We start from the raw sequence: 67,699 nt of genomic DNA, 5'->3' as shown, positions 1-67,699 counted from the left end.
TTGTCTGTGAAAACTGTGACTGATTAGTTTCTTCATTCAGAAACAGTCAAGTCTTGAAGCCCTCATATCAGGCTTCTCCACATATGCTCCATGTAATAAATACATTTCAGTTAGCATGTTTCCTGCATCATTACACTTTAATCCACATAGATTGTAATATTACAATTTCTTTATTGGTCTAGATTTACAAAATTATTGTGTATGTCTGATATGTAGTTCTTTCGAATAACTATATTACAAATATGTTTATGGAAATAAATATTTATGTTAAATACTAATTTAACTTATTCACTTTTTGAAGAACTTTGGTTTTGTGAACTTTGTGTTCATATTTAATTCAGGTTTTGTGACACATAAATCTGCATAATAACAGGTTTACTTCTTTAGCCAACTAGACCTATTTCTTCCACCGAGGCATGAAATCATATGTATTATGCTGTCACTCAAACTCAGGGGTGTACTCCACTTCTAAATTATAAAACCACTAGGACTGCTTGAGCCTCAAGTCATTTGATCTTTTACATTTACTATTTTACAATGTCATCCATTGGTATAAGGTATATAAGGTATTTCTAAAACTCTGTAAATAGTTACAGCATAAAAATGCTGTATTGATGAATTTGACAGAGTTTAATCAGTCTGATCGCTGTGATCATTTCTCCTGTCCAGAGAGATCTGTATCTCCTGCAGTTTACATCTTACTGTATTTGTGTTCAGCTGCTGTGGTTCTGCTAACAATGTGTGGAAATCTCTGTTCTTCACTTCAAGCAGCTTCACACACCAACAAACATGCTGGTGCTCTGTCTGTCTGTGTCAGATTTCCTTGTTGGTGCTTTAGTGATGCCTCCGATGTTAATCTGGACGATCGAGTCATGCTGGATTTTTGGGAGAGATTTCTGCATCAGTTTTTTGTTGATATGTGCTATCATAATGACTGTATCAGTCTATAATATTGCTCTGATTTCTGTAGATCGGTATTTGGCTCTCTCAAACCCCTTTCTCTACATGTCTACATGAAAATCACCTCACACTCCATGAAATCTGAGAGAAAAGCAGCTAAAGTCCTCGGTATTTTAGTGTCTATGTTTCTGATGTGTTTACTTCCATATTTTATTTACAGTTTAATAGGTTATGTTATTGAACTACAGTCAGAAACAATTCAGAAAGTTTTAATCATTATTTGTCTTAATTCCACCATTAATCCAGTTATTTATGCTCTGTTTTATCCGTGGTTCAGGAGGTGTGTTAAATTAATCATAACATTACACATTTTCCTGACAGACTCTGAATTAATCAATTTTCTTTCATGAATTAACTTTTGTCACTAATATTTAGTATAACTTCAAAATATTGCTATTAAATATGACTTATGTTATTTTGCTATTATGTTATATATGACTATTGTTTTGTTCTCTTTTATATACAGAATATTATAGAGTATAACAAAAAATATATTTGAAGTGGAGATTTATAGTAACCTTTATGGCATACAGAAGCATTCATACAATGAGACTCATTTTTCAGTGCTTGTGATTACTTTTATGTGAAATGAAAGCTTTTGGATGCAAAGACACATCTCATCTTTATATCATCACACCTACAATGTTGTACAGATGTGGCATTTTAAAGCACAGATGAGTTTGTAAAATTACTGCCTCACTCCATTGATTTGTACTGCATTAATGATACAGATTGTATGTTACTTCATGAATGTTTTCAGAATTTCACATTATGACTGAATTGTGCATGTGACATTAAAGAACAAAAATGAAAACCATTGCAATGGCCTAATTTTATTCAAATAAAGCATTGTGGAGAAGAATTAAATTGGAGAATCATTCACCAGGCAGCAGTGTTAAAACAAAACAAACCACAAACTCGAAAGCTATGTGTTGGTTTAAGAGTTAAACGTTAGACTGTTTAGAAATTACACTTACCCATGTGACACTTACCAGGGGTCTCATTTATAAAGCGTGCGTACGCAAAAAATGGGGCTGGAAACGTGCGTACGCCAGTTTTCGCGCAAAGGTTGTGATCTATAAAAAACAAACTTGACGGGAAAATGTGCGCACCTTTAAGCAAACTTTGAGACGTGCGTACGCACATTCTGGAGACAAAGGGAATTGGTGACACAGATGGTGAGGTCGTGAACTGAAGTTAGATTGTTAGATTGTAGAAAATACATGTGAGAAGAACGATTATAAGAATTAATGACATTTAATTTTCACCCCATTTCATATGTTATATCCACATTATCATGAGGATTAAATCCAACAGTGTTATTTGTGCCGATTGTTTTAGGCTATATTCATTCATTCATTCATTCATCTTCTACCGCTTATCCGAACTACCTCGGGTCACGGGGAGCCTGTGCCTATCTCAGGCGTCATATCGGGCATCAAGGCAGGATACACCCTGGACGGAGTGCCAACCCATCGCAGGGCACACACACACACACACTCTCATTCACTCACACAATCACACACTAGGGACAATTTTCCAGAGATGCCAATCAACCTACCATGCATGTCTTTGGACCGGGGGGAGGAAACCGGAGTACCCGGAGGAAACCCCCGAGGCACGGGGAGAACATGCAAACTCCACACACACAAGGCGGAGGCAGGAATCGAACCCCGACCCTGGAGGTGTGAGGCGAACGTGCTAACCACTAAGCCACCATGCCCCCCAAACGTAATTCAAATTGTATTAAAAATAAAATAATAATAATAATAATAATCAGCGCTACTCCTTCCAGGGTGTATCCTGCCTTGATGCCCAATGACGCCTGAGGATAGGCACAGGCTCCCCATGACCCGAGTAGTTCGGATAAGCGGTAGAAGATGAATGAATGAATGAATAATCAGCGCTGCCTTACAGTCACATTGTCCACAACGGGAGCGCAGGAGGAGAAGGCGACTACATGTGATACAAAATAGCATGAAATACCCTTTTATTGGAGAACTGCAGAACAAAACCGTCATGAAGAAGCATGTGTTCACTATAACATTTTCGTCTTAAATTTTCGCCCACAAATTAATTCTGTGATTTTGTCAAGGTGTTAACGATGCTTCTGCCCATAATTCGACTACGATTACTGACTCTCCTACATTGCTGTGTTTGCTGTTTATGACCCTTGCCTGTTGTACAACGAGTCTGTGAATAAAGCTTGCAAATGGATCCTCAGCATTATGAGCCATCATTACAGAATACTAGTAACTACATACTAAAATGAATCAACATTTCTCCAGGACCATGTTGCTACATAAAACAACATAGGGGCACATGAGACTAAAAGCAACACAGAGCTACAGGTAAGGACTAAAAAGTAAAGTGCATAGTATAAAACCAAGTGCAAACAGACAGACAGTGCAACCAATCCAATATTCTACAAGACAGATACATAAAATATAATGCCGACCTGAGAACACTGCAATGGCATTGTGCAAATAGAGATTACTAAACAGTAAGAGGACTGTAAACATATGTACAAAATAGCAGCATGACTTTTGTACAAAACAGCATTAAAATTACGATTTATAAACAGCATATAAAATGGAGGGTAAAAATATTAAATGATGCATAAATAAGGGCAGCGCCATCTGTATGACAAAAGATGGTATCTAGTGTGTGGAACAGGGACCGCCTACTGCAGAGGTAACCACACATGCTGTAGGTAAGTCACACATTTTGAACGCGCTGAGAATTATCTGTTTAAAAGTGTACTGTACATACTACATAAATAGTTTGTTTTGTTTACAGTTTCTTCCCTCAGGCAATCCATCTGATGAACACTTAACATACATCTGATGAACACCTAACATCCACAGAACAAACCCTACTCTTACATTGTTAACAATTGTTTACTCTTACATTGTTTATATTTGAATTTGCACATTTATATTTGATTTGCACATCTATACTTTAATTTGCACATTCTTTTTTCCACTGTACATACAACTGTCTATTATATATGTGTTCATTTCTTATCCTTGCCATTCTGTTTACACTGTGGAGCTCCTGTACTAGAAAAAATTCCTTGGCAATAAAGACCTTTCTGATTCTGATTCTGATTTATCGTGGATATACTGTATTTAACCCTGAACTTGTTGGGGAACAGTTGACGTGTGTTTGGCGTTGAATGTATTATTTTGTATTGAGTTGTTTTGATTTTATATAACAAGGCCTAATTGTGAACAATTTATGTATTATTTGTGTTTTATGTAAAACTGACTAATTCTCTGTGCAGTTGTCCTTATTTCACACTCTGTATCTCCATTGTGCAGGTATGATAAAATATGTTGTTTAATGTGTTTGTTGGATTAATTGTTTGAATTGAATCGCATATGTTCAGCGCTAGATGGGGATGTTTTCCTTTACATTGAATTTCATTGAGTTGGACCAGTATTTTAGTATACTGTTTAGTATTTCATGTTGAAAATGTAAAATTTTTGAAAATTTGTTGAAAAATTGTCAAATCTGCAAATTATATCCACTATACGATCACAATGTTAAAAGATTCAGTGATTTAAAAAAGATTACAAAGAAAGAGTACTGTTTTAAATATATGACAGCAGAGGTAACCAGACATGTGGAACTGACTAATTCTCCATGCAGTTGTCCTTATTTCACACTCTGTATCTCCATTGTGCAGTGTGCAGACCACCCAGGCAAGACCGTCACAATATTATCAGTGTTATATGGGTAGAGTTGTGAACACTACAGAGATTTATACTGAATAAGTGTGTTTGTTTGAGTGTGTGTGGGCCAGTTTGGTTCAGATTTGTTTTCTTTGTTTTGAGAAGCTTGATGAAAAACAGGCAGTAGTAGTGAGGGCTTCCGAACATATTACCTGATGCAGGAGAGTGAAAAGTGTGTGAGGGGTTTATGGGGTCATAAAAATGCTGTTGGCATTTTTATGACTGGGCACCTAAGGGTTCATAGCACTTACCACCATGTCTAAATCAGATCACCACAGAGGAAAACCCCCTGCATCAACCTTGTGATTGAGTCTGGATCACAACTAATGACCTGCACCAACTGCATCGATTTAAAAACTCACCACAAGGTACATTGGGCCCTTCAAGATGAAAAAATAAAAACAATTAAAGGCATAACTTAGCTTGACCTTCAAGTTTCACTGGCATGTTGCTTCACCATTCCATGTCTCCTGGCTCAAATCAATTGCCCCATTCCCCTTTACCACCAACCTCTCTGCTACTACCCTGCTATCCCTCCTCCACATCAAAGTCCAACCTGCATACTGAAGGATTTTGTGTCTACTTCATTCATGCATAATCAACGCCCGACATTCATATGTAATCAACATCTGATGTTCCTGTGCCCCACCTGAAATTTACATATAACTGTTAAGGGGGAACCAAAAGGCTGAATACATTGTGCCTGTGCCCCACCTGTAGTTAACAAAATGGCCTGTCTGTATAGCAATCAACTGATCAATACAAAGGATGGCCCTTCTGTCCTGTCCATTGTATGTTCTCCAGTAGTTTATACTTTATACCTGGCCATTTGTTACCAGGTATAAAGTCTGTAAATATGTATATGAAAATATATTTATATTAAAACTTATTTCCCTGCATTTATTTTTGTGAGAACTTTTGTTTTGTGAATTTTGTGTTCATATTTTAGTGAGGATTTGTGACACATAAATCTGCATAATAACAGGTTTACTTCTTTTGCCAACTAGAACTATTTGTTCCACAGAGGCATGACATCATATGTATTATGCTGTCACTCAAACTCAGGGGTGTACTCCACTTCTAAATTATAAAACCACTAGGACTGCTTGAGCCTCAAGTCATTTGATCTTTTACATTTACTATTTTACAATGTCATCCAATCTACATGGTATTTCTAAAACTCTGTAGACATTAGAGAAATGCTGTATTGATGAACCTTATGGAGTTTAATCAGTCTGATCACTGTGATCATTTCTCCTGTCCAGAGAGATCTGTATCTCCTGCAGTTTATATCTTACTGTATGTGTGTTCAGCTGCTGTGGTTCTGCTAACAGTGTGTGGAAATCTGCTCGTCATCATCTCTGTTCTTCACTTCAAGCAGCTTCACACACCAACAAACATGCTGCTGCTCTCTCTGGCTGTGTCGGATTTCCTTGTTGGTGCTTTAGTGATGCCGCCAATATTAATCTGGACAATAGAGTCATGCTGGATTTTTGGGAGAGATTTCTGCATCAGTTTTTTGTTTATTGGTGGTGTCCTCATGACCATATCAATTTATAATGTTGCCCTGATCGCTGTAGATCGGTATTTGGCTCTGTCAAACCCTTTTCTCTACATGAGTTCTATATCTAGGAGGACTATGTGCATTGTGGTTTATTCTAACTGGTGTGTGTGTATTACATATATGACAGCATTTTATTATTTCAATGGAAGCTTTGAAAATTCTGTAATGTGTCCTGGAAAATGTTTAGTAATTGTGAAAGAGGTTTGGACTGTAATTAATCTTGTGGTATTGTTTATATTTCCCCTTTCTCTTATAATCATATTGTATACTCGAGTTTTTGTGATTGCTAAGAAACATGCCACTGCTATCAGAGAGCTTAATAATCACACGCGGCCTAAAACACAGAAAATCACCTCACACTCCATGAAATCTGAGAGAAAAGCAGCTAAAGTCCTCGGTATTTTAGTGTCTGTGTTTCTGGTGTTTTTACTTCCATTTTATATTTACAGTATATTAGGGAATGTTATTGAAATACAGACAGAAACATTGCTGACGCTTTTGGTTGTGGTTCATCTTAATTCCACCATTAATCCAGTTATTTATGCTCTGTTTTATCCGTGGTTCAGGAGGTGTGTTAAATTAATCATAACTCTACAAATTTTTCTGACTGACTCTGAATTAATCAATGTTCTTTCATGAATTAACTTTTGTCACAAATTTTTAGCATAACCCCAAAATATTTCTAAATATATTTCTAAATATATAAGACTAATGTTATTATGCTATTATGATATATTTGATATTTTTTTTGTTCTGTATTATATGCAGTATATAATAGAGTATTATAAATGATATATTTGTGGTGGAGATTAAATTTATTTATTTATTCATTTTATTTTTTAAATCAGAATCAGAATCAGAAAGGTCTTTATTGCCAAGTATGTTTTCACATACGAGGAATTTTTTTCTAGTACAGGAGCTCCACAGTGTAAACAGAATGGCAATTATAAGAAATGAACACATACTGTATATAATAGAGAGTTGTATGTACAGTGGAAAAAAAGAATGTGCAAATTGAAGTATAGATGTGCAAATTCAAATATAGATGTGCAAATTAAAATATAAATGAGTACTTGTAAACAATGTAAGAATAATGTTTGTTTGTTCTGTGTATGTTAGGTGTTCATCAGATGTATGTTAAGTGTTCATCAGATGGATTGCCTGAGGGAAGAAACTGTTCCTATATCTGGTCGTTTTGGTGCTCAGGGCTCTGTAGCGTCAACCAGATGCAACAGTTCAAAGAGTGAGTGTGCTGGATGTGAGGGGTCCAGAGTGATTTTCTTTGCCCTTTTGCTCACTCTGGAGAAGTACAGGTCTTGGAGAGTGGGGAGAGTTGTGCCAATGATTCGCTCAGCAGTCCGGACTACCCTCTGTAGTCTTCTGATGTCGGATTGGGTGGCTGAGCTGAACCAAACAGTCACTGAGGTGCAGAGGATGGATTCAATGATAGCAGTGTAGAACTGTTTCAGCAGATCCTGTGGCAGGTTGAACTTGAAAATCTTTGAAAAGTAGTAACCTTTATGGAATAAAGAAGCAGTCTTACCATTTTCAGTGCTTGTGATTAAATTTCTGTGAAATTTGTGGTGGACATTTTTCATTGGCACATTCGCTTTGGCAGAAATCCAGGCTACAAGCCTAGGCAGCAGGAGGGGGACGGCAGTGAAAGGTGAAGCAGTCCTCTCCAGGAGCATAGCATAGGCTCAGCTGGCAATCTGAAGTTCTGGATCAGCTGGAGGTTTCTGAAGAAAGAATATCAAAGAGATGATGTCCATTAGTCCCGTCAGGCATCCGTTTGTAGCATGAAGGGGCAATCGAAATCCTGATTCCGCAGTACTGGCTGGGTAGTGAGGGCCTCCTTTAGCTGGCAAAATGCCCGTTTTGTGCCGTCTGTCCAGTGTACCCAGTCTGGTTGACCTTTCTTGGTTAGATCTGAGAGGGGGGCAGTTAAAGAGGAGAAAGGTGCAGTTTGTAGACCAGGTGTAGTGTATCAGAGAACAGAGAAGTCACAAGTAAGTCTCAAGTCTTAACCTTCAAGTCTCAAGCAAGTCCGAGTCATTTTTTTGTGAGAGTCAAGTCAAGTCACTGCTTTATGTCAAGCAATTCAAATCAAGTCATAGCTTGAGTCAAGAAAGTCACTGCAAGTCATACAGATGTTTGATGATTTAACTAAATGTATATATTAAACAAAGTTAAATCTACAGTATTTATGGACTATGAGAGTTTTATTTGCAACAAAAATTATTATATGCATTTATTTTTAAAAGGTGTCCACATACAGGTGAGTTGTAAATACAATAAAAATCTAAAAATGAATAAAAATCAAAACTACAAAGAATAAGATGTAAACTTAACTGAAATAAGGCCAACATCTCATTCACTCATCTTCTACCGCTTATCCGAACTACCTCGGGTCACGGGGAGCCTGTGCCTATCTCAGGCGTCATCGGGCATCAAGGCAGGATACACCCTGGATGGAGTGCCAACCCATCACAGGGCACACACACACTCTCATTCACTCAAACAATCACACACTACGGACAATTTTCCAGAGATGCCAATCAACCTACCATGCATGTCTTTGGACCGGGGGAGGAAACCGGAGTACCCGGAGGAAACCCCCGAGGCACGGGGAGAACATGCAAACTCCACACACACAAAGTGGAGGTGGGAATCGAACCCCCAACCCTGGAGGTGTGAGGCGAACGTGGAACGTACACACCTAAGCCACCGTGCCCCCCAGGCCAACATAAAAGCATGAAAAGTTTCAATATGCCACAAACATGGCAGAAGACCATAGAAAAGTATGTATATATATAAAAAAGTACAATGGTTTCTTTGCAACCAAATGGCATTTTTTGAACAGGCATTCCCTTTTAATGGGACATGATCACATCCTTAAATTAGATCGTTCCTTTTTAACAACAGAATAACAACAACAATCAATCACGTCAACCAAAAAACATAAATTATTGAATCCTACAAACCTTGAAGTGAATTAACTATTGGGCAGAGAGAGAGTGTCAGGACTCTGGCCATGTGCCTTTTGTTTATGTTTTTCTGTCACATGTCTGCCCCGCCCCTTGTCTCTTCCTGCCCGCTTCTGCACACCTGTCCCTCACGTGTCTTGATTATTAGTAGTATTTAGTTAAGCCGCGTTGCCTGGTGCAGCGCGGAATCTACTGTTGTTTTGTTCTGTTGTCAGTCTGCGTTATGTTTCGTGTCTTTTGGTTATTAAAGCCGTTTGTGTTGTTTATCCTGCGTCCGTGAGAGAGAGAGAGAGAGAGAGAGAGAGAGAGAGAGAGAGATGGATGGATGATTGGAGTGAGTGTAGTTTATTACTTAAATAGTTCACCTAAAAATGAAAATTCACCCTCATGATGTTACAAACCTGTATAAATGTCTTTGTTTTGATGAACACACATGTAGATATTTTAAGGAATGTTTATAACCAAAACCTTCATGAGCCCCATTCACTTCCATAGTGGGAAAAAAGAATACTATGGAAGTGAATGGGGCTCATGAATGGTTTGGTTACAAACATTCTTTAAAATATCTTCCTCCGTGTTCATCAAAACAAAGACATTTATACAGCTTTGTAACATCATGGGAGGGTGAGAAAAAAAGAATAAAAGAATTTTTTTTATTTTTGGGTGAACTATCCCTTTAAATTGAATGTGTGTGCGTGTGCATGCGAGACAAGAATATGGCTCTGCTTGCAACTCTGAAGTTTTTTATATTTATTTTTTATATATATATATGTGCATCCCCATAAACGATCCATATGCTTTTCACTCAAAGCCTAACACTGAAGGCCAATTATAAGTGCTATTGCAAAAAAGCTGACATTTCCACATAAACAGTGACCAACCATTTACACTACATTGCGCTTGCAAAAAATTAAATTTGATAGAACTTTGTCATTCCATTGTGAGCGATGTGGTCGCATTCTGCTGTTCTTCTCGTCTCATCTTGCACAAAATCCTGACTTAAGTCCGACTCGAGTCAAGTCATATGACTCGACTCCCCCATCTCTGTCAGAGAATCAAAAACCTCCTTCAACACTGCAAGATTCACATTCTTAAACAGTGAATTACCAAGAAGCTCCATCAGTCCAGTCAAGAACACATGAGATGGAGATATGTAATTTAGGCATTTTGTTCCCACAAGCCATGACATCATATCTATCATACTGTCACTCAAAATAGGGAGGTGTAAATATATAAACACTTAACTACTATATTTAAAGTTTATTAGGGAATGTTATTGAACTACAGACAGAAACATTTCAGAAAGTTTTGATTGTGCTTCATCTTAATTCCTCCATTAATCCTGTAATTTATGCTCTGTTTTACCGTTGGTTTGGGAGGTGTGTTAAATTAATCATAAATATGCATAAATACACTATTTGATTGTACTCGGTTGTGTAAAATGTCCACTTGATTTAAACTGAAAACTGAGAAAACTAAGCACCTTTTTGCTTCCTCAATTAAGGAAGCTCTGCATTAATCTTTGATATTCCTATTGACTCTATATATGAGTTACATCATGACAAGGATTTAAGTGTGAACCCAAAATGTCTGAGGCCCTCTATTGACTGAAGTCGTGGCCTAATTCTTAGAGTGTCCGACTCCTAACCCTAAGGTTGTGGGTTCGGGTCTCGGGCCAGCCACGACTGAGGTGCCCTTGAGCAAGGCACCGAACCTTCCCAACTGCTCCCCGGGTGCCGCAGCATAAATGGCTGCCCACTGCTCCGGGTGTGTGTTCACGGTGTGTGTGTGTTCACTGCTGTGTGTGTGCACTTTGGATGGGTTAAACACAGACAACAAATTCTGAGTATGGGTAACCGTATGTCACGTCACTTTCACTTTCAATTTTATACCCTTCCCATTCCATTTTAGTAAATATAAACAGACAAATTTTTCAGTAACAGATACACAAATTATTTTTGATGAATAAACAAAGTATTATTGTTCAATTGAGAATGATATAGATTCATTATTTTTCCTTACAGTCTGTAGTAAAGACAGCATTTGTTCTGCTGTAAACTATTGTAACAGACCATCAGCAGTTCTTTGTAGTTTTTCCAGTTTGTTGCTCATTTTGAGGTGTAAGCTAGCAGGTTATACTGATATTATAAATAACAAACCATCATGAATAAATGAAGTGATGGCACAAACCAAGCCAGCTAACACTAACTCAATTTCATAATAATTTGTTTAATTCAAGGCAACCAGACCCAACCAAACCCTTTGGGGTAGTGGTGTATGCCTCTGGAAAAGAAATGGGGGCTGTTCTCTGAAGCTGATGACTTCTGATTTTAATTATGATGTTGTAATCGAGATCTGATAGGCATGAAGTTGGCTTTGGAACAGTAGAGACGCTGATTGGTGGAGGCTGAACACACATTCCTGAGTCTTTCAGATCTCAAACAAGCCTGCTGGTCCTTGTTTTTTGCCCACTTCCTATTCACCCTGTCCTATCACACCAGCTCGTAGAATGCAAAAGCAGATGCTCTTTCCCGCAACACCCTCCAACCTGGAGTGGAGATATCCGTTAACAAAAAATCATTGCATGCTATTCTATGCAGCGGCTTCCTGTGTGTGTGTGTGTGTGTGTGTGTGTGTGTGTGTGTGTGTGTGTGTATATATATATATATATGTGTGTGTGTATGTGTGTGTGTGTGTGTGTGTATTATGTATATGACAACATTTTATTATTTCAATGGAAACTTTGAAACTTTCGTAATGTGTCCTGGAGAATGTTTATTAATTTTGAATGAGTTTTGGGCTGTAATTAATCTTGTGGTATTGTTTATATTCCCACTTTCTGTCATAATCATATTGTATACTCAAGTTTTTTTTATTGCTAAGAAACATGCCACTGCTATCAGAGAGCTTAATAATCACACACGGACTAAAACACAGAAAATAACCTCACACTCCATGAAATCTGAGAGAAAAGCAGCTAAAGTCCTCGGTATTTTAGTGTCTGTGTTTCTGGTGTGTTTACTTCCATTTTATATTTACAGTATATTAGGGAATGTTATTGAAATACAGATAAAACATTGCTGAAGGTTTTGGTTGTGGTTCATCTTAATTCCACCATTAATCCAGTTATTTATGCTCTCTTTTATCCGTGGTTCAGGAGGTGTTAAGTTAACTGTAACTCTACAAATTTTCCAGACAGATTCTGCATTAATCGATGTTCATTCATGAAGTCTTTGCACACCACCTAATAATGTCTTTACAGTAAATATTGTTTATTGTTAATTATATATCATTTAAACATTTAATCAAATTTCAACCCCAATATCATTTTTGCTTGATGTATTTTTGTCAACACTACTGTTTAAGGGCCCAAGGTGCACCTAGTAGAACCATGAAGAGAAGTCTATACTTTAAATGGTGTTGTTAAGTCTGGTAATGCTCTTTATAGTGATGCTGCTGCAACAAATATTTAACATGTTTTGTGACAGCTTTATGTTTCTAATCCACAGGCTAATATGTAAAATGCAAGAAGTAATTTGTCCAAGAAAACATTCAAAATCATGTTTAAGTCTCTCTCTACTTAGTACTAGGCCTTTTGTTTCAACATGGCATGACATTATATTTATTCATTTACTGTCAGTCTGACTCAGGGGGTGTGAGTTATAAAGACTAAAACCACCAATACTATTTGACCCATTTGAATGTGTTTTTTTTTTTTTTTTTTTTTTACAATAGTCGAATTAGATTTAGATTAGATTTAAGCAGATGGCTCGTTCAGATGAGTAGTTCAACACCTTACCCACTGAGCTACCACATCACCCATTGGGTCAATGATCCAATAGATCAGGACATCTTTAAACTGTACATGTGACATAAAATGAATCAGGAAAAAAAACCTTTGCATCATCAAATGTTTGGCCTAAATTTAAACCTAAATATGACAAACGTGCATGTGATATTAAAATAAAAAGATTACGTGTGAATTAGGAAATAAAAAAATTACACTATGTTTGGACATTTGAATATTTTCAGGAATATGAATATTTACATGAGGGATTGTTTACCAGCCAGTGTGTTAGAGCATGACTTTAAACTATATTCTCGTCTTCAGCTGCAAAACAGTGAACCTGTAAGACGAGTCACTGACTTCAGGAAAGAAAGCATAATAATTAATACCGAGACGAATCAGACGTTAAAAGTGAAGTTCAGACATTACTGTTAATTAATGTCAAGCTAATAAATTTAGTATCAATACATTAGGAGATAAACTGCACAACTTCAGTAAATATGAGTTGAGAACCCAGATATATACATATACATAAGAAGCTTGTTTGTAAGTTCAGAGGTTCGTAACTTCTGAAACATGGTTATCAAGAAGGTTGTTCATTAGGAAGTTTTTAGTCTACTGTACTTTTTCTAGCAGTTATTGGGAGTGAGCAGGATATAATGATGCTAATGATGCTTTATTGTGGTTTTGTCAAGAACGCGGGTTAAAAACGGACCCAAATGCAGGACAGCTTAACAGAAACGGGGATTTATTAACAAAAAACACTGAACAGGAACACGGACTCAAGACAGGACAACAACAACAAAAGACAACAGACGAGGACAACAGGAAACAAGGACAACAGAGGATTCCACGCTGCACAAGGCAACGCGGCTCAACTAAATAGTACAAATAATTATTTAGACATAAGGGACAGGTGTGCAGAGGTGGGGAGAAAAAAGGCAAGGGCGGGGCAGACACGTGAACAAGAAACAAACAAAAGGCACATGGCCAAAGTCCGGGCAGAGTCCTGACAGTATCCCCCCCCCTCGAGGTGCGGCTCCCGACGCGCTAATCCGTCCTGACAGTCCCGACGGGCCCGGGAGGGGGGAGCAAGGCACACGGCGAGGCAGGTGGGGGGAGCAAGGCACACGGCGAGGCAGGTGGGGGGAGCAAGGCACACGGCCGAGAGTGGCCGAGCGACGTCCACAGCCGAACAGAAGGGCCGAGCGAAGTCCACAGCCAAACAGGAGGGCCGAGCACAACCCCCGACGCACCACGGCCAGACCCACCTCTCAGAACCAGATAAAGGGGAGGGAGGGCGGGGAGAAAAAAAAATCCTCCATAAAACAGAAAAAAATCAACAGGAAAAAATCCATGGAGCAAAAACACGGGCCTGCAACACCCCCCGCGGACACGAAGTGGGGCGGCGTCCTCCACAGAAACCGGATGTGAAGCGACGCCCCCCACCGGACAGGTGCGGGGCGATGTTGCAGGACACCGAAAAACAAAACGAAACTCGGGCTGGCGACACGGCCCGCAACCAGGAAGTCAGGCGGCGCCCCCCGCGGAGAAACCGGAAGCGGAGCGGCGTCCCTCACCGGAAAAATGCGGACCGATGTCACCAAAACCACAAAGTCCAGGGGGAAAAAAGAAATCCAATAAGGAAAAAACAAAATGCTCCCAAGCGGCCGGTCCACGCTGCCGCTGTCCTGCTGGGTCCTAGTCTGGCGGAATCCTTCTGTCACGGGCGCGGGGGTAAAAATGGACCCAAATGCAGGACAGCTTAACAAAAACAGGGTTTATTAACTAAAAAAAACACGAAACAGGACGTAGACAACAACAGACAAAGACAACAGACAAAGACAACAGACAAAGACAACAGACAAAGACAACAGACGAGGACAACAGAGGATTCCGCGCTGCACAAGGCAACGCGGCTCAACTAAATAGTACAAATAATTATTTAGACATAAGGGACAGGTGTGCAGAGGCGGGGAGAAAAAAGGCAAGGGCGGGGCAGACACGTGAACAAGAAACATAAACAAAAGGCACATGGCCAAAGTCCGGGCAGAGTCCTGACAGTTTTAGGTCTTTATTTAGTGATTTATATATTTATACAAACAAGATTTTCTAAGCAGCATATAAATAGGCTTTACAGGAGGTATAATATGTGTAAAATATACCAAAAAATTTCAAATCACTTAAACAGAGTTTACTGACTGTCTACACGTCTGAGCACCCTTTGTCCGATAGCCAGGTTTCTGTGAAAGTGAGACTGGAGTTTCAAAAATAACGACACCCACGCCTGAATGCTGTTTACTGATTAAAGCTCAGCATTCAACAAAGTGTACCAGCATTATTAAATTTGCTGAAGACATAAAAGTCATTGGACTACATTTACATTTACGGCATTTGGCAGATGCCCTTATCCAGAACGACATACAACAGGGGTTTTTAGTCTCTGTTGATGAATACATTAACACCGGTTCACTAGGTTACAGACTTAGGATACCAACTAATAACAGGAGAACTAATAATACTAATAAAATTCCTTACAATCCTTCACATTCTTAAATCCTTAAAAAATGCTTACATCAGCTTCATTATTTTAAATGCTGATTGTTTAATTATAAAACACACAGTTTACTACATCAAATAACTACTCAAAATAGAGCATATTTAATATTCTGTAAGGATTAATGTTCATTAATTACAGACACAAAATCAGCCTTGTTCATCTTCACACAAGAAAAATTATATTTACATATTTGTAATGCATTATAGTGAATAGGATATTTATGTGTTTCTTTCTGCTCTGTTTTAGCCGTGGTTTAAAATAATCTGTAATGTGAGATGGACAGTCTTACTGACTGCAGGACAAACACTAAGAGCTGAATCTGTTTGTGACCAATGTGGTGGGTTTTTGTAGTGACATTTCTAATAAATATAATTAACTGACATTTACTATATACTTGTCTAATGTTCACTACATTGAATGTTGTTGGATTGAATTTAATTTTCATTGAATTTCATTCAATTACCATTACAGAAACCAGTGTCCCATCAGTCCAGTCAAGAACACATGAGATGGAGATATTTAGTTTAGGCCTTTTGTTCCCACAAGCAATGACATCATATTTATCATACTGTCACTCAAATTAGAGAGGCGTGACTAATTTCTATAAACTATAAAATCACCAGAGCTTCTGAGCCATAAGTCATTTGATTATGACTTTTTACATTTTCTGTTTTAATTTATGCTGTATTGAAATGCTGTATTGATGAACCTGACAGAGTTTAATCAGTCTGATGGCTGTGATCATTTCTCCTGTTCAGAGAGATCTGTATCTCCTGCAGTTTATATCTTACTGTACCTGTGTTCAGCTGCTGTGGTTCTGCTAACATTGTGTGGAAATCTGCTCGTCATCATCTCTGTTCTTCACTTCAAGCAGCTTCACACACCAACCAACATGCTGGTGCTCTCTCTGGCTGTGTCAGATTTCCTTGTTGGAGCTTTAGTGATGCCTTCAATTTTAAGCTGGGTGATCGAGTCATGCTGGATTTTTGGTAGAGATTTCTGCATGTGTATTATGATGACTGCCTCCTTCCTGATGAACTTATCCATATATCATATTGTTCTGATTGCGGTGGATCGATATTTGGCTCTATCAAACCCATTTCTCTACATGAACAAAGTCTCTATAAGGATCACTCGTGTTGTAATTTTTTTTAACTGGTGTGTAGTGGTGGTCTATAACTTAGTACTTTTTTATATCAATGGAAACTTCATGAGCTCTGTTATGTGCCCCGGAGAGTGTTCTTTCTCTCTAAATGAGGTTTGGTATGTAATTGATCTCATATATTCATTTATATTTCCACTTTCTGTAATAATCTTATTGTATACTCGAGTTTTTGTGATTGCTAAGAAACATGCCACTGCTATCAGAGAGCTTAATAATCACACACGGCCTCAAACACAGAAAATCACCTCACACTCCATGAAATCTGAGAGAAAAGCAGCTAAAGTCCTCGGTATTTTAGTGTTTGTGTTTCTGGTGTGTTTACTTCCATATTTTATTTATAGTTTAATAGGTTATGTTATTGAACTACAGTCAGAAACAATTCAGAAAGTTATGATGATGATTTCTCTTAATTCCACCATTAATCCAGTTATTTATGCTCTGTTTTACTCATGGTTTAAAAGGTGCATTAAATTAATTATATCTAGGGAAATATTCCAGACAGACTCTGGATTAATCAATGTTTTTTTATGAAAAATTATTTTTCCTCACTCCTTCTGATATGCCTAAATATATTATAATACTATTGATGACAATCAATTTATCAATTACATATATTAATTATTACGTATTCAAATATAATATATTATGTAAGAGCAATATTGGGTTTTCAATATTTGAGTGTAACTTTTTATTAAATAGATATTATGTTTGCTCCAGAAGCTCCAAATTCTTAAAATAATTAAATCGTTAGAAATAGGACTAAAATACTCATAAGGAGAATATCAAGCATAATAACAATTAGCATATATAAACCAACAAGCAACACAAAATATTAATTTGAAGTAGTCCAATAGTCCCAAAATATAAATGTGGATTACTATACTGATATTATATTTAAAATTTTGGTATTTAGAACATTTATTTCCCTGGTAATATGTAATCTCTACTGTAGACACCTTTATGATCTAATAAAGAAGCATTAGTAAAATTCTGGAAATCTTTATTTTTACATTGGAAATGAATGCTTTTCATTGCTTTTCACATGAAAAGTGTTTTAATGCAATATGACACATTTATAGTTGTTACATGCCAAGGCATGTATTTTGGATGTTGTTTCTGCAATTCTCTTATGGCTGGGGATTGGTGATTAAGTTGGCCGCTGGCCCAGACCCTTTTGCTGCAGGAAGGAGCCACACCGTTCGGACACCGCCCGGAGGTGCATCTAGAAGAAGTCTGCAACAATAAATGAGCAAGCATGTCACCAAATCTGGGGTGTGCTTGATGTTCTCTTATGGAATTATTTGCTCTTTGCATTTCTGTGTTGCTGGCTCATATTTTGATATCGCTGTTTGTGTGCAGTCTTGATCTACTTACAGGGCTGGAAGAGGCAAGAAGGATCTTGCTAATATATTATGTAATACGTAGTCAAGTCAAGAAGCTTTTATTGTCATTTCAACCATTTATAGCTGTTGCAGTACAGTACATAGTGAAATGAGACAACATTTCTCCAGGACCATGGTGCTACATAAAACACAGACAGGGTTAAGGACCTAGTAAGTAGTCCTAGCCACATAAAGTGCAACTGTGCAACCTGTTGCAAACAGTGCAGGACAAGACAGACGAGATAGACAAGACAGTGCAGGACAAAAGACAGTGCAGACAAAAAGATACAAGACAATACAAAAAATGCAAAAAATACACTACAGAAAATACAATAAACAGAAACAGCAGCCACCAGTGTAAATACTGTATGTTCAAGCAATATTTCCTGCAGTAATACTAGAATGAACACAGTTTCTTAGCAGCAGGTCCTTGAGATAATGTATAGGATTGTGCAAAAACAGCAAACGACTGAAATATTGTACAGTATGTGCAAAAAGACTGAAATGTTGGACAGTATGTGCAAAGAGCAAAAAAGTGTGCAAAACAGCATGTAAACAGTTTGATGGATGTAAGCAGCATGTAAACAGGTTGATGGATGTATATTGGAAGTGTGTGTATTTGGTGTAGGTCTGTGCAGTCCATACAGATGATGTGCCTGTGTATGTTGTGCTCAGTACAGTTCAGTTCAGTTATTGAGGAGTCTGATGGCTTGTGGGAAGAAACTGTTACACAGTCTGGTCTTGAGGGCCAGAATGCTTCGGTACCTTTTTCCAGATGGCAAGAAAAATGTTTTCCAACATTACAACAGGAGATCGTGACTTACTCTGTGCTCAAAGTGATGCTCGCAGCTCCAGAGCTTTTCTCTGTGGGTGAACGAGGATGATGCTGAACAATTCCAGGATCTGCTTTTTTTTCATTGATTGTTGTGTTAAATCTTACCCAGATACAATAGTGCTATTTTCTGATTGGCTGTTGTGTAGCCTCTTTTTTGATTGGCTGATAAGTGTCAGGCTCGGCTAAGAACTCCAGGGGAGACACACTTGGTTCCTGCCCGGTTCCATAGAGAGAGCGGTGCGGACTGATACATTTTAGGCTCTGCGGCTTATTAAATATATGATAAATAGTATTTTTTTACTGTGTGAGAAATACAATGTGTGGTGGGAGAGTGTGACAAAAGGCCAAAATAAGTGACTGTCATGCTCAATGCGTCACACTTGAGAGCCCTGATTTAAATATTTACTCAGTTAATGACCTAGGGGGAAACAAATGCTTCAGTGGAAATTTAATTTAATTAATAATTTTACAGCACCATAACACCATGTACCTTACATTCATGACATTAACTGGACTACATCAGACTTAAGCAGACCACACGGCGAGAGCGTTGAGACTGCTGCCTCTTTGTTTTCACTGAGTTCTTGATGCTGCCATTCAGCTAGACGAGCTTACTTTGTTTAGTGCCAACTGAACTATACTGCTCATTCCTAGGAGAGTTTGTAACTGTTAGATGCAAGCCTTTTTATTTACTACAAGACTACTGCTTTCATTGTCGGAGTGTACATTCCCCCGGCGCTAATGATAAGAAGCCACTACGTGAAGTTTATGGGGCTATTAGCGATCTGCAGAAAGATCACCCTGAGATGTCAATCATGTAAATCAGTGCTCCCTAAATTCCATCAGCATGTGGACTTTGCAATGAGAGAGGTGAACATGTTGGATCCTGTTTGTTGTGTATTTGTCCTGTGGTGTTTGGTTTTGTCTGTTTGTCTTTTGTCTCACACTGTTTGCACACTATGCACTTTATGTGGATAGGACAACTTACTTCAAGTCCTTAGCTCTGTGTTGTTTTATGTAATTTTGTCGTATGTAGCACTATAGTCCTGGAGAAATGTTGTTTCATAAATGTTTACTGTGTAAGCTATATATGGATGAAATTACAATAAAAGCTTCTTGACTCGAATTGATCTAACTGCCATACATGTAATATTAACAATAAATTTGATTATGGTCTCATAGTTTAATTCATAGTTTCTGGTGCATGACATCGTGTGTATATTTGCACACACCCCTGTCCATGTGTATACAGGATCCCCTACTGGTAGAAGACTGTAATAGCAGGTAAACTAAGAAGCTTCTGTCCCACCCACTGTCAATTATGCCAGCACAGGAGAGAGTAATTACTAATTTTGGTGATCATTTGAAGGTGCAGACTGGTAACACAGATTAAATGTGATATAAGTCATATAAAATGGTAATGTTTTGAGATGAGGTATTAAGATTTGGCTTGTACAGCTTTGTGTAGTGAGGGATCACTGAAAAGTGAAAATGAAAAATGGATCATCATTGGATTTTGTTTGATTAGTGTGAGTTTATGTGATCTCTGTTTATGAGGTTTCAGACACACATTTCAAAGAGTAATTGGAGATGCTTTTGGCATTTGTAGACCGACTTGGGATCCGAGTCGAACTGTAGCACATGGTGTGTGTCTGTGAGTGCAGGAGCGTTCAAGGAGGAAATGCACAAATATTCCTGTAGCCTTGTTTATCCTTTCTGTTTCTTTTTTCTTTATTTTGACCACTTTGTGTAGTGTATCAGAGAATCAAAAACCTCCTTCAACACTGCAAGAAAAGATTTACATTCTTAAACAGTGAATTAACAGGAAGCCCCATCGGTCCAGTCAAGAACGTGTGAGATAGAGATATTTAGTTTAGGCCTTTTGTTCCCACAAGCCATGACATCATACTGTCACTCAAATTAGGGAGGCGTGACTAATTTCTATAAACTATAAAATCACCAGAGCTTCTGAGCCATAAGTCATTCGATTATGACTTTTTACATTTTCTGTTTTACTTTTAATTCTGTAGACATTAGAGAAATGCTGTATTGATGAATCTGACAGAGTTTAATCAGTCTGATGGCTGTGATCATTTCTCCTGTCCAGAGAGATCTGTATCTCCTGCAGTTTATATCTTACTGTACGTGTGTTCAGCTGCTGTGGTTCTGCTAACAATGTGTGGAAATCTGCTCGTCATCATCTCTGTTCTTCACTTCAAGCAGCTTCACACACCAACAAACATGCTGGTGCTCTCTCTGGCTGTGTCAGAGTTCCTTGTTGGAGCTTTAGTGATGCCATCAATGTTAATCTGGTTGATCGAGTCATGCTGGATATTTGGGAGAGGTTTCTGTATCTGTTTTTTGTTAATTGGTGGTGTCCTCACATGTTTATCCATCTATAATATCGCTCTGATTGCTGTAGATCGGTATTTGGCTCTCTCAAATCCCTTTCTCTACACAAACACAGTCACTAAGAGAACAATGTGCATTTTTGTTTATTCTAACTGGTGTATATGTCTAGTCTATAATGCAGCACTCTGTTATTTCAATAGATGTTTCGTAAATTTTCTATCATGTCCTGAAGAGTGTGTTTATTTTCTGAATGAGACTTGGACTGTACTTGATCTCATATATTCATTTATATTCCCACTTTCTGTAATAATCATATTGTATATTCGAGTTTTTGTGATTGCTAAGAAACATGCCACTGCTATCAGAGATCTTAATAATCACACACGGCCTAAAACACAGAAAATCACCTCACACTCCATGAAATCTGAGAGAAAAGCAGCTAAAGTCCTCGGTATTTTAGTGTCTGTGTTTCTGGTGTGTTTACTTCCATATTTTATGTGCAGTTTATTAGGGAATGTTATTGAAATACAGGCAGAGACAATTAAGAAACTTTTGCTCATACTTTGTTTTAATTCCACCATTAATCCAGTTATTTATGCTCTGTTTTACCCGTGGTTTCAAAAGTGCATTAAATTAATTATTACACTGCAAATATTTCGAACAGACTCTACATTAATAAAAGATATTTCATGAAAAGTATTTTTCCACTCCTCATGATGAAGAGCCTAAATAATGCTATTGTTTTGTATATTTTTCTGTGTTCCCCTGAAGACATGTTCATGAATAATAAACATCAGAAAAAGTACATTTATTTAGCAAATTTAATGTTGTTTTTTTTTTTTTTTTTTTTAAAAATAACAAATTCAAATGAAGATGCTGAGTGATTCACTCTATCTAAGACTGGATTTCATAATACAGTTTGCATGTTATTAACGTTCAGAATTTATTAATGCTGACATGCATCTGACTAAAATACACTGAAGTATGAATGAAGGGATAAAAAATAACAAAGCTGACTGTTTTTGTTTCATTCAGTAATTGTGCAACATTCAGGCTGGACTGGGTTTTATGAACAGAGCTAAAGAGAAGGAATGGTGAAGAAAAGTCACCAAACAGGGAGCTTGGGGGAACTATGTATGATCAACTGTCCTTTTTGTCGCATGTTGCTAATGTGACACACTCATGTTGGTTTCCTGTCTACAACATTAGATGGATTTGACCATTTTTGTCCACACTGGCTGCTCAGGTACTTGATCAAATTTAAAGTTCAGATTTATGTGTTTTTATTATGTGTTAACAATGGACATTGTCTAAAAGCAGCTTTACAGAATATAAAAATAAAAAAAAGTTAATATAAATATAATACAAAAATTCAAGATTAATATTGGATATATTTAAATGCATTTGTATTTATCCCCAATGAGCAAGTCTGAAGTGACTGAGGTGACTGTCTCAAGGAAAAAATGCTTTTGAATTGGATGGAAGAGGATGGAAGAGGAACCAGACTTAAAAATGAAACATTTATGCTCATAAATTTTGTGAAGGAAAGTCCAAATGGATACATCTCTAGATATCTCAGGATCCTCACATGGTTGGCCTTATCTCAGTGAAGGTTAAAAACTTCATGACACGGACAGTGGGAGCTGGTCATTTCAAGACTGGACTACTGCAGCTCTCTCTGTCAGGTCTACCTATGAATGCAATTTATCCTCTGCAAATGATCCAAAATGCAGCTGCACTGATGCTTACCTACAAAGCCAAAAATGGACCAGCTCCCTCTTACCTCAAAGCCCTCATCACTTCTTGCACTGCACCTCGCACACTCAGAGAGTCCTTTTAGGGCAGAAAAGATGGAATCTCTGTGAAGGAGAAAGCACATGCTGGCAGGGGATAACCCAGGAGGTAGTGACACATAAGGACCAGGAGCATAGGTGGTCATGCCTGAACCCCCGAAGCACATGAGGTGGCTGGATAAGCAGCAGGGGAGATGGCCCTAAAGGGGCATAGAATTTTTGTGACCACAGATAAGTTCCTTAAGTGGGATTGTAGGCCTTCCGTATAAGGCCAGCGTGGCCCAACAAGGCCTCAATGGGAGCACAGAATTTCACCATGCAGCCGATTAAGTGGAGAGAGAGCTGGCAAGTTTCCCTTCAGCCATAGGCATTGTCGCATACCCATGCAGGGGCTGAGGAGAATAAACGGGAATAATAAGCATTATTCCATGACCTTGACACCTCAGTGTGGGGGTCTGTGAAAAATGGGAGACATGGAGTTGAAAGGTGTTGTAAAGTTTGGTAGCTATTGTCAAGCTCAGAGCGGACAATGCAAACTCTTTTATCAAGTAACAACACCACAGAATATGATGGCAATTTGATGGCTGCTTGCTCCTCATTGACCCCATCAAGCTTCTTAGAGTCTGATGCAAATTCCACATTTGGTTTAGAAGAAATCACAAAGCAAGCTCCCAGAGACGAAGCAGAGGAATTAGAGTTAGGCTCAGGCGCAGGCATCATCAGTCCACCTCCCTGATCCCAGCCACAATGCTCAGCAATGGTTCACAAAATTGAGGAAGATGACATTGAGGCATTCCTGGACACCAAATGGTAGATCTGTGTCGACTGTTGCATGTCAAATATTTGAGGACATCCGTTTACCACCCCCAGACTGATGGACTGGTGGAGTGCTTTAATTAAACACTCGTGGTAGATGGAACTGGTACCTCTTTCTTCCTTATGTGCTCTTCACCATCCAAGAGATGCCCAAGGAATACACGGGTGTCATGCCTTTTGAGCTCCTCTTCGTACGGTGACCTCAAGGGCTGTTGGACATAGCCCGGTAAGTGTGGGAGGAGCAGTCCTCTCCTTTCTGGTTGATCATTGATTTTGTCCAGGACATACAGGCACAAATTGATTGTGTTGGCCCCATAGTAAAAGAGCACATGAACAAACAAAGAGTCTACAACCAACCAGCCCAGTTCTGCAAATTCCAGCATGAAAATCAGTTCATGTTGCTTGTCCCTAGCTACTTGTACCTCCTACAAGTTCCTGGCAAAATGGCAGGGCCTGTACACTGTCCTTGAGAAGGTAGGCCCAGTCAACTACAAACTGCAACAGCCAGGTAAGCATGCTGACACTCAATTATACTACATCAATATACTAAAGAGGTGGGTTCTCTGGCCCCAGGTGTGTCTGCGTTTGCTTTCTCTGTCACAGATCTTGGAGAGTGTGCCCTGGTGAAGAGAGGGGAAGATCTCACTCCAGCCCAGAAGTTGAACATCACAGATGTAATCGACCAATTCCCTGACGTTTTCTCCTCCATGCCAGGACTGACTCAGCTGGTGCACCATGAGATCAAGACCCCTTCTGGGATGGTGGTGCGACAATGACTATACTGGGTCCCGGAAGCCGGTCATAATGTCATAGAGGAAAAAACTGGAACGGGGTAATGTTAAAAGATGGGGTCTTCGATGAGTCCACCAACCCCATTATGGTGGTGCCTAAGCCAGACAGAAGCACCCGCCTCTGTAATGAATTCTGGAGGCTCAACCAAATCTCAGAATGTGACAGCTTCCCCCTCCCCCGCGTGGATATCCTCGTGGAGTGCCTGAGAAAAACCCGGTTTATTTCCAGCCTCGGCCAGACCAAGGGCTATTGGCAAATGGCCCTTGCCCCAGATGCAAAACCCAAGACAGTACCTGGTTCTTTCTTTTGGCCTACATGCTTGCCACGTTAACTTTTACATTTACAGCATTTAGCAGACACTCTTATCCAGAGTGACTTACATTTCCTTATTTCAGTTTATACACCTGAGCAATTGAGGGTTAAGGGCCTTGCTCAGTGGCAACTTGGTGGACCTGGGATTCGAACCAATGACCTTCCGATCAGTAGTCGAACACCTTAACCACTAAGCTACCACATCCCACGTTCCAGTGCCTCATAGACATTGTCCTCTGCCCCATTCGGCCTTTGCAGCTACTTATCTGGACTTTGGTGTCATCCACTCCTCCACGTAGGTCGACCAACTATTTCATCTAAAGGAAGTTATGGAAGCCCTGCAGAAGGCCGGACTAACTGCTAACCCCCACAAGTGCCATCTGGGGCTGGTCTGGTCATTCTCAAACCTCAGGGGAAGAAAATAGAGGCCGTCAAGGAGTACCCCCAACCCACAATGAAAAAACAGGTATGTGCCTTTCTGAGTTTTGCAAGATATTTTCGGCGGTTTGTTCCTAACTTCTCCTCTGTAGCATCCCCCTCAAATCAAACCTAAAAGGGTCAGTTGGACCTGATGCAGCGGATGAGCTACACGGAGTGGGCGTTTGTCCACCAAAAGAAAGCCCTTATCACCCTCCCAATTTTAAGGAACCACGACATTAACTTACCCTTCACCCTCCAGACCTCCGCATCAGAAACAGGCTGGTAACGGTCCTCTCCCAAACATTTGAAAGGGAAACACCCAGTCCTGTTTATCTCCCAGAAACTGTACCCCTGCTGAGAGGAAATATGTAAAGAAATACACACTCCTCAGAATTTCAGCACCACAGTCATCACTGCTGAATTAAGCTGCAAGGTTGTGCAGAAAAATTCCCACCAAAAGAGTGGGTGCCAATCAGGAGCGCAGCTGGGGCACCCACACTCCAGCAGAATGCCACAGCAGAAAGTCAGGCTTAGAAGCCAGTAGGAGGTGGGCTGGGTTATGCCCATGGAAGGAACTAATGTGCTGTATCCCTCTGCTTTATCTCTTTGCTCTGGATAGTCAAAAGTGCCAACGTCTGCCGAGCCTGAGCCAAGCTCCTAGGTTCAAAGCTCTTTCTGCACCTCCACTGGGACTCCTTCAAGATTGGGAACCTCCCTATGGAATCCTCACTGAATCCAGAAAGAGAATGCAAGTTTCTCTTTCACCTCTAAAAATACCACTTTTTCGGTGCACTGTGTTAGCAAATAAACACCTTTGAGATTTGCACCTAACTCCTCCATCTCTGTGCTGTGCTTCTGTGTCCTTCTCATCAGAGTGCCCTACAAATATAACAGTTCAAATATCAAAGTAAAGTACACAAAATTCAGAATGCTACCTTACAAGATGAGAATGAATTCAAGATAATGAACTAAAGCACACTTTTAACAATAAGAGGATATTTTTATAAACATATATGCAGTACAATACAGTTCTCTTCTGGGTGTTGAATCTAATGGCTTGAGGAAGGAAACTGTTACACAGTCTAGTTATAAAATGCTTTGGTACTTTTTTCAGATGGCAGGAGTGTGAAGGGTGCATGTGAAGGGTGTGTGGGGTGTGTACAGTCATCTTCAATGCTAATAACTTTTCAGATGCAAGGTATGGTGTAAATGTCTGTGAAGGGGAAGAGTGATTTTTCTCCAATGATTTTCTCAACTGTCCTCACAATCCGCTGCAGGATCTGAGACGGTGCAATTCCCAAACCAGGCAGTGATGCAGCTGCTCAGGATGCTCAGGTCCCATCAATCCAGTCAAGAACACATGAAATGGAAAAAACATTCTGTAGATACTTAGTTTAGGCCTTTTGTTCCCACAAGCCATGACATCATAACTATCATACTGTCACTCAAATTAGGGAGGCGTGACTAATTTCTACAAACTATAAAATGACCAGAGCTTCTGAGCCATAAGTCATTCGATTATGACTTTTTACATTATCTGTTTTACTTTAAACGCTGTAGACATTAGAAAAATGCTGTATTGATGAACCTGACAGAGTTTAATCAGTCTGATGGCTGTGATCATTTCTCCTGTCTAGAGAGATCTGTATCTCCTACAGTTTATATCTTACTGTACGTGTGTTCAGCTGCTGTGATTCTGCTAACAGTGTGTGGAAATCTGCTCGTCATCATCTCTGTTCTTCACTTCAAGCAGCTTCACACACCAACAAACATGCTGGTGCTCTCTCTGGCTGTGTCAGATTTCCTTGTTGGTGTTTTAGTGATGCCAGCTATGTTCATCTGGACGATTGAATCATGCTGGATTTTTGGGAGAGGTTTCTGCACCGTCTTTTGGATAATTTGTGGTTTTCTATTAATTTTATCAATATATAATATCACTCTGATTTCTGTGGATCGGTATTTGGCTCTCTCAAACCCATTTTTCTACATGAGCAAAGTCTCTGTGAGGATCACTTGTGTTGTAATTATTTTGAACTGGTTTGTGGTGGGAGTCTATCTCTTATTACTTATGTATTTCAATGGAAATTTCACAATTTCTGTAATGTGTCCTGGAGAATGTTTTTATTTTCTGAATGAGGTTTGGACTGTAATTGATCTCATATATTCATTTATATTCCCACTTTCTGTCATAATCATATTGTATACTCGAGTTTTTGTGATTGCTAAGAAACATGCCACTGCTATCAGAGAGCTTAATAATCACACACGGCCTAAAACACAGAAAATCACCTCATACTCCATGAAATCTGAGAGAAAAGCAGCTAAAGTCCTCGGTATTTTAGTGTCTGTGTTTCTGGTGTGTTTACTTCCATATTATATTTACAGTTTATTAGGAAATGTTATTGAAATACAGAGAGAAAGCATTCAGAAACTTATAATAATTCTTTATCTTAATTCCACCATTAATCCAGTTATTTATGCTCTGTTTTATCCGTGGTTTAGGAGGCGTGTTAAATTGACTATAATTCTACAAATATTCCAGTCAAACTCTGCATTAGTAAATGTTCTCTCATGAAAAGTCTGTTTTTTTCTACATCAAATCAAATTTAAACTCCAATATAATGTGTACTGTAATGTATAATATGTAAAAGGAGGGAATTATATTTGCTACAGAAACTTAAAATATGGATTAAAAAAAAATGTAAATACAGAGAGATATAATCAGGAAAAATGATGAATACTACATATTAACATGCAATGAGACGAAGACAAACAGATTTTCAGTGAAAAAATTAAGATTAATTTGTACTTTTATGAAGTTTATTACTTTTAATTTACATAATAAAGGTGTCAGATTACAGGAGGCAGAAACAGATGCAGCTGCTTATGAGAGTGTGTATTTCAAAAATGGAAAAGGTTTTAAGACTCATTCAGGGTTAATGATGTAGCCCAGAAAAGAGATGGTTCCCATGTAAACCTCGCTCTTCTCTCCTTTTAAAAAAAACTCTTGATGCTGTGCAAGAATCTGGAGAACATTCTGGACCTGGAGCTCATGGTTTTCTATGAAATGGGTGCATACCAGAATATCATGAATACAGGCTATGATGTATTTGTCCATCATGTCTATCAGGGCATCGCTATTGAAGCACTGAGTGTCCAGTTTATAGTGATGCTGCTTCAGAAAACTTTTAACCTGTTTTATGTTTTTATGTTTCTATCCACAGGTTAATATGCTAAATGTAATGATTAATTTGACAGGTTTAAGTCTCTCACTAGTTAGTTCTAGGCCTTTTATTTCAACAAGGCATTATATTCGATATTATATTTACTGCAACTCGGGTGTGAGTTATTTATAAAGAATTAAGTCCTTTAAACTCTGCATGTGACATTAAAATGTATGAATTGGTAAAAAAATAAATAAATAAATAAAATAAAATAAATAAAAACTTGGTCAGCATCATTTAGCCTGAATTTAATCAGAAATATGACTTAGGTGAATTAAAATTAAAACATAAAGTATGGATTAGTGAAAAAAATTAAAATAACTATTGGCTCAGTGTAGACATTTGAATATTTGTATGAATATGAACATTTTTGCCAGTGTTTAAGTATGGCTGTATAAATCTGCAAATATCCCAAGTGAATTTTGCAATAATAAATGTTTTATCATTATTTTTTTCCCTTTAGTTAATCTGACCATAACTTCTTGTTCTAATATTGGCCAAATCTTGTTATTATATGGTTAAATCAAATACAAATACAAGTATTTAATTTTGCTGCAGCAAAAGGCGTCTTCCATACAGTGCAACGTCTACACAGTGAAGTGGCAAATCCTTTGTACCCCAGGTGTGTGCGTGTGTGTGTGTGTGTGTGTGTGTGTGTGTGTGTGTGTGTGTGTGTGTGTGTGTGTGTGTGTGTGTTCATGCACCCTCCCTGGTTACTGAAGACCATTTTCAGTTCTTATCGAGCACATTCACACATACTCCCCTAAAAGTTCCTTTCTAGGACGTACACATTCAACGGCTGGCACAAAGGCTGCTTGTCCTTTCACCCTAGTCTAACATATTTCACTCCTTTTTGTCCTTTAGGACAAACTATATAAATGACATTTCTTAAGATATTTAAAAGACAATTTTAGACGAAACATATTTTCTTTACTGGAAATAGTGGAGTTCACACAGGAGATGTCTCACATGACACAATAACTCCAGCTTTTAACATGGAGTTGACCACCTGTGTTATACCTGCTATAGCTTCTAGATTTAGGGGCTATTGAGCTTTTTTTGGCCTGTAATCTGATTTTGGAGGACTGGTCACTGCTCAGTTTGCTCCCAATCATGAGTTCAAGCAACTATCTATTTTCCCAAGGCTTCCCATTCATCATCGGCGTATATGGCTAGAGAGATGCATGGTTTATTTGGAATGGGTGTGGATGACCAGCTCAAACTGAAACTTGAGATAAGTCTACGTAAGTCTACAGCTTCAATATCAGTATGTCTGGCTTATCTAACTTTCTGTATCACTCTTTCTCATACCTCTCATCTGGTTCTTGTCTGTGTACAGTATGTGTGCAGTGCATTGCAGAGCTTCTGGTGTCATGTAGTCTGTGTGACAAGGGGAAGTGGGAGTTTTTGCTTTTCCTACAAGAGAGTGTGTGACGTCAGTAAGAGAAGAATCACACAGTTTCCATTCCTACATATAGGACAGGGGTCTGGGATCATATTTTACAAAGCAGGAGCCATCTCGCTATTCTATCTTAAGGCCTAATGATGTGCAGATTTAGATTTAAATTTGTCTGCACATAAAATCTCAACCCAACAGATTTATTATGCAACACTTACAGTTTAGCAGAAGGTCACCAAAAATGTCTCAATTACTGACATTCCTGATGCTCCCATAGTACACAGGGAGCGATTGCTCATTCTAGGTGAAATGTAAAATTCACACAACCATATCACAGAGTTCCCTGCTCCTGAGTCAACTAGAAACTATCGTTATTTATTCAACAAATAATCACAGGCATTTCTTTAAAACTGGGCTCATTATATTTATCATAGGTTTCATTCACAGGTCAAATAGCAAACTCTGATTCTTTACTAGACATTGAATTAGTGACAAGTAAAAATGGAACAGTTAGCTTAAGCTTTTCTTTGTTGCCTTGCATAAGAGAGTCACCCTTACCCATCCCTGGGTGTTCACCCGCCCCCCCCGCCCTGTCCAAACCTCACGCCTCATGGTTTCTTGGCATCCTCTGGATACTTCAGTCAACGACTGGCAAAAGGGCCTCTTGATCTTTTACTGTAAAAGCACAAAACAATTATAATATAGAGACACTTATTAAATTTCAAATTTTCACTACAGCTCTGACAGTGTGCCAGAAACTTCCTGAAGGCAAGAGAAATTTCTTGATCACCTGACTGAAATTTCAAATGCTGGGCTTGTTGGTTGTAGTCTCAAAGAGCCTCGGTGCTCAGGCCTGCAATGATTGGGAGTCTGAGGCAGGGAAAATAAAGTGCTGAGTAAGGAGTGGTGGTGAAGTGTTGTGTCATCATGGGTTTCCTAGTGAAAGGGACACTGAGTGAATCTGAGCATCAATGAGGCTTGACCCAGGAAGCTTTAAGGGGTGCGGTCTGGGGAGCTTAGTCCTCACTGTATAGGTTGGCTTCTGTAGGAAAGATGGAAGCATTAATCAGCATGTCCCATCTAGCTGTCCACTACATTTGTGTTGCTAAGGTGGAGCTGTTTTTCAGACCATGGTCTAATGTTTTATGAAGACCATGACTTGGCTGTGTGTAGGAAGTGTCTCTGCTGTCAGAACCTACCACAGGGAAAAGAATATGGCCAAAGAATATCAATGCAATTTATTTGCCATCTCATTATGGCCATTGTCTGGTGGATAACAACAAATGCACAAGTTATAGGTAATGCCTCTGACAAGATGGTGGGTGATTATACATGGCCTTGTGGAATAACTGTCCATGTCCAGGAAAGGCTATAGCGAGATCAATAACTGAAAACCAGGCCTAATGTGCAGTAATCCAGATAATATATTAGTTGCGTTAAGCACAATAGGTGTAAGAGTAAAAGCACAATCGTTTACTACAGTACTTTCATATATTTTACAAAATGCCTAGTCCCTGAAGACCTCAAGACATGAGACCCGTTGCAGTGCTTTGTGGTCTGAGGCTATGCAGTTCCCATACCAGACTGTGGCGCAGCTGTTCAGGATGCTATCAATTGCAAAGCAGTAAAAGTTTACCTAGATGGCTGAAAATAGGTGATGTCTCTTCTGTGTTCTCAAGAAGAACAGGCAGTGGTGAGCTTTTTTGGCCAGGCTGGTTGACCAGGTGTTGATATAATCCAGCACAAAGGAGGTGTGAATATCAAGGTCCACATGAGAGCCATAAGTAGCCTGAGAAGCAAACAAATTCCAGTCAGTTTGTTGAAACCTGTACTGAAGTACAGATTCTGCCCCCGCTGGCCACACTTTGACCGTTGTTATTGTTAGCTTCACACGTTAGATGAGTGGTGAGTACTTAGTGTTGAGAAATAGAGAAAGGTGGTCTGACTGTCCCATGTGGGGGAGGGGGTCGTGGTGTAAGCTCCAGAGATGTTTGTAAAAAACATGGTCCAGAGTTCTGTTTCCTCTTGTATTGCAGGAAACGTACCGGTAAAATTTACAGAGCACTATCTTCAAGTTTGAGTGATTAAAATCACATGAAAGTAAATAGGCAGCCTCTGGGTGAGCCGTCTGTAGTTTGCTAATGGCTGCATAAAGTTTGTTCATAGTAAGCTTGGCAGTAGCATGTGGGGGGACATATACTGCTGTAACAATAGTGGAGGTGAACCCCCTTGGCATATAAAAAGGTCAACATTTAACTATGAGAAATTCAAGGTTAACTGAGCAGTGTCTCCCAATAATGAAAGAGTTTGTACAGCAAGCCTTGTTAATTCAAATGCACAACCCTCCACCCCTTGGTCTTACCAGATTTATGCCTGGAGTGTGTGGCGTCCTTCTAGCTTGATAGCATTGTCGAGTATGGCCCCATTGAGCCATATTTCAGTGAAAATCATGACATTACAGTCCATAATTATCTTACTATTTGTCAGGCAAAGTTGTATGTCATCCATTTTGTTCACCAGGTACTGCACTTTAGCGAGGACAATGCTGGGTAAGGGTAAGGACAATGCTGGGTAAGGACAATGCTGGTGTGGTGTTAGCTTTAGCCTAGATTTTATCTGTCCACCCTTCCCTTGCCTTTGTTTACAATCTCGATGCTGCCTGCGACCTCTTCTGCCTGACTGAGAAGAGTGTGTAGACTCCTGTGTTCTGGAGATCTCAGGGTTAAGTTAAGTATTGGTGATAAAACTGTCGGAGTGGCATCTTGGTCACTTATCCCTCCCATGTCAAATTCATGTATAAATATATGTGTTAAAATGCTGAGGAACAATTGATTAACAATTGCTGTGATCTACTTACAGAAACTAACTTATTTTAAGGATGCTTATTGGCACTAGTTGTGTTTATTCTGTGTTTGTTCTACATTCACCAAGTACCTTAAAAAAATTAAAATATATCGAGCATCAGTCAGGAACACATGTGGTGGAGAAAACCTGCTGTAGTTATTTAGTGTAGGTTTTTATTCCCACAAGCCATGACATCATTTCTATCATACTGTCACTCATATTAGGGAGGCGTGACTCATTTTTATTAACTATAAAATCACCAGAGCTTCTGAGCCATAAGTCATTCGATTATGACTTTTTACATTTTCTGTTTTACTTTAAATTCTGTAGACATAAGAGAAATGCTGTATTGATGAACCTGACAGAGTTTAATCAGTCTGATGGCTGTGATCATTTCCCCTGTCCAGAGAGATCTGTATCTCCTGCAGTTTATATCTTACTGTACCTGTGTTCAGCTGCTGTGGTTCTGCTAACAGTGTGTGGAAATCTGCTTGTCATCATCTCTGTTCTTCACTTCAAGCAGCTTCACACACCAACAAACATGCTGGTGCTCTCTCTGGCTGTGTCGGATTTCCTTGTTGGCAATTTAGTGATGCCGCCTGCATTAATCTGGACAATGGAGTCATGCTGGATTTTTGGGAGAGGTTTTTGCTCCATGTTTTGGATACTTAGTGGTTTTCTATTAATTTCATCAATATACAATATCACTCTGATTGCTGTGGATCGATATTTGGCTCTCTCAAACCCCTTTCTTTACATGAACAGAGTCTCTGTAAGGATCACTTGTGTAGTAATAGTTTTTGACTGGTGTCTGGTGGTGGCCTATAACTTAACATTCATGTATTTCAATGGAAATTTCACAGTTTCTGTAATGTGTCCTGGAGAATGTTTAATCATTGTGAATTTTGTTTGGAATGTAATTGATCTCATATATTCATTTATATTTCCACTCTGTGTCATAATCATATTGTATACTCTAGTTTTTGTGATTGCTAAGAAACATGCCACTGCTATCAGAGAGCTTAATAATCACACACGGCCTCAAACACAGAAAATCACCTCATACTCCATGAAATCTGAGAGAAAAGCAGCTAAAGTCCTCTGTATTTTAGTGTCTGTGTTTCTGGTGTGTTTACTTCCATATTTTATTTACAGTTTATTAGGGAATGTTATTGAACTACAGATGGAAACGTTTCAGAAAGTCACATTCTTGATTTATCTTAATTCCACCATTAATCCAGTTATTTATGCTCTGTTTTATCCGTGGTTCAGGAGGTGTGTTAAATTAATCATAACTCTACAAATATTCCAGACAGACTCTGAATTAATCAATGTTCTGTCATGAAAAGTCTTTTTATACCTTCTGATAATGTCTTTACAGTAGATTGCTGTTATATATATTTTCAGCTTCTAGAACAAATCTAATGTGAACTTTAATGTATTATATGTAGAAAATTAAATATGGATTAAAACATTAAAAATTGAGATTTAATCAGAGGGAAATCATGAATACTACATATTAACATACAGTGAGCCAAAGACCAACAGATTTTTGTGAGTTACTTATAAAGAATAAAACCACCAATACTACTTGAGCCATTTGAGTGTGACTTCTTTTACAATAGTACAATAATCCAATAAATCAGGACTTCTTTAAACTCTACATGTGACATGAAATGTATCAACTGTTGGGAAAAATTGCATCAACAGAAGTTGGCCTAAATTTAATCCTAAATATGACTAACCTGCATGTGACATTAAAAATAAAAGATTAAGTATGAATTAGGAAATTAAAAACCTTGACTCTGTGTGGACATTTGAATAATTACAGGAATATGAACATTTGCATGAGGGATTGTTCACTGTGTGTGTTAGAGCATGACTTTAAACTGTATTCAATTCAATTCAGTTTATTTGTTTAGCACTTTTAACAAAAAGTTCACATTGTCTCAAAGCAGCTTTACAGAAGCAGATTAGGTGTCAGTTCTGATCTAGATGTATAAAACACACTCAGTCTCAGCGGTGGTGGTAAAAGCAAAGAAGGTGTGTGTGTGTGTGTGTGTGTGTGTGTTCATGCACCCTCCCTGATTACTGAAGATGTATCCCTTTGAGTTATCACCTCAACAAGGCCACATTCCATTTTCATTCAAGTTCCCATCATTCAAGCATATACAATGTTAATGGCTGGAACAAGGGCCTCTTTCTCTCTTAATACACACAGAATACTGTAAAAGCACATAACATGTATATAAACACACTCATGATATTTAAAATTTCCACTACATTTCCCCCATTTTCGTCTTTCAGGACAAACTATTTAAAAGAAATTTTAACATAATTTCTAAAAGACATTGGGTCCAATGTAGGTGGAAGGCAGTTCTTCCAGACCAGTCTCTCAAAACACTTCATGATAATGGGTGCAAGTTCTGAGCAGTAGTCATTCAGGCACATCGTATTGGAGTGTTTCAGAACTGGAACAATGGAGGTGGGTTTGAAGCACGTTGGCACAGTTGCTAGGGTGGGAGACAGGTTGAATTATTCTGTAAAAACCCCTGCAAGCTGGAATGCAGATGCTCTAAGCACACTCCCGTCAATGCCATCTGGCCCAGCAGCCTTGTCAGAGGAGGTAAGTGTGATGGGCTGGTGGGTTTCAGAAGTCTGGATTTAGTGGCCATCTCTCTGTTTTTACTGCTGAAGCTAAAAAACGTTGGATGCCCTGCCACATGCGTCTGGGGTCGAAGTTGGAAAGGTATTCCTCTACCTTTAGCTTGTAGCAGTGCTTGGCCTTTTTGATGCACCTCCTCAGGTTTGCACTGGATGTGTTTTAGGGCTGTGCGTCACCTGATCTGTGCATCACAGTGTTATGGGCCTGCAGGAGGAGCCAAATCAAATCAAATTAAATAATTTTTTTTTGTCACATACACATACATACAGAGTACAACATGCAGTGAAATGCTTTTTTCGTCTGTCCAGTGTTCAAACATAGAAAGATGGAATTAAGGATTAAAAATAAAACCAAAAGTATAAACTATATAAAATATATGAAAATATATGTGAAAGGATAATGGAAGTACAAAATTATAAATGATTTTGTAATTGTCCTTAAAGTGTCCTTGTGCAGTATGGTGTGTATAAAGTGGCACTGTGCTGTGCAAGTCCAGAGTTAAAATGACAGTCCAGAGTTAAGGGACTTCAAACTACCCTCTCAGGTGCTAAAAACTTTCTACACCTGCACCACTGAGAGCGTCCTGACGGGTAGCATCACTTCCTGGATCGGAAACAGCACCATGCAGGACAGGCAAGCCCTCCAGAGGGTGGTGCGGTCAGCTGAACGTACCATCCACACCGAGCTCCCTGACATGCAGGACATCTACAGCACGCAGAGCCGGACCAGGGCCAGGAAGCTTTTAAAGGACCTCAGCATCCCAACAATGGACGCTTTTTTTTGTTGCGTTCAGGGAAATGCTTCCTGTCCTTGAAAGCAAACCTTGAAAGAGTCTTGTAGTAAACTTGCCTCTTACCCTGAGAGATGGTGGAACCAGTCGAGCAGTGCTGGTAGATTGGAGGGTGTGGGGTGCAGTGTGAGGAGTGATGAGGGCTTTGAGGTACAGCTAGAGGGAGCTGGTCCATTTTGGGCTTTGTAGGCCAGCATCAGTGTTTTGAATCTGATGCATGCAGCTACCGGAAGCCAGTGGAGGGATCGCAGCAGCAGGGTGTTATGCGAGAACGTTGGCAGGTGGAAAACAAGCCGGGCAGCTGCATTTTGGATCATTTGCAGAGGACGGATTGCATTCATAGGTAGACCTGCCAGCAGTGCATTGAAGTAATCCAGTCTAGAAATGACAAGAGACTGAACAAGTACCTGAGCAGCCTGTGTGGACAAAAATGGCCGCATCCTTCTAATGTTGTACAGAAGAAAGCGGCATGAGCGAGTCACATTAGCAACATGAGAGGAAAAGGACAGTTGATTGTCCATGGTTACCCCAAGGTTGCGAGCTGTGGCTGAAGGGGAGATCAGATCGTTGTGCAAGGATATAGCAAGATCATGACCTGGGGATGAATCACCTGATGATCAGCAGTTCAGTTTTGTTAGGATTGAGCTTTAACTGATGAGCAGTCATCTATGATGAAATTTCTGCCAGACATGCTGAGATCCGATCAGAAGCTGTGGTATCTTCGGTTGGGAAAGAGAAGATAGAAGAGAAGAAATGAGCATGAAGATTATTGCAAATTTGCAAAATCTATACAGACACTGAGCCTCGCATTGCCATCTTTGTCAATTATCCATCCCATGTCAAATTCATGTATAAATATATGTGTTAAAATGCTGAGGAACAATTGATTAACAATTGCTGTGATCTACTTACAGAAACTAACTTATTTTATGGATGCTTATTGGCACTAGTTGTTGTGTTTATTCTGTGTTTGTTCTACATTCACCATGTACCTTTAAAAAATTCAAATATATCGAGCATCAGTCAGGAACACATGAGGTGGAGAAAACCTGCTGTAGTTATTTAGTGTATGTTTTTATTCCCAGAAGCTATGACATCATTTCTATCACACTGTCACTCATATTAGGGAGGCGTGACTCATTTTTATTAACTATAAAATCACCAGAGCTTCTGAGCCATAGGTTATTCGATTATGATTTCTTGCATTTTCTGTTTTACTTTAAATTCTGTACACATTAGAGAAATGCCGTATTGATGAACCTGACAGAGCATAATCAGTCTGATCGCTGTGATCATTTCTCCTGTCCAGAGAGATCTGTATCTCCTGCAGTTTATATCTTACTGTACGTGTGTTCAGCTGCTGTGGTTCTGATAACAATGTGTGGAAATCTGCTCGTCATCATCTCTGTTCTTCACTTCAAGCAGCTTCACACACCAACCAACATGCTGGTGCTCTCTCTGGCTGTGTCAGATTACCTTGTTGGCACTTTAGTGATGCCGCCTTCATTAATCTGGACAATGGAGTCATGCTGGATTTTTGGGAAAGATTTCTGCACCATGTTTTGGATACTTAGTGGTTTTCTATTAATTTCATCAATCTACAATATCACTCTGATTGCTGTGGATCGGTATTTGGCTCTCTCAAACCCCTTTATTTACATGAACAGAGTCTCTGTGAGGATCACTTGTGTAGTAATAGTTTTTGACTGGTGTATGATAGTGATCTATATCTTAGCTTTCATGTATTTCAATGGAAACTTCACAATTTCTGCAATGTGTCCTGGAGAGTGTTTAATCATTGTGAATCAGGTTTGGTATGTAATTGATCTCATATATTCATTTATATTTCCACTTTCTGTCATAATCATATTGTATACTCTAGTTTTTGTGATTGCTAAGAAACATGCCACTGCTATCAGAGAGCTTAATAATCACACACGGCCTCAAACACAGAAAATCACCTCACACTCCATGAAATCTGAGAGAAAAGCAGCTAAAGTCCTCGGTATTTTAGTGTCTGTGTTTCTGGTGTGTTTACTTCCATATTTTATTTACAGTTTATTAGGGAATGTTATTGAAATACAGACAGAATTATTTCAGAAAATCACAATCATGATTTGTCTTAATTCCACCATTAATCCAGTTATTTATGCTCTGTTTTATCCGTGGTTCAGGAGGTGTGTTAAATTAATCATAACTCTACAAATATTCCAGACAGACTCTGCATTAATCAATGTTCTGTCATGAAAAGTCTTTTTATACCTTCTGTTAATGTCTTTATAGTAGATTGCTGTTATATATATTTTCAGCTTCTAGAACAAATCAAATTTAAACTCCAATCTAATGTGAACTTTAATGTATTATATGTAGAAGGAGGGAATTATATTTGCTACAGAAAAATAAAACATGGATTAAAACATTAAACACTGAGATTTAATCAGAGGGAAATCATGAATACTACATATTAACATGCAGCGAGCCAAAGACCAACAGATTTTTGTGAATACTACTTGAGCCATTTGAGTGTGACTTCTTTTACAATAGTACAATAATCCAATAAATCAGGACTTCTTTAAACTCTACATGTGACATGAAATGTATCAACTGGGGGGAAAAATTGCATCAACAGAAGTTGGCCTAAATTTAATCCTAAATATGACTAACCTGCATGTGACGTTAAAAATAGATTAAGTATGAATTAGGAAATTAAAAACCTTGACTCTGTGTGGACATTTGAATAATTACAGGAATATGAACATTTGCATGAGGGATTGTTCAATGTGTGTATTAGAGCATGACTTTAAACTGTATTCAATTCAATTCAGTTTATTTGTATAGCACTTTTAACAAAAGGTTCACATTGTCTCAAAGCAGCTTTACAGAAGCAGATTAGGTGTCAGTTCTGATCTAGATATATAAAACACACTCAGACTCAGCGATGGTGATAAAAGCAATGAAGTAAAGAAAGAATTTTATTTTGCTGCAGCAAAAATGTGCGTGTGTGTGTGTGTGTATGTGTTCATGCACCCTCCCTGATTACTGAAGATGTATCCCTTCGAGTTATCACCTCACCAAAGCCACATTACATTTTCAAGGACCTTATCAAGGACCTCTTTCTCCCTGAGTACACACAGAATACTGTAAAAGCGCATAGCATGTATATAAAAACACTCATGATATTTAAAATTTCCACTACATTTCCCCAATTTTCATCTTTCAGGACAAACTATTTAAAAGAAATTTTAACATAATTTCTAAAAGACATTTTTGACAGAACATCAAACATCATCTTTTTTTTTTGCTTGGGCTTTTCAAGACATTTTCATTAACTAAAACTTAGACATTGGATATACTGCTTTTTCTTTGATGGATAGGCCCCTCTGGTTTGAGCATGTGAAAGAATAGGAAGATCAGAAGCACAACTCTAATTAGTAACAAAACATCAATCATCAAAACATACCTACTAGGTTGAGCTACAAAACTAAACTAGGAACATGTGAGGAACAGACCTCTGTCGATGGCATGTAAGAACATAAAACTAAGCAAGCTGGAGCATAGTCAGTTTGGGTTGGATCAGGCAGAAAGTCCATGTCTCAAAATTGTTCTCTCCACTCATCGAATTTGTCTGTTTTCTCTCCAGCAGAGGTGTACTCTCATAAAATTTGAGTCTCAGTAACAGGATATTTAGAATGTCTCTTGGGTGATTCATGGGGACAGCACATGAAAATTTAAGTGAACCTTTAGCCTTCTTTACATATATCAGTGATCAGAGTGCAGGCACTGCCCTTTTGCACTCATCCCAACTCATCATGGCTTGGGAACACTACTAGTCTAGGCTGTTTCATGAGTGCATACAGTCATCTCAACCCACATTTCTCTGCCTCCGCGGTGATGATGTTAAATCTTCTGGAATGGTAAAGTAGGCATTGATGAGGTTTCTTCTTGTACATGCAGAGACAAAAAGCTCCACCATTCAGAGGTGGAGACTTCTGGAATCAGATTTCACCCTAGGTGGAAAGAGCGGACCTACCCAACTGGTTCTGTGCTGTTAATTAGTGTTAATTATATCTGTGACGTCAGTGTGATGGTGTGTGAATTCAGTAACTATTTTTTTAATTCCTCTTAAGTGATCTTTGAAAGTTCTGCTGGTTATCACGGAGCATTCAGCCCCTAGTATATATTTCTGATTCAGGTTACTGTTATTGGTGCTCTGCAGTCTCCTAACTGTGACAGTTCTTGCCACAACAATAACAGTCTTTTCCAAAATATATTGTTTTCTTTTGCTGTGGTCAGTGGGCTCTGGCAGAGTAGAATTTCTTCTAAAGGTGGGTGTAGATGTAAGGCTGCTTTGCCATTTTACCCTATACTGCTCCACCATTAGCTGGTTGATAGGCACAGTGTTGTTTTAGGTTGAACCCTAAGTATTTACTGACTTTTTGTAGAGCATGATATTCGAATGTTGTGCCATTATCACTGCCAATTCTCTAAGGTATTCCCCATCGTGGAATAATTTCAGTGAGAAGTGCTTTTGTTACTGCACTATCATCTTGCTTAGATGTAGGAAAGCTGCTACACATTTATAGAAAGTATCTACAATGACCAGACAGTACTGCTTACCTTCACTAGGTGTTAGCTCAATAAATTCTATCTGTAAATGTTAAAATGGCCTTTGATTCTCCTAATGTTCTCCCAATGTTGTTTGTTGCACATATGACACAGCGTTCACAAAATTCATTCATTCATTCATTCATCTTCTACCGCTTATCCGAACTACCTCGGGTCACGGGGAGCCTGTGCCTATCTCAGGTGTCATCGGGCATCAAGGCAGGATACACCCTGGACGGAGTGCCAACCCATCGCAGGGCACACACACTCTCATTCACTCACGCACTCACACACTAGGGACAATTTTCCAGAGATGCCAATCAACCTACCATGCATGTCTTTGGACCAGGGGAGGAAACCGGAGTACCCGGAGGAAACCCCCGAGGCACGGGGAGAACATGCAAACTCCACACACACAAGGTGGAGGCGGGAATCGAACCCCCAACCCTGGAGGTGTGAGGCGAACGTGCTAACCACTAAGCCACCGTGCCCCCGTTCACAAAATTTTGGGGAGTAATTAGTAAAGCCTTTGACATGCCAATGTTTCATTATTTCTGTTGCCATCCCTCCTTTTGACCCGTGGTCTTTACCATATGTCAATTTAGCTTAAAAAATATTTTTCCCATGGGACCATACCAAACAATAGGTTACTTTCGTAACCCCGGTTCTCTGAAACATCGAGTGGAGAGATCCACCTATGGGAAGGGCATCCGTTCCTGACCTCTACAGAAGCATCCAATTGCACCAAGTCTGGCTTGACAGACAGGAGCGCGTGCCAAAGGCAGGTAAGGTAACGCCCCTTACCCGAGTGCATAATGCACCAGCACACGCTACCTTTCCTCAGTGAGCATATTCGCTTCTCATGCAGCAAGCGGGGCAAACTTGGTGGATCTCTCCACTCGATGTTTCAGAGAACCCGGGGTTACGAAAGTAACCTATTGTTCTCTTTCATCATCTCGTGTTCGAGATCCACCTATGGGAGATATAGACAACTCCCCGGTTGCCCAATACAATACAACATGTGGTAACATGCATGTTAGAACCCCACTGATGTCCAACAAGCGAGCCGCCCACAGGAAAAGAACATGTTTATAAACATGTGAATGGACCAACCCGGGTATCAGGAGAGGGGGAGACTATATGCTTGAAACATGCATAACCAGGCTGGGAAAGGAGTGCGGGCCTAGTAGCACGTGGCTACAAAGAGCCCACACTTAAGACCGCATGAGCCACCGTGGTACGGGTAACATTGAGCCAGTAGTGCCTAACAAAGGTGTGCGGAGAGGACCAGCTCGCAGCGGCACAAATGTCCTGCAAGGGAACTCCCCCAAACAGAGCCCAAGAATCAGCCAAGCCTCTAGTGGAGTGAGCTCTGAGGCCACCTGGAGGCTGCACGCCCCTAGATTCATACGCCAAGGAGATAGCTTCTACAAGCCAGTGAGAGAGGCGTTGCTTAGAGATGGGTTTCCCCGTGTTCGGCAGGGCCCAAGAGATGAAGAGCTGGTCGCTCCGTCGAAAAGAGTTTGTCCTGTCCATGTATGCCCGTAGGGCATGCATAGGGCACAAAGCATTCAACCTCTGGTCCTCCACAGAGGAAAAGAGAGGAGGGTGAAAAGCGGAGAGCTCCATTACACCAACAGTGAAAGCTGGAAAGCATTTAGGCATGAAGGCCGGGTTAGGCCTAAGCAAAACCTTATCTCCACTGAGCGAGAATTTGGTGCACGAGGAATGAACCGAGAGTGCATGCAAATCACTGACACGTTTGGCGGAAGCCAAAGCCAGGAGCAGTGCCGTCTTGAAGGACAGCAGCTTGAGGGAGATATCCCCCAGGGGCTCAAAAGGCTGTTGGGCCAGCACCTCCAGCACCATGGAGAGATCCCAATCCGGGACTCATAAATCTATGGATAAGGGGGTGCTGCCACACCGTAGTGTCGCCGAAACCGGCGTGACATGCAGCGATAGCCACCAAATAGACCTTAATCGTCGAAAAGGTTCTGCCATGATCGATAAGGTCCTGCATAAAACCCAGAATATCAGTGACTGAGCACAGATATGAAACGAGCTGGTGCTCCTGCACCACTCCTCAAACACACGCCATTGGCAATCATAGAGAGAACATGTGGAAGAGGCCCTGGCATTCTGAATCGTGGCAATAACATGCGGGGGAAGCCCCGGAGTGTTTAAATTCGTCCCCTCACGGGCCAGGCCCAGAGAGCCACCCTGTCTGGGTGAGGATGAAAGATTTCCCCGTTCGCTTGGGCCAGGAGGTCCGTGCGCAACGGGAGGGGCCAAGGCTCCGCATATAGAAGAGGAATTATCTCCGCTAGCCAAGGTGCCTTGGGCCATCTGGGAGCTAGGAGGATCAGAGACAAACCCTGCACAGCGATCCTGGCCAGGGTCGGGGACATCAGGCAGAGCGGAGGGAAAGCGTAGAGCAGCGCACTGGGCCAAACCTCTCCCAAAGCAACCTCACTATCTGAGGGTGGAGCCACCACTCTCCGTCGAGCAGGTTCCCCCTCGACAAAAGGTCCGCACCCCTGTTCAAAAAGCCCGGGACTTGAGTCGCCCGTAATGACAGGAAATTTCGTGTGCTCCATACCAACAGCTTGTGAGCCAGAGCGTGAAGTTTGGAGGAGTGCATGCCGCCTTGACGGTTGATATGTGCTACAGCTGTCATATTGTCGCAGCGCACCAGCACATGATGTCCCTGCAGGTGGGGCAAGAAATGCTTTAGAGCTTTCAACACAGTGAGGAGCTCCAAGTAATTTATATGGGCTGAATGAAGTGAGTTCGGCCACACACCATTCACTGATCTGCCCTCTTGTGTGGCTCCCCACCCTGTCAAGGAGGCATCTGTTGTTACCACTTTCCACAGCATGATCGCCCTGAGAGGGGTCCCATGCACGTCAAAATCTGCAGCTCTCCATTGACACAGCGCGGCCATGCACACGCGCGTCACCGTGACATAGCGGCAAAGATCGCACAATGGGCTGAGATCAAGGGCCAAAATCCACTTCATGAAAGCCCTTATTCTCAGAAGACCTAGAGGCAAGACATGGACCACCGAAGCCATAAGACCCTGTAATCTGAGACGTGCAATACTGTATCCGCACTCCTTCCCTGAACCGCGAGAGACAGCTCATGAATGAAGAAATGCGCTTCCGTGACAGGCGCGCGTGCATTGTAACGGAATTCAGCTCCAAACCCAAGAATATGACCTCCTGGGTGGGAGTGAAATTGCTCTTTTTCACATTGACTCTGAAACCGAGCGCAGCGATGTGTGAGAGCACACGGGCAGTGTTTTGAATCACTTTCTCTCTCGAATTGGCTATAATAAGCCAATTGTCTATGTAAGTCAGGATCCTGATACCCGCTGTTCTCAGCGGCGCAAGCCCCGCTTCCGCACACAGACAGAACGTCCTCAGACTCAGAGCGAGCCCAAATGGAAGGAAAGTGAATTCGTAACATACGCCTTGGTGGGCGAAACGAAGCAATTTCATGTGTGGAGGGTAGATGCTTATGTGGAAAAAAGCACCGCTCAGATCGATCGAGCAAAACCAATCATTCTGCTTTATCGAGCGTATGAGAGAGCCGTGTGTTAACATTCTGAAGTTGTATTTCCGTAAATGTTTGTTCAACACTCTGAGATCCAGAATAGGATGGAGAGAACCGTCTTTTTTCGGGACCAGGAAATAGCGAGAGTAAAACCCCTGACCGCTTAGATGCGGGGCTATAACTCGAATCGCTCCCTTCTCGAGAAGAGATGAGATTTCGTCTTTCAGAATGTGGGCGGAGCTCTGGTCCGTATGGGACCAGACCACTCAGTTGAACCGCGGGGGTGATTTGGCAAACTGAAGTCTGTAACCTCTCGTGACTGTGTGAGTCACCCAATCGGGGGCTGAGACAGACAGCAAGGCCCTCACGTGACCCACACACCCAATCGGGGGCTGAGACAGACAGCAAGGCCCTCACGTGACCCACACAAGTAGGCGGGATGCCTGGAGCCGATCCGGCCGGATCTTTTATTGATGGCGCAACGGCGTCATCTAGTGGCCAAACCAGAGAAGTTTTCATTTTTTTTGTGGAAAAGTGGGGCCGTAGCCTTTATTGAAATTGTGAGAGGAGTGTGAAGGGGGTGTTTGGTCCTTTGGGGAAACGGTCGTCGGCCGGTAGTAAATCCTCAAACAGGGAAGGACACATCAGCCCAGTCCGAGGAAGTCGCACGCAGGAGGCCCCCGGGTGCACAGCGGCGTCGCCTTTTTCCCCTCCGAGTTGGACAGCTCGAAGTCGACACACTGGGAAGTGGCCGTTTTGAGCCTGTGACGCAGAAGCTTTTTTGGGAGCGCCAGGCAATGGCCACAGTTCTCCGGGAGGTCAATAGTTTCTTGCGCATGCTTGAGGCTGAGGACGAGCACGTCCGGCGGAGGCTGATCAAACGATATGTCCTCCTGAAGACAAAATGTGCAGTCCAAAAAAAACCAGGGAGCTGTGAGGTAGGAGCAGAAGTCACGAGAACCGAATGTTAACTGAGGAAAGGTAGTGCGTGCAGGTGCATTATGCACTCGGGTAAGGGGCATTACCTTACCTGCCTTTGGCACACGCTTCTGTCTGTCAAGCCAGACTTGGTGCAATTGGATGCTTCTGTAGAGGTCAGGAACGGATGCCCTTCCCATAGGTGGATCTCGAACACAAGATGATGAAAGAGAACACCCTGTTTTTTAACACATCCCAGCTTTCTCCAGCTTTCTTTCTCTTCACAATCGCTCATACACTGTAATTCAGTGAGATCTAGGGTAGAAAGAGACAGTTTAGTCATGATGTTAGTGTTTTGTTTCTGTTCAGGTTGTTTGCTGCTGCCTTTGCTGCTACATCAGCTTTGGCATTACCTATGCGCCAACCTATACTACCTATAGAAGTATACTTACCTATACTACCTATGGAAGTAGGATTGTGTCCAGGAGGTCAGCAATCAGGCCATAGTGTGTGTAAAAAAAACGCAGGTGTTGCCACAATGACCCAAAGTCATGTGTGACTTTGTATCTGCTATCAGAACATACATGTCCATGGTTACCCCAAGGTTGCGAGCTGTGGCAACATTATGCAGGCAATACTTTTTGTCTCTTGCATTTTGCATGAGTAAAAGTAATTCTATAATAATATGGTCAAAGTATTTCAACACATGAGAAAATAAGTACAATTTATTTGGCGCCACCTTGTGGCAATTAATCTGCTGGATAACAGTAAATGCGGTGCCTCCATTACTGGTTATTTCATTTAAAATTGTTAGTCCTCTAATGGCAGTGACATGATTTCTTGTTCACACACAGTCACACATTAAATACCTCAGACTTGAAATGTGAGAAAAAAGCAGATAAAGTCCTCTGCCTCTTTAATTACCATCATGATGACTTACCATAACTAAAAAAAGAAAATCCTTAAAAAAAAAAAAAAAAAAAAAAAAGATTAAATCAGCTTTTAAATCTTTATTCCTTTAAATTCCTTAAAATCATTATTATTTTAAATGCTGAATGTTTAATTATGAAACACACAGTTAACTGCATCCCTTAATTACCCTCAATAGAGCAGGATATTTGATATTCTATAAGGATTATTCATTCATTCATTCATTTTCTACCGCTTATCCGAACCTCTCAGGTCACGGGGAGCCTGCGCCTATCTCAGGTGTCATCGGGCATCAAGGCAGGATACACCCTGGACAGAGTGCCAACCCATCGCAAGGCATCTATAAGGATTAATGTTTATTAATTACAGACACAAAATCAGCCTTGTTCATCTTCACACAAGAAAAAATATATTTACATATTTGTAATGCATTATAGTGATTCAGATATAAATGTGTTTCTTTATGCTCTGTTTTAGCCTTGGTTTAAAATAATCTGTAATGTGAGATGGACAGCCTTACAGACTGCAGGACAAACACTAAGAGCTGAATCTGTTTGTGACCAATGTGGTGAGTTTTTGTAGTGACATTTCTAATAAATATAATTAACTGACATTTACTATATACTTGTCTAATGTTCACTACATTGAATGGTGTTGGATTTAGTTTTCTATTCTCCATGAATTACCATTACAGAAACCAGTGTCCCATCAGTCCAGTCAAGAACACATGAGATGGAGATATTTAGCTTAGGCCGTTTGTTCCCACAAGCCATGACATCATATCTATCATACTGTCACTCAAATTAGGGAGGTGTGACTAATTTCTATAAATTATAAAATCACCAGAGCTTCTGAGCCATAAGTCATTCGATTATGACTTTTTACATTTTCTGTTTTACTTTTAACTCTGTAGACATTAGAGAAATGCTGTATTGATGAACCTGACAGAGTTTAATCAGTCTGATGGCTGTGATCATTTCTCCTGTCCAGAGAGATCTGTATCTCCTGCAGTTTATGTCTTACTGTACATGTGTTCAGCTGCTGTGGTTCTGCTAACAGTGTGTGGAAATCTGCTCGTCATCATCTCTGTTCTTCACTTCAAGCAGCTTCACACACCAACAAACATGCTGCTGCTCTCTCTGGCTGTGTCAGATTTCCTTGTTGGGACTTTGGTGATGCCACCTGTGTTCATCTGGACGATTGAGTCATGCTGGATTTTTGGGAGAGATTTCTGCATCAGTTTTTGGTTCATTGATGGTTTCCTTACAATCATATCAATCTATAATATCACTCTGATTGCTGTGGATCGATATTTGGCTCTCTCAAACCCCTTTCTCTACTCTTCTAGAGTCTCTGTGAGGATCACTGCTGTTGTAATAGTTTTTGACTGGTGTCTGGTGGTTGCCTATAACTTAACATTCATGTATTTCAATGGAAACTTCACAGGTTCTATAATGTGTCCTGGCGAGTGTTATTATATTCTGAATGAGGTTTTGTCTGTAACTGATCTCATATATTCATTTATATTTCCACTTTCTGTCATAATCATATTGTATACTCGAGTTTTTGTGATTGCTAAGAAACATGCCACTGCTATCAGAGAGCTTAATAATCACACACGGCCTAAAACACAGAAAATCACCTCACACTCCATGAAATCTGAGAGAAAAGCAGCTAAAGTCCTCGGTATTTTAGTGTCTGTGTTTCTGGTGTGTTTACTTCCATATTTTATTTACAGTTTATTAGGTGATGTTATTGAAATACAGGCAGAGACATTTCAGAAACTTCTGATCATACTTTATCATAATTCCACCATTAATCCAGTTATTTATGCTCTGTTTTATCCGTGGTTCAGGAGGTGTGTTAAATTAACAGTAACTCTACAAATATTCCAGACAGATTCTGCATTAATCAATGTTCTTTCATGAAAAGTCTCTTTGACACCTTCTAATAATGTCTTTACAGTAAATATTGCTGTTATATATAATTTCAGCTTCTATAACAAATCAAATTTCAACTCCCAATATATTGTGAACAGTACCGTATTATATGTAAATTGTAGGAATTATCTTTCCTACAAAAATTTACAATATGGACCAACCACAAAATTAAACATTACTGAAAGTTTTGCTTGTACTTTATCTTAATTCCACCATTAATCCAGTTATTTATGCTCTATTTTATCCATTTTTCAGGAGGGGTGTTAAATAACTGTAACTCTGCAGATATTAGAAGACTCTTTTTTTTCACTTGTTCCAAATTAACATGCATCAAAAAGACCAACAGATTTTCACCAAGAAAATAAAAGATATAATTATTTGTACATTTATAGTAAATAATATTTGATGTTAAAATTGTGGTAATGTCCCATACATGAACAACATCCAAATGCAAAGTCCCATATCATATTTGCAAACCCACAGCTCAGGGGATTTGTACAGTACAGATATCCAGGTATAATGGAAGGAATGTTGAACTTTTTCAGCACCCAAAATGTACAGTATCAGTCCGCACCGCTGTCTCTATGGAACCGGGCAGGAATCAAGCGCGTCTCCCCTGGAATTCTTAGTCGAGCCTGACACTTATCAGCCAAACAAAAAAGAGGCTACACAATAGCCAATCAGAAAATAGCACTATTGTATATGGGTAAGATTTAACGCAACAACCAATGAAAAAAAGCATATCCTAGAATTGTTCAGCATCATCCTTGTTCACCCACAGAGAAAAGCACTGCAGCTGCGAGCATCACTTTGAGTAAGCCTTCTTCTACCTTAGAAATATTGGCAAGCTAAGAAAGATCCTATACTTATCTGATGCTGAGAAGCTAGTTCATGCATTCATGACTTCCAGACCCATTCAGAGGCATCCAGAGATTGTTTCAGTTCCAATTGTGTTCTGTATCGTAAAGAGTTTGGATGTCTCAATGAAGGTCCACCTTATCAGTACACAATTGTTAGACTGTACATTTATAATCACACCCTTCTGTGACATCAAGTCAAGTCAAGAAGCTTTTATTGTCATTTCAACCCTACATAGGTGATGCAGTACATAGTGAAAGTGTACATACATTCTCCAAAACCATGGAGCTACATAGAACAAAGAAAAAGCTAAGGACATAAGTAAGTTAGTCCTAGCCGCATAAAGTGCATCTGTGCTATCTGGTGCAAACAGTGCAAGACAAAAGACAGTGCAAAAAAATGTTACAAAACACTAAGAACAAGACATTACACAAAAGCAGCACCAACCAGAGTACATACTGTACATTCTATAATACATCTTCAAAAATACTGGAACGAACACTTAATATAAAAGCAGCAGTTATATAAGGTATTGTGCAGAACAGCAGTTGACTGAAATGTGTAAGACAGCATGTAAACTGTTTGATATGGGTGGTGCTGTATACATGGATGTATATTGGAGGAGTGTGAAAGAAACTGTTACACAGTCTGGTTGTGAGGGCCCGAATGCTTTGCAGGAGGGAGAAGAGGTGTTTGTGAGGGGTGTGTGGGATCATCCACAATGCTGTTGGATTTGCAGATGCAGCGTGTGGTGTAAATGTCTGTGATAGAGGGAAGAGAGACTCCAATGATCTTCTCAGCTGTCCTCACTATCCGCTGCAGGGTCTTGTGATCCGTTATGGTGCCATTCCAAAACCAGACAGTGATGCAGCTGCTTCTCAATGCTCTCAATGGTCCTTCTGTAAAATGTAGTCATGATGGGGGGAGGGAGATGGGCTTTCCTCAGCCTTCGTAAGAAGTAAAGACATCGCTAGGTTTTCTTCGTGATGGAGCTGGTGTCGAGTGACCAGGTTAAGTTCTCCACCAGATGAACACCCAGGAATTTGGTGCTCTTGACGATCTTTACAGAGCATCCATCGATGTTCAATGGAGAATGATCGCTCTGTGCTCTCCTGGAGTCAACGACCATCTCATTAGTTTTAGGAGCACTACATTACAATGGGTGTGAGTGTGATGGGACATTAGTCATTGAGGCAGGACACTGTAGAATTCTCTGGCATGGAGACAATGGTGGTTGTCTAGAGGCACATAGAAGCAACAGCACTGCTCAGGGAAATGTCACGGATGTTTATGGATAGTCAGGGATGGTCTTCCTTGCTGCTACATTGTTCTGCACCTCAAACCGACTGTAGAAGTCGTTCAGCAGATCTGGGAGGGAGGCATCACTATCACAGGCAGGTGATGTCTTGCAATTTGTGCTCGCCTGATTGACCACATACTCCGGGTGTCTCTGCTATCCTGGAAGTGGCTGTGGATTCTCTGGGCATGTGAGCGCTTTGCCACTCTAATGACTCTGGGCAGTTTGGCCCTTGTTGTTCTAAAAAAAAGTCTTGTCCCCTGCTCTTAAGGTCCCTAGACTTCAGCAATGCACACACTTTAGCAGTCATCCACAGCTTCTAGAACGTGTGGTGTTGTCTTGGAGACGGTCATCAATGCACTTGCTGATGTAGCTGGTCACTGATGTTCTGTACTCCACCAGGTTGATGGCATCACTGTTGATTGCAGCCTCCCTGAAGATGTTCCAGTCAGTGCACTCAATACAGTTCACTCAATACTCCTGCTGGCCAGCTTTTCACCTGCTTCAGAACTGGTTTGTAGCATCTGACAAGTGGCCTGTATAACATACTGTAGATTTGGTCTGAGTAGCCATGGTGTCAAATGAGGATGGGTTCCATTTTGAGTCTGGTTCCTCTCAAGGTTTCTTCCTTTTCCATCTAAAGGACTTTTTCCTTGCCACAGTCGCCTCAGTCACCTCAGGCTTGTTCATTGGGGACAAATACACATACATTTAAATATGTCTAATATTAATCTTAAATTTTTGAATTATATTAATATTTGTATATAATATTTTATAATGTTAAATCTTTTGTATTTTTGTATGTTTCTTATGTTCTGTAAAGAGACAATGTCCATTGTCAAACGTGCTATGCAAATACATTTTAATTTAATTGAATCATCTAAGGTATTTTATCCCCTTTTCAAGATTGTGCAATATCCCCTGCACAACTCTCTGATATCTCCTTCAGCCATTGTTCACAACCTTGGGGTAACCATTTGCAATCAACTGTCCTTTACCTCGCATGTTGCTAATAAAACATGATCATGTAGGTTTCTTCTCTACACCATCGGAAGGATTCAGAAGTACTTGTTCAATCTCTTGTCATTTGGAGACTGGATTAATGCACTGTTGGCACCTATGAAGGCCTATAAATTTGTCCTCTGCAAATGATTCCCTGAATCACTGGCTATCCTCAATTGATGGGTGAAGACCTGCCTCTTCCTAAAACATTTAAATTAATGCTTACTTTCCCAGATTGTTTTTTATGCTTTTCTTTTGTTTTGTTTTTTTGTTTTTTAAAAAAGACAGAGTTTTAGGCTGATGCCGAAAGTCTGTGTCCTAGTGAAACAGTGTTAATGTATTCATTAATAGGGACTTCAAATCACATTTGAATGTCACTGTATATGAGAGTGTCTGCCAAATGCTGTAAATGGCTGTTGGACTGGGCAGCAAAAACTTGGCTAAGAAGCAGCCAATCACATGTTGTTTAAATGGATTAACATGTTTTGTGTCATTGTCCTGCTGCATGATGAAGTTCATCCCAATTACATTGTCTGTGAATTGGAATACATAATATTTCTGAATTATGAATTCATATGCAATTATTTACATTTAAAATAAATTAGTTTTGTGAAAATGAGTTTTTGTGACCTTGTTTTGTTTTTCTTTTGATTATTGGCTTCTACAAATGTTTTCTTACTTATAAATTTAAGAACCAAATAAAAAATCAGTGTTTATCTGTGCTCAGTGCCTTCTCTAGTTTTTGTTTCCCTAAGGCATGACATCATAATCAGTAAGCTCTCAGTCAAGCTTGTGGGTGTGCCTATTTATAAAGTATAAAAATATCTGTGCTGACTGACATAGAATTCATTTAATTCTAATGTAACAAAGACATTTTTTTAAATGCTGTATTAATGAACCTGATGGAGTTTAATCAGTCTGATCACTGTGATCTTTTCTCCTGTCCAGAGAGATCTGTATCTCCTGCAGTTTATATCTTACTGTATGTGTGTTCAGCTGCTGTGGTTCTGTTAACAGTGTGTGGAAATCTGCTCGTCATCATCTCTGTTCTTCACTTCAAGCAGCTTCACACACCAACAAACACACTTGTGGTGTCTCTAGCAGTGTCGGATTTCCTTGTGGGGGCTTTCGTGATGCCACCAATGTGCATCTGGATGATCGAGTCATGCTGGATTTTTGATAAGGGGTACTGCATCTGTTTTTTAATGATATCTTATTTTGTAACAAGCTTATCCATTTACAATGTAGCTCTGATTGCTGTAGATCGGTATTTGGCTCTCTCAAACCCATTCCTCTACATAAACATAATCTCCAGCAGGACTATTTGCATTGTGCTTTCTTCTAACTGGTGTGTTTGTCTGGTGTATAACACAGTATTTTATTATTTCAATGGAAGCTTTGCAGGTTTTGTAATGTGTCCTGGAGAGTGTTATCTTTTTCTGAATGAAGTTTTATTTGTAATTGACCTTGTAGTAACATTAATATTCCCACTTTCTGTCATAATCATATTGTATATTCAAGTTTTTCTAATTGCTAAGAAACATGCCGCTGCTATCAGAGAGCTTAATAATCACACACGGCCTCAAACACAGAAAATCACCTCACACTCCATGAAATCTGAGAGAAAAGCAGCTAAAGTCCTCGGTATTTTAGTGTCTGTGTTTCTGGTGTGTTTACTTCCATATTTTATTTACAGTTTATTAGGTGATGTTATTGAACTACAGCCAGAAACATTTCAGAAACTTGCAATTGTGCTTTATCTTAATTCCACCATTAATCCAGTTATTTATTCTCTGTTTTACCCGTGGTTCAGGAAGTGTGTTAAATTGACTATAACTTTGCAAATATTCAAAAAAGACTCTGCGTTAATCAATGTTCTGTCATGAATGTGTTTTGTACCCAGGAGAAAACATAATCACATCTTTGGATCTTTGTTTAATTGCTATTATTTTTTAATTACCTACAATTTTTTGTCTTCCTAACATATAACAATCAGACTGTCTGAAAGGTTCCGCATTCAAATTTTGAAAAAGGTTGTACACAAACTAATTCTTTCAACATACTACACAAAATTAACGACAATAAATGATGTGCCTTATGTATGCAAGAATATTTACTTATGTATAACATATTTAAATATCAACAAGCCTTTTCAATTTAAAATGCTTTAAGATGTTTGCAATGTAATATAATATTTTTATTAAATATGTTTTCAAACTGGGGGCACGGTGGCTTAGTGGTTAGCACGTTCACCTCACACCTCCAGGGTTGGGGTTCGATTCCCGCCTCCACCTTGTGTGTGTGGAGTTTGCATGTTCTCCCCGTGCCTCGGGGGTTTCCTCCGGGTACTCCGGTTTCCTCCCCCGGTCCAAAGACATGCATGGTAGGTTGATTGGCATCTCTGGAAAATTGTCCCTAGTGAGTGAATGAGAGTGTGTGTGTGCCCTGTGATGGGTTGGCACTCCGTCCAGGGTGTATCCTGCCTTGATGCCCAATAATAAGTTCGGATAAGCGGTAGAAGATGAATGAATGAATGAATGTTTTCAAACTTTAATTAATTGATGTATAGTTTATATATAATATAGTTGTATGTCAACATATCACTAACTACATATGTAACTAATTTACAATTATTTATAACAGTTTTACAGGCAGTTTGCAGGCAGGTATCATCCACTTTATTTGAATTACCTGTACATTCTTGCACTTTTCTAATCAGTCAATCACTTGGCAGCAGCACAATGCACAAAATTCTGCAGATTCAGGTCTAGAGCTTCAGTTGATGTTCACATCAAACATCAGTCTCAAGAAAAAGACTGATCTCTGTGAGTTATCCACATTATGCATGGTGGTGTCAGATGAGCTGGTTTGAGTATTTCTATAACTACTGATCTCCTGCTGGGATTTTCATACCATATTCTTTTAGACTTTAAACTGAATGGTTTAAAAAATGAAAAACACTGCATGAGCAACAGTTCTGTGGGTGAAAACTCCTTGTTGGTTTAAAATTGGTTTTAAAAAGACAGGAAGTATATAATAATATCTGCAAATAATATCTTGTGTGGTGAGCACTTTTGTCTCTTCCCCTGCTTAAATCCAACAATACTGGTCTACTAGTTGTTGCAGGAGGGGAACATAAGAACTATGAGTTTAAGACCAATAAATGCAAGTGTTGTAGTCATGAGCAAAGGGATTTATGGGATTTTTTGTGGAAGAAGCCTGTTCTTGAGCGAGGAGTGTGCATGCTCTCTGTGTGGTGCTGTGCAAGAAGTTTTCCTGCTTATGTTATTTGTTGTATTAATTTAATCTGAGTCACCTGAATGAGTGAAATGGCATGCATTGGTATACTTTGTAACTCTCATCACTGCCTGAACATAAACCAAAAAACAAGCACAACTTTCATTTGTCCACATGTTATAAGCCACACTCACTGCAGAAAATCATGTGAGAAATTAATCCATTTAAATTGGAGGTGGGTAATTAACCTACACATGACAGTGGAATTGATACACAATTCAATTCAAGTTTATTTGTATAGCGCTTTTTACAAGTGACAATGTCTCAAAGCAGCTTTACAGAACATAAACATAGAACAAAAGGTTATTATAAAGAATAATATAAAGATTAATATAACACAAAATTCAAGAGTAATATAAGATAAGATAGACCTTTATTCATCCCACAATGAGGAAATTTCTCTGTTACAGCGGCAAAGAGAAATAAAATGCAAATATATAAAAAGAATAAAGACATAAAATAATATACAGTATAAACACAACACAATGTATAAATACAAAGATGAAAAAAGAGACCATGAGTAAGTAGTTACACTAACAGACATATTGCACACAGGTAATATTGCAGGTTTTTAAAGATTTCTGTTATAGCACGTGTTGTTTAAAATACTTTGTTATTGTTATTATTTCAGTTAAACTAATCCAATGTGTAATTATGGTGATTGGTTCACTGGTAGCAGATTTGATTGTAAAGTCTAATAGCAGCAGGGAGAAAAGAGCATCTGTATCACTCCTTCAGACACTTAGGATGTAACAGTCTGTCACTGAAGGAGCTGCTCAGAGATACAACCATTTCATACAGGGGGTGAGAGTCGTTCTCCAGCAATGATGATAGTTTTGCTACCATCCTCCTTTCTCCCACCTCCTGTACAGTGTCCAGAGGAATCCCCAGGACTGAGCTGGCCTTCCTGATCAGCTTGTCCAGTCTCTTCCTTTCTGCAGTAGAGATGCTGCTGCACCAGCAGACCACACCAAAGAATATGGCTGAGGCCACCTAAGAGTCAAAAAAGGTCTTCAGTAGCTCTCCCTTCACTCCAAAAGACTTTAATCTCCTCAGCAGAAAGTCTGCTCTGCCCTTTCTTATATATTGCCTCAGAATTGTCTATCCAGTCCAGTTTGCTGTTCAGATGGACACCTAGGTATTTGTAAGAGTCCACTCTCACAATGTCCATTCCCTGAATGTTCACTGGTGGTAATGAAATTTGTTTGTGCCTACGGACATTCACCACCAGTTCTTTGGTTTTCCCCACATTTAACTGGAGGCAGCTCCGTAGGCACCAGTCCACAAAGTTCTGGATCAGTCCTCTGTACTCCCTGTCATCATCATCCATGATCAGATCGACAATGGCAAAGTCATCAGAGAACTTCTGCAGGTGAAAGGTTGCTGAGCTGAACATGAAGTCTGCAGTGTATACGGTGAAAAGGAACGGGGCCAGAACCATTCCCTGCGGGGCTCCAGTGTTGCAGACAACCATGTCAGACTTACAGTCACGAGTCCTCACATACTGTGGTCGGTCTGTGAGGTTGTCCAAAATCCAAGCAGAAAGATGATGGTCCAGTCATATGTACACCATCTTATCCCTCAGGAGCACAGGTTGGGTAGTGTTAAAAACACTGGAGAAGTCAAAAAACATGACTCTCACTGTGCTCCCAGCCTTTTCCAGGTGCAAACGAGCCCAATTTAGGAGGAAGATGACAGCGCCTTCCACTCCAATGCCAGGTTGGTAGGCAAACTGAAGTGGGTCCATTGATGGGCTCACCAGAGGTTGGAGATGCGAGGTCAGTGCTACTGGTCAGTAGTCCCCGAAGTGTTTTGTGCACAATGTCTTGGTACTGGCACCAAGCAAGATGTTTTCCATAGCTGTGGCACTTTCCCCAGCTTCAGGCTCAGGTCAAACATGTACAGCAATATGCCGTACAATGCCGTCTGTGTTGGTTTGCACAGGTCTTAAGGAGCCTGGAGCTGATGCTGTCTGGACCTGCAACCTTCCTCACTTTGATCTTCCTGAGCTCAATTCTCACAAAAATGATTTACCACCTTTAAAAGACTTAGATATTCTGGGAACTACCAGGAGTCCTGAGTTTTGTGATCTCAGAGAGCGTGAAGGATTGTAGCATGTTAGAAGACTAGTTAAACTGATGATAAAATTAGGGTTATATAATCATATTTTCTTGTCCTGGTTAAAACTCTAGCAGCTGCATTTTGGATTAACTGTAGCCTATTAATTAAAGATGCAGGACAACCACCTACTAGTCTATGTGCAGAGTACCCAATTTGATCTGCCCACTATCAATGTGCAAAGAGCTAATGGCTAAATGGGTGCTTAAAGGCACACCTGTAATGAATCACATTACAGCCCTGCTGCTGTAATGCCTGTGCAACTCCACAACACAGACACAAGACTGAACGTATTTCTCTGTACACCAGAGTAAGTAGATCTAGCCAGTGTAGAAGGAAGCCACGTCAGCCATTCCGCGACATAGCAGACGCAAAGAAGAGCGTAATTTGCCAAAGGAAAGGATTCGTACACTACAACCAGGTCAGTTTGATGGCTCTACCACATGGTGTCAGCAGTGCAGGGATAAAAACAGACCCAAATGCAGGATAGCTAAAATAATCTGGGTTTATTAAATAAAAACACAAAACAGGGACACAGACTAGGACACAAGACGACAAGATGTGGCACGGTTAAATACACATGACAATTAAACACATGAGTAACAGGTGTGCAGAGGCAGGAAGAAAGAGACAAGGGCAGGCAGACACGTGATAAGACATAAACAGAAGTACGTGGCCAAAGTCCAGGCTGAGTCCTGACAGTACCCTCCTCGAGGCACACAGCGAGGCAGGTGTGGAGAGCAAGGCACACAGCGAGGCAGGTGGGGGGAGCAAGGCACAAGGTAAGGCAGGTGAGGGGAGCAAGGCACACGGCGGCGCAGCCAGAGAGCCGAGCAGAAGGGCCACAGCCAAGCAGAAGGGCCAAGCGACGTCCACAGCCAAGCTGAAGTGCCGAGCAATGTCCACAGCCAAGCTGGAGGGCTGAGCGCAACCCCCGATGCATCACGACCAGACCCACGTCCAGAAAAACCAGAAAGGGGCAGGAGAGCAGGAAAAGTTTTCCGCCACGGAGCAAAAAATAAACCAAAAATATCCCCAGGGCAAAAACATACGGGCCTGCAACACCCCCGCAGACAGGAAGTGGGGCGGCATCCTCCACAGGAAACCAGGAAGTGAAGCGATGTCCCCCACCAGACAGATGCGGGGCAATGTAGCAGGACACTGAGAAAAAAAAAGTGCTGTGACATTGTCCTTTGGCAGGAAGTGAGGCGGGGTACCCCGCGGAAACCGGAAGCGGAGAGACTGCGGACCGATGTTACACACACATAAAAAAAAAAACAACAGTCCAGGAAAAAAAATAGTCCAGAAAAAAAATGAAATAAATAAATACTCCCACAGAGCCAGTCCTGGCTAATGCTATCCTGCTGGGTCTTGGTCTGGAATCCTTCTGTCAGCAGCGCAGGGGATAAAAACAGACCCAAATGCAGGATAGCTAAAATAAACTGGGTTTATTAAATAAAAACACAAAACAGGGACACAGACTAGGACACAAGATGACATGGGAAGACGGACGACAAGGATTCCGCGCTGCCATAGGCAACGTGGCACGGTTAAATACATATGAGGAAGTTAGTAAGCATCCACTGTCTAATATCCTTCACACAATCTTCAATCTTATTAAGCTGATGACTCGCATCTGACTTAGCTGAATCATATAGCTGCATGTCATCAGCATAACAGTGGAAGCCAATACCATGTTTATGAATAATTGCACCAAGGGGTAGCATATATAAGTCTCACATTTCAGTCGTTTGCTGTTTTGCACAATTCTTTACATAACACTGTGTTGATTCTAGTATTACTGCACGCAATATTGTTGAACATACAGTATTTTTACTGGTCGACGTTTTTTCTGTTTATTGTCTTTTGTCACAGTTTTTCTTTATCCACACTGCAAAGTTTTTGTGGCCATCATCTGTTTTTGATTCCTTGGTTTTTGTTCATGTTTTCTTTCTTGTAAACTGGAGAACCACATAATAATATGTTTATCTGTGCTTAATGCCTTCTGTGGCCTTTTTTTCCCCCAGGCATGACATCATTTTCATTAAGGTGTCAGTCAAATTGGGTGGGTGGGGGTGTGCCTAATTTCTAAACTATAAAATTATCTAAGCTGCCTAATTCATTGGATCATAATGTAACAGCCTTTCTTAAAAAATGCCTGTATTGATGAACCTGACAGAGTTTAATCAGTCTGATCGCTATGATCATTTCTCCTGTCCAGAGAGATCTGTATCTCCTGCAGTTTATATCTTACTGTATGTGTGTTCAGCTGCTGTGGTTCTGCTAACATTGTGTGGAAATCTGCTCATCATCATCTCTGTTCTTCACTTCAAGCAGCTTCACCCACCAACAAACATGCTGGTGCTCTCTCCCTGTTGGTTTCCTTGTTGGTGCTTTAGTGATGCTGTCGATGTTAATTTCAACAATTGATTCATGTGGATTTTTGGGAGGGATTTCTGCACCATCTTTTGGTTAACTAATAGCTTCCTCGCAATCATATCAATCTATTATATCACTCTAATTGCTGTGGATCGATATTTGGCTCTCTCAAACCCCTTTCTCTACATGAACAGAGTCTCTGTGCGGATCGGTTGTGTATAATTATTTTTTACTGGTGTGTGATGCTGATTTATATTTTAACATTCATGTATTTCAATGGAAATTTCACAAATACTGTAATGTGTCCTGGAAACATGCCACTGCTTTCAGAGAGCTTAATAATCACACACGGCCTAAAACACAGAAAATCACCTCATACTCCATGAAATCTGAGAGAAAAGCAGCAGTATTTTAGTGTCTGTGTTTCTGGTGTGTTTACTTCCATAGTTTATTTACAGTTTATTAGGTGATGGTATTGAAATACACTTCATTTCAGAAAGTCACAATCTTGAAAGTCTTTTTCACTCCTTCTGATAATGTCTTTACAGTAAATTGCTTTTATACATAATTTCAGCTTCTATAACAAATCAAATTTATACTCCAATATAATGTGTACTGTAATGTATTATATGTAAAAGGAGGGAATTATATTTACTACAGAAACTTAAAACATGGATTAAAATATAAAAAATACAGAGAGATATCATGAATACTGCATATTAATGTAAGAACTACTCCCCTGTCCATTCACCCAAAGAAGCATTCTCCAGAGTACTAACTTCCGGGTTCCTTTCCAATATTTCTTAGTGGTAACGTCTTAAGTAGCAGTGACTCTGCTAAATACATTAACTATCCCAATGAATGAAACACCAGAATACAAATGTATACTAGTTAACAACCCATATTTATTTTCTTATTCTAGAGTTTTCTGTTATAAACAAATATATGAAACCATTAAACAACTGTAGCAAATTAAATATTTAGAAAATAGAAACCAAAACACGTATCAAATAGTATGAAAAGTAATTATTCTCCTTTTTTTGTTATTCTGGTTACAACCCTGTATTTATGCTTTAAATTATGTTTACCACATCATATGAGATTACATTTCTCCCTTTAGTAAAATGAAACACCTCAAAACATAAAGCAATACAAAGAAAATATAAAAAGAACCCAATTACACAATATGCATAGTATTTCTCAGTTTATAAGAACCCTTTTAGTCCTGTATGCAGTTTATATGAACCAACAACTCATTCATATACACTAGTGTTTTTTGTTGGGGCCCAGTTGGTGCACATTCGCAGTGTGAAGAGTTAATGACAAATCCTTTCAAACACAAACTTGGAAAATAGATTCACTTACATCCATCCGAGGAAAACACGAACAGCGTCAACTCACTCTTACCATATTGATCAATTCCGTTGCGTGACGAGTCAGGCCGTTCCAAGCACAGGGTAAACACGCAATCTTTACATCAACAAAAACACAACAAGACCAGTCGCAAAAAAAAAGGCCCAGGTCCAACTAGATCCCGTCTGCAGTCACTGTGCACACACATTGTTTATTTGATAGCCGTTAGGCCTTCATTACACATGATGGCGAACGGAAATCGAGCCCGATCACATGGTTTCATGCTCGATTGGAATCGGATGTTACCTCCGATCAGGACTCGGATATATATGTAAATATATTCTCATTATTTTAACACATCTATAGTTATGCAGTGGCACAGAGTTAGACCCTTTGACTCCACACAGAAACAGCAGTGCGTGCTGCATGACATCACTTTGTTGCAGAGACGCTATTGGTTAAAAGTAGAACACGGAAGCAGCTTGAAGCGGAAAGCGCGAGTATGTCTACGGTCTGGAGGTATTATAAAGTTGATGACAACAACATTGCCATAGCAAACTGTGAGATATGTAAACTTGGGATTTCAAGAGTGGAAAGGAAAAGGCTGCATTTAACACAACAAACCTGATACGGCATCTCAGAAACAAACACCCGACACAATACAGCGAGTTTATCCAGGCAACCCAGCCGAAGACGAGTCAGCTCACACTGCAGGAGAGTTTGCAGAGGAGAGAAAAAATGCCCAGTGACAGCGCGAAGGCACAGGACATCACAGCCAAGATAGCACAAATGATCGCAATGAGTGACCTGCCATTTGCCTTTGTAGAGAACCCTGGATTTATTATGCTTATGGAGCACGTAGAACCTCAATTTGAAATGCCGTCTCGCCACTATTTCATCGAGAAAGCTCTGCCTGCCCTTTATAAGAAGATTTCTTATTTCCCATACACTTGATTTAGTAAGCCACTAATACATTACCTGCTCTGCACCTAATTTGCACAAAAATAAAGTGAATCATGTTCTCTTATGTGCAGACACGATGGAACAGCAGCCTCTACATGCTGCAGAGCCTACTGCAACAAAAACGTGCTCTAAGTGTCTTTGCAGCTGAGCGCACTCTACCAGCAACACTGACAGCTCACCAGAGGGTCGTTTCCCTGCGCCTTTGGGTCAGGGATAGATCTCTCACTGTTTGGTTTCATTTGCGCTTATGGGCCAAATGGCAGTGTAGAGTACCCGACCTTCTTGGCGTCTCTGGGAGGGGTGCTGGAAAGCGCTCCGACCGGGGACTCTGTCGTTCTACTGGGGGACTTCAACGCTCACGTGGGCAGCAACAGTGACACCTGGAGGGGCGTGATTGGGAGGAACAGCCCCCCCAAACTGAACCCGAGTGGTGTTCTGTTATTGGATATCTGTGCTAGTCACAATTTGACCATAACAAACACCATGTTCAAGCATAAGGGTGTCCATAAGTACATGTGGCACCAGGACACCCTGGGTCAGAGGTCAATGATCGACTTTGTGGTTATTTCATCTGACCTCCGGCCATATGTCTTGGACACTCGGGTAAAGAAAGGTGCAGAGCTGTCAACCGATCACCACCTGATGATGAGTTGGATCCGATGGCGGGGGAGGAAGTTGGACAGACTTGGCAGACCCAAACGTACTGTGAAGGTCTGCTGGGAATGTTTGACAGAGTCTCCGGTCAGAGAGATCTTCCACTCTCATCTCTGGCAGAGCTTCAACCAGATACCGGGGGAGGTTGGAGACATTGAGTCCGAGTGGACCATGTTCTCCACTTCCATTGTCGACGTGGCCGCTCAGGGCTGTGGCCGTAAGGCCTCTGGTGCCTGTCGTGGCGGCAATCCCCGAACCCGGTGGTGGACCCCGGAAGTAAGGGATGCCGTCAAGCTGAAGATAGAGTCTTATCGAGCTTGGTTGGCTCAGGGGACTCCGGAGGCAGCTGATAGGTACCGGACGGCCAAGCGAGCTTCAGCCTGGGTGGTTGCGGAGGCAAAAACCCGGTTCTGGGAGGAGTTCGGTGAGGCCATGGAGAAGGACTATCGGTCGGCCTTGAAGAAATTCTGGCAAACCGTCCGGCGCCTCAGGAAGGGGGAAGCAGTGCCCTGCACACATTGTTTACAGACTTCGACTGGAGACATCCTCGGACGGTGGAAGGAGTACTTCGAGGATCTCCTCAACCCCACCGACATGTCTTCCACTGAGGAAGCAGAGGCTGAGGGCTCAGTTGTGGACTCGTCGATCCCCCGAGCTGAGATCACTGAAGTAGTTGAGAAGCTCCTCAGTGGCAAGGCACTGGGGGTGGATGAGATCCGCCCTGAGTAACTCAACTCTCTGGATGTTGTGGGGCTGTCTTGGTTGACATGTCTCTGCAACATCGCGTGTCGGCTGGGGACAGTGCCTCTGGACTGGCAAACTGGGGTGGTGGTCCCTCTGTTTAAGAAGGGGGACCGGAGGGTGTGTTCCAACTACAGGGGATCACACTGCTCAGCCTCTCCGGAAAAGTCTATGCCAGGGTACTGGAGAGGAGAATTCGGCCGATAGTCGAACCTCGGATTCAGGAGGAACAATGCGGTTTTCGTCCCGGTCGTGGAACACTGGACCATCTCTATACCCTCGCCAGGTTGCTGGAGGGTTCATGGGATTTTGCCCAACCAGTCCACATGTGCTTTGTGGATCTGGAGAAGGCATTAGACTGTGTCCCTCGTGGCAACCTGTGGGGGGTGCTCTGGGAGTATGGGGTCCAGGGCCTTCTGCTAAGGGCTGTCTGGTCCCTATATGACCGGAGCAGTAGTTTGGTTCGCTTTGCCGGCAGTAAGTCAGACTTGTTCCCGGTGCATGTTGGACTCCGGCAGGGCTGCCCTTTGTCACCAATCCTGTTCATTATTTATATGGACAATATTTCTAGGCGCAGTCGGGGGCCGGAGGGAGTCCGGTTTGGGGACCACAGGATATCGTTTCTGCATTTTGCAGATGCTGTTGTCCTGTTGGCTTCATCAAATCAGGACCTTCAGCATGCACTGGGACCGGCACATCACCTCCAAGTCTGAGGCCATGGTTCTCAGCCAGAAAAGGGTTGCTTGTCCCCTTCAGGTTGGTGGAGAGCTCCTGCCTCAAGTGGAGGAGTTTAAGTATCGTGGAGTCTTGTTCACGAGTGAGGGAAGGACGGAGCGGGAGATGGACAGGCGGATCGGTGTATCCTCTGCAGTGATGTGGTCGATATACCGGTCTGTTGTGGTGAAGAAAGAGCTGAGCTGCAAGGCGAAGCTCTCTTTTTTCCAGTCGATCTACATTCCTACCCTATGGTGAAAGGACAAGATCCCGGATACAGGCGGCCGAAACGAGTTTCCTCCGTAGGGTGGCTGGGTGCTCCCTTAGAGATAGGGTGAGGAGCTCAGTCACTCAGGAGGGGCTCAGAGTAGAGCCGCTGCTCCTCCACATCGAGAGGAGTCAGCTGAGGTGGCTCAGGCATCTGTCCCGGATGTCTCCTGGACGCCTCCCTGGGGAGGTGTTCCGGGCATGTCCAACTGGGAGGAGACCCCGTGGAAGACCTAAGACACACTGGAGGTACTACGTCTCTCAGCTGGCCTGGGAATGCCTTGGTATTCCTCCGGAAGAGCTGGAGGAAGTGTCTGGGGAGAGGGAAGTCTGGGCGTCCCTGCTTAGACTGCTGCCCCCGCGACCCGGCCCTGGATAAGCGGCAGAAGATGGATGGATTAATGGATGGATGGATGGATGGATGGATGGATGGATGGAGGTAAAAAGGGGCATCATTCCTGGAGTACTCCAGCCTGCCAATGTACTATTTTTTTTTTATACGTCTACATCACATTAATTAGGAACAGTCCTAAAATGCTTTTCACCATGTCATGCAGTGTATGCTTATGTATGTGACAAATAAAATTTAAATTTGAACATGAGCCATCACCCCAGGAGACTCAGCAAGCATTTGACAAGCTGAAGGAGCTGCTCACTACTGCCCATGTTCTTGGCTAACCAGTGGACAAAGGCATGCAAATCCTTGACACCAATGCAAGCAATTTTGGCTTTGGGGCTGTTTTGTCCCTGCTCCAAAAGAGAGAGGAATGTGTACTGGCATATGGAAGTCAGAGTTTGACACCAACTAAACAGAATTACTGGCAGTGGTGGATTTCACAGCACAGTTCTGTCAATATCTGTTGGGGAAACTTTCACAGTTCGTACAAAGACCATAGCAGTCTACGGTGGCTCATAAGAATGGTGGAACCAGAAGGGCAGTTTGCCTGGTGGCTCAAGAAGCTAAGAAAGTATGACTTCAAGGTTGTGCATCACCCTGGGTGCTGTCATGGAAACTGAAGTAATTATACTGACATACGTGTCCTTTAGTGACACATGTTTTCGAATTGCGTAGGAAACCCTTCCACAATCCCACTAAAGGATGTGTCCTAGTTTGCACGGGTTAGTATTGAAAACACAAGATCAACAATTAGAGTTGCTCTTACCTTGAACGCAGGTATCCTTTGAAGTCCCTCAGTCTTCTAACAAAGGTTCTGCTCCAAGTTCTTCTACCTATTCTATTGATTGAATCTTTAGATGAAGGAGTCAGACCTTTTTGTCTTTTCAGAAAGGAAGCTGTGGAATATGTATTTAAGGTATATATAGGTAAGGTAAGGTATATACGTAATATACGTATGTAAGGTAAAAGAAAAGAAAATTACAAACAAAAACTCCTTCAAATAGTCAAACAATTCTAGCATAAGTAGAAGTAAATAAAATGCAAAGATAAAACAAACCAAGAAACATTCTCCAAGTTTAAGCCAGCGTTTGTTCTCCTGATGCACCCTCTATAAGCAATAACAAAGTATAACACAATGAACTTGCCTCAAGGTGAATGCACACTGATAACTGGTTCTAAAACCCTATTTATACCATTTCTTAGTATGATCTTATAACGGTCATTCTGCTTCTGTCAGCATCCTGTCAGGTCTCTCATGATCTCATACTTCTGCAAAACATACTGAGAAGTCTCCTAGGCTGCACGGCTGACTGTGTGTTCTTATTCTGCTGGCACAAAGCTGCTGACACAAAACCTTGTGATTTCCTTTTAAGCTTTCACTGTTACTCTCTGTCTTAATATCTAATACTATTGAACATTATATAATTTCTTAATCACACAATGGTTACATAAATTCATATAAAGATAAATGAAACTTTGTCATTCTATAAAATGAAAAAGAAAATTCATATAAAGGTAAATGAAACTTGTCATTCTATAAAATGGAAAAGAAAACACAACAATTCTATAATCTTCTTTCAGCAATATGATGGGTCTTGATCCAACTGTCTAGGTACAGTGTCTGTTCCTCTTTGGGTTGAATCAAGTTCCTTCTAGATCTTTTTCTTTATAGTTTTAATCAGATATATTTAATTTGTTTGTCATATAACAATTTCCCCATTTCTTTTAGTTTATTTTCCACAGCTTCCTTTTTCCTTGCTCTCTGTCTTTGTTGTCTTTTATTTCGTTTCTTTCTTTTTGCTGCATTAATTTCACTCTGTTTCTTTATAGTATTGGATGAGATAACATAAGGATAACCATGTGCACAGTGTATGGCAGTTACATGTGATATGGCAGTTACTCCTAACATTTCTATTCACAAAACACGGCCCTACAGTCCTAAAAGCCGTGCCATTTGGCTTGCCCTTGCAACCATAATGAACCTACCTTAGCTTTTCTGCAACACAAGACCATTCAGTGTGATTTCTTCAGTGAACATGAAAACCATGCACCTGGAACTGTTGTCCCTAAGTCCTGCCTAGTAGGGGTAGAACAACCTGTCATCAGTGCAAATGCAGCTCCATTCATGGTGTGGAGCTATTTTCTTGCCATGCAGCTGATGCTGAATTTTCTCCCTTAAGAAACTGGATGGAGGAAGGAGAGAGGGAGGACCCTTCTGGGAAATTGTGTCATCCTATTGACCAGCCTCAAAGGTGTACTGTAGCCAATGGCAGAGACTTTACCTGAAGGATGGCAAATCATTCTCCTGCAAGGGTTACAAAAGGATACTTTGTATCAGATCCAGTGGGTGGACATTTTGGAGTAGAGCAAACGCTGTCCTGTCTGCAGAAAAGGTATTATTGTTGCAAGGTGCAAGAATATGTTTCACTATGGTGTCGCACTTGTGTCTGCTGTGTGGCAAAGATTTGGATATTGAAGAGGCCTCAAGTGCACATGGGTACTGTACAAGTGGGTGTTCCCTTGGAAAGGATCACTGTTGATTTGATGAGACCCCTGAATGAAACAGAGCAATTCAGTTGTTACATATTAGTGTAATAGCAAGACTATTTCACCAAGTGTGAAAGTATACCCATTTCCTGATGATCAAGCTGTCAGCATAGCACATGTGATTTGGGAATGGGTCTGCAATTTTGGAGCACCACTCTCCCTGCATAGTAACCAAGGCATTAATTTTGAATCTGAGGTTTTCAGGCAATGTCTGAACTGTTAGACATTGAGAAGACAACATCCCAAACAACATCCTTCCGGCCTCAGTCTGCCGGAAAGGTTGAGAGATTCAATGCCACTCTCCAGAAAATCCTACCCACAACCTCAGAGCAGTGTCCTTGGGAGTGGGATCTTATAATTTCATATGTTGTGAAGATTTACAGATCAACCAGGCACAGTATCACTGTATTTTCCCAAACACAGAGCTATCTGAGCCGATTGACCTAGTTGCAGGAGTGCCCCCCAAGTATACAACAGCCCAAACACCCCCCAATATGTGGCTCAGGTGAGGGAGAGGTTGGATGACACATGTGTGCCAATAATGGAACAGCATGGAGTGAGGGTAGCATGGTGCAACAGGATTTAGCAGAGACTGTTTATGGCCACACGAGGCCTAGGCCACCACAAGTCAGGAGGCCACCAAGGTGGTATGGTGACTGGATTAATTATTAGATTTATCAAAATATTTTAATGTAATTAGTCCTACTTAATTGTCCAGATCAGCTCCTATCCAGATCTGCTCTTATATCTAGTGCCCAGTGACATGACAAAGTTGGGAAA

General features: G+C 40.6%; 8 protein-coding genes across 8 annotated transcripts; all 8 read left to right on the top strand.

Annotated features, from left to right (window-relative positions):
* The first annotated feature begins 5,907 nt into the window (after positions 1 to 5,907).
* On the top strand, positions 5,908 to 6,900 carry LOC132854782 (trace amine-associated receptor 13c-like). Its single transcript, XM_060883392.1, has one exon. The coding sequence runs from the start codon at positions 5,908 to 5,910 to the stop codon at positions 6,898 to 6,900; it is 993 nt and encodes a 330-aa protein (XP_060739375.1).
* Positions 6,901 to 16,298: 9,398 nt separating this feature from the next.
* On the top strand, positions 16,299 to 17,291 carry LOC132854934 (trace amine-associated receptor 13c-like). Its single transcript, XM_060883611.1, has one exon. It carries the CDS (start codon positions 16,299 to 16,301, stop codon positions 17,289 to 17,291), a length of 993 nt encoding a protein of 330 aa, XP_060739594.1.
* Positions 17,292 to 21,029: 3,738 nt separating this feature from the next.
* On the top strand, positions 21,030 to 22,022 carry LOC132854823 (trace amine-associated receptor 4-like). The gene has a single exon (XM_060883448.1). It carries the CDS (start codon positions 21,030 to 21,032, stop codon positions 22,020 to 22,022), a length of 993 nt encoding a protein of 330 aa, XP_060739431.1.
* A 5,022-nt stretch (positions 22,023 to 27,044) lies between these two features.
* On the top strand, positions 27,045 to 28,037 carry LOC132854736 (trace amine-associated receptor 13c-like). The gene has a single exon (XM_060883330.1). The coding sequence runs from the start codon at positions 27,045 to 27,047 to the stop codon at positions 28,035 to 28,037; it is 993 nt and encodes a 330-aa protein (XP_060739313.1).
* Positions 28,038 to 33,281: 5,244 nt separating this feature from the next.
* Positions 33,282 to 34,274, top strand: LOC132854744 (trace amine-associated receptor 13c-like). Its single transcript, XM_060883340.1, has one exon. It carries the CDS (start codon positions 33,282 to 33,284, stop codon positions 34,272 to 34,274), a length of 993 nt encoding a protein of 330 aa, XP_060739323.1.
* Positions 34,275 to 37,638: 3,364 nt separating this feature from the next.
* Positions 37,639 to 38,631, top strand: LOC132854758 (trace amine-associated receptor 13c-like). The gene has a single exon (XM_060883357.1). The coding sequence runs from the start codon at positions 37,639 to 37,641 to the stop codon at positions 38,629 to 38,631; it is 993 nt and encodes a 330-aa protein (XP_060739340.1).
* An 8,696-nt stretch (positions 38,632 to 47,327) lies between these two features.
* LOC132854747 (trace amine-associated receptor 13c-like) lies at positions 47,328 to 48,320 on the top strand. The gene has a single exon (XM_060883343.1). The coding sequence runs from the start codon at positions 47,328 to 47,330 to the stop codon at positions 48,318 to 48,320; it is 993 nt and encodes a 330-aa protein (XP_060739326.1).
* A 4,062-nt stretch (positions 48,321 to 52,382) lies between these two features.
* LOC132854791 (trace amine-associated receptor 13c-like) lies at positions 52,383 to 53,375 on the top strand. Its single transcript, XM_060883407.1, has one exon. The coding sequence runs from the start codon at positions 52,383 to 52,385 to the stop codon at positions 53,373 to 53,375; it is 993 nt and encodes a 330-aa protein (XP_060739390.1).
* The last annotated feature ends 14,324 nt before the right edge of the window (positions 53,376 to 67,699 follow it).

The sequence above is a fragment of the Tachysurus vachellii genome, chromosome 12 (assembly GCF_030014155.1).
Source record: "Tachysurus vachellii isolate PV-2020 chromosome 12, HZAU_Pvac_v1, whole genome shotgun sequence".
Classification (NCBI taxonomy): Eukaryota; Metazoa; Chordata; class Actinopteri; order Siluriformes; family Bagridae; genus Tachysurus; species Tachysurus vachellii.
This window is presented reverse-complemented; position numbering and strand designations above follow the sequence as displayed.

Excerpts from the sequence above, each read along its gene's own strand:
- LOC132854782 (XM_060883392.1), top strand. The coding sequence starts at position 5,908 with ATGAACCTTATGGAGTTTAATCAGTCTGATCACTGTGATCATTTCTCC.
- LOC132854934 (XM_060883611.1), top strand. The coding sequence starts at position 16,299 with ATGAACCTGACAGAGTTTAATCAGTCTGATGGCTGTGATCATTTCTCC.
- LOC132854823 (XM_060883448.1), top strand. The coding sequence starts at position 21,030 with ATGAATCTGACAGAGTTTAATCAGTCTGATGGCTGTGATCATTTCTCC.
- LOC132854736 (XM_060883330.1), top strand. The coding sequence starts at position 27,045 with ATGAACCTGACAGAGTTTAATCAGTCTGATGGCTGTGATCATTTCTCC.
- LOC132854744 (XM_060883340.1), top strand. The coding sequence starts at position 33,282 with ATGAACCTGACAGAGTTTAATCAGTCTGATGGCTGTGATCATTTCCCC.
- LOC132854758 (XM_060883357.1), top strand. The coding sequence starts at position 37,639 with ATGAACCTGACAGAGCATAATCAGTCTGATCGCTGTGATCATTTCTCC.
- LOC132854747 (XM_060883343.1), top strand. The coding sequence starts at position 47,328 with ATGAACCTGACAGAGTTTAATCAGTCTGATGGCTGTGATCATTTCTCC.
- LOC132854791 (XM_060883407.1), top strand. The coding sequence starts at position 52,383 with ATGAACCTGATGGAGTTTAATCAGTCTGATCACTGTGATCTTTTCTCC.